Genomic DNA, 72,089 nt, shown 5'->3' with positions numbered 1-72,089 from the left:
AACCTCCATCCAAAACAAGATGTATTACATGTATTACAAGATGCATTACTAATAAATTAGTTGACAGTAGATCCACCTAATCATGGCAAGGCTAGGAGTCTTACGAAAGACAACAGTGTAAGTCTGGTATTCAACCACAGTGCTCTGTAATCCTAAGGAAAGAAGGCTGCTGTGAGGGAGGAGCAGGACTAGGTCTACAGCACTTGTCATCCTACAGACCGCTTCTGGTGGGCATATGGAGAGGGAGCAAGGTGCCCATGTGAGCTGCTGTGGTCATGTCTGTGTCTTGTCAGAGCCAAGGAGTGAGGGCACAGCACAGGCGTGTCAAACACATTGTCAGAAGGTGCTGAAGTGGCTGGGTTTATTTTAATCTGGAAATATGGCCCTTGCTGCCTTTTATGACGTGCCAGTCTAAGCTGCCTCTGGCAGCTGTGAGAATATTGGTTTTGGCAGACGGCTGCAAGGAGCAGCAGACGGGAAGGAGTCAGCAGCAAATGTGATAAAAGGAGAAAGTTGCTGATGCCAGGAGGAAAAGCACAAGGTCCCACTGATTACCAGAAAGCCTTCAAGAGCTGTGGAAGAGGAGGCCTCCTTGGACACTGAGATGGATGGACAGCAAAAGACTAGCCTTCTCCTCCTGACTTAAGCTGAATTGCTCCCCTGTGCATGTAAGATGCCCCACTGAAAGGAGGGAAAAGATGTTCCAAAGGGGAAGGGCAGAACTGGCAGGAGATGCCAGGGAAAGATTTCTCTCCTTACCTGGCATTTGGCTGAATTGAGCCTCTCCGATAAAATGGACTGGGCCAAGTCACCAATAAAGGGAGACATATGGACCTGTGGGAGAAAAAGATGTCTGAACTGAAGGCCAAAACCATACAGGTGTGCTAGTTTCTACTACATTAAGAGGTCTAGTATTTCCCAGAACCAGAAATTTATTGAAAAACAAATCACCTCTGCCTAAAAATTACAACCATCCTCTGTGGTTTCGGTGATGGACTTTTTTTGCCAACTAGATAACACATTCTTTGGGACCACAATTTTCTATGTGCTTTGTGCTCACAAAGATGGTGGGATGTGTAAAAGCTCCCAGGTCCCTGTGAATGCCAACAACAATGATGATAATGTGAAGGTCAGTGAAATTCCCACCATTCCTTCTCTAACCAGTTGGCTGTAATGAGAGGGCTCATCAGAGATGCCAAGAACGGATCCCTGGAAAGAAGAACAGTTTAGATGCCAACACAGGAATACAAGCTACTTTTTATTATTGTGGTTTCCAGTTACATCCAGAAGTCCAAATTCCTAGCTGAAGGACTGCTCACCCAGTGGCTTCCTGGTTTGTGTTTTGAGCCCCCAAATTTTAGATGATTATAGCAGCAAAAGTTAGCAACTGCCCATAAGTTCACCGCAGCACGCCCTGCAGAGGGCAAAAAGCATGCACTGAGACTATCAGAGTGAGTTTATCTCCTGAATGAATTCCATGCACTTGGCTTTGACTTACACCAATCCACTGTGAGCCTTTGCCCATAACTCCATATGTTCCCCATAACATGCCCTTTTTATACGCAGTGGGTTAATTTTGCTTGATAATGCATTTCCTATTTCTGATGAGGGCCAGCAAGGGAGAGTGCTGGAGGAGTCATCTGAAATGGTGTTCTACTATTTTCGGTGTAAGGAAAAGTAGAAAACATCAGGTATAGAAGCTTTTTGTTAGGATGCTTCTAGCCCAGCTTTGTAAAATGAAGACCTTTAGGGGAGCATCAAATAAATCTCTGAAGCATATATTACTTACCCAAAACAAAGGCATACTCTGAACGTATCTGAGATATGCCTGTGACTGGCTTTCAGAGAGGAATTTACAAGCTCGGAGAAATTTATAGCCAAGAGAACTTTCCAAGAAATAAATGTAGGAATAAATATTTACCTCCTTTCTCCAAATCGTGTTTTTTCTCCAAAAAAACACAAAAAAATTGTGTTGAAATAATTATCTTTCCTTTTAAGTTGTATTTATTCAGAGACCTATGTGGCATGAAAATGCAGTCCAGATTTAAATAATGGACAATTGTGTTGTTGTGCACAGAAGAACACCATGAGTGTTAGTTACCTCTGGCCTGTGAGGCCTGTCACTTTGTGGTGGCTCTGGAGAGCATATTTGGGAATAAAATAGATGTGGTAAAGTTTGTTGCTTGTGATACTAAATCAAAGTAGTTTGGAGTTTTGTATTGCTGAAATGTTTGCTAATGACCTAGATGGAAATAGCATTCATACCACAGGTTAAAGACCAGGTTGGTGGTTTTCATATAGTTAGGCATACTAACCAGGCATCTTTTTTTTTTTTTTTTACCAGTAATTCCAGGCTTGTGAACAGTTGATTTTAATAAAATAACAATCACTATTTTGAGCTGACAAGAAAACTATGTCCCTCGCTATTTTCCAAAGACAACCAACTTCCTGAGGAGTTTCCTACAACCCAGTGATGCTTTGCTTATAGATCTCATTCTAGCATTTCTTTCATAAGAGAAGGGAAGAGAAAAAGGACGAAAAGAAGAAAAGAGTGTGATCTGACTATTAGTATACATTCTTTTCTTTTTTTTTTCAACACAGAGCTTTGATGTGCATGGCTGAGTTAATATGTCAGTAATTTCTGGAGATCTGGTTCATGGCATGCTGTTGTTATTTACTAGGGTATCACAGCAATGCCACACCACAGCAAGTTTCAGTTGTGCCAGCTGGTACATGTGCACCTGGAGAAAAATCATTCCAGCTGCAGCACTGAAACCAAGAAAGTGGCAGAGAGAAGACCACGTAATGATGGCTACATAAAAGAGAATCCATCAGAAAATGACATGGATGATGAGAAGGACTGAAAATATAACTTATGTGAAAAAGATTGACAGAACATGGATTGTTTAGTCTAGAGAAAAGACAACTGTGAGACAGTTGTGATAACAGTCTTCAAATATGTTAAAGGCAGCCACAGAGAGGGAGGTGATTAACTCTTCTTTATATCCACTGGGGATAAAGCAAGAAGCAGTGGGCTTAAATTGCAGTAGTGGTGGTTTGGGTTAGACAGGAGGAAAATCTTTTTAAGGGAAAGGAAAAATACACAGGGATAGATTTCCCAGGAAGGGTTTGGAGCCTCTGCCACTGTAGATATTTAAGAGCAGGGTGGAAGAAGGTATGGTTGGTAATGTCTCTCAAGGTTTTTATCTCTATAGCATGCTTTATGATTTTCAGAACTAAAGCATAGGGAATTGAAGTGATTTGCACAATGGGCAACCTCGAGCAGGACTAGAAATCAAGTATCCTGAGTTTATCAGCTGACTGAGTGAAAAGAGAACAGTGTCAGAGAATAATATTAAAAACAATTAACCAACAGCTCGATATATAATAATAGTAACGAGAACAGCAACAATATAAAAAAAAAAGATCAAAATATTTACATTTTGAAGATTGAGGAATTTTGTTCACTTGTGTTCTTAATGAAAACTGGCCAAAACACCACAAGATTTCCAGCGAAGAATTCCAATATTTTCAAATGTCTTTATTCAGAATCAACTTCTAGATAATATGTTCCATTCAGTGGTGAAATGCAATGTTATGTATGAAAGGATGAACACAATAATGTACTGTAATAGCTGATGTGTACTATATGTTCAGATAGCAAATCAGAATATTATCACTGACACATACATTTTAGCATTTAAAGAGCAAAAGGAAAGAAATCAAAATGATTAGTTGTTATTCCCCTCATGCCAAAAATGTAGTTGTTAGTATCAGAATGCTTTGCTGAGCCAAGCTGGATTGAAATCTGCCTATTTCTAACATTACACTATGCACTGAAGTTTTTTGAGCAGGCCTGTTCACGTATTTTCCATTATTGCCATTTTCTGTCATTGCTTGAACAAAGTCAAAAGGGCCAGAAAAATCATGGGGAGAAGCAGCTCTAACTGGAAGCAAGGTTACCTGATATAACCCCGAAGGACCTGCTCCCTTGACATTTCCAATCAGTGAAATTACTGGGCTGTCGTCTGTTTATTTTTGTATCAACATGTTCAACACAATGAAGTCAGCTTACCCTTCTGAAAAGCCAAAAAGCTGTGCTGGTATCCACTGAACATTCAATTTTAAAACACATGCAGGAAACACGGTAATATGAACAGAAATGTCTACATGTGGATGGCTTGCTTATATTTATCTGGGTGGTTTTCTTGCTGTCCATGTCTGTATTATCTTGGCCTTCACAAGCAATCACAGAAAACTAACACACTGTTGGAATAACATTTTATCTTAATGTCTTTATCTGTCCACCTCCACAACCAGATGTTATAGTAAGCAGTTAAGATCCTGATTTAAGGGAGATTCTTTGAATCATGTAATGAAGATTGATAAATGCTTGGGTTAGGAACAAATATCCAGAGGTTCCCAATGTCTGAAAGGCCATGTGCATGCATAGATGGATGGGGTCAGTATCCTGAAAGAGCATGGTTGCTCTTTCACCACACAACCCAGACTATGCAGCACCAGGAATTTGTCATGTGGGGACCACAGTTCCCTGCCTGCGCTGGCTGGGAGGTAAATCCACTCCCGCCAGAGAAAGATCCCATGCCCACGCACTCCACAGTAGAGGGTGAGCATAGGAGAGCCTGAAGACCAAAATTAGGGTTGGACAGTACTGGCTTTATCTGTGCAGTAACTATTTTGCAGAACAATTTCGTTCCTCAGCCAGCACCTTCCCTTGCCATTAAATCCGCTTCAGAACGGTTCCGTTGTAAGGCACGTACCCCACATGTGGCGCAAAATGTACAACGTGCACAAGTCCTAAGTTGCCATCAGTGCTTCAAGGGCCTGACTGGCATATTGTCAAACATTTTACAATTTAACAAGTTGCCAAATACCTTCTAATTAAACAAACCGTTCCTTGCTTAATGCCAAACAATTAAACGGGTTTATAGTTTCTAATCTAACACTGCATCTGTTTTAAAGGTCTGTTTAAAATATCAGAGCCTTCTGATCATCTAATGGCAGTTGAGAGCTGATGATGGAAAAGGTTGGCATTTGACACATCCATGCCACAGAGTCTGGAGAATTTGTGTTCCTTCTTTTTTTTTTTTCCTCCCTTGGTGAATTCATGACAAATTGTGCACAGAACCTTTAATACTTTGACTAGGTTTGGAGAATCACCTCTGGTCCTCAATATAAATTAAGGTTCCTCTTTATTTATGAGAGCTTTACTCTAAGGATTATTAATGGGAGCAGGTTTGGTGGATCGTTTTCTTGAACAACTGCAGGGACCCATGTCCTTGTTACAGACCAGATTAGGAAGTACAACTAGGCTAAGTTTGAAAAGGCTTTTGGTGTTTAAGGTTTCAACATCCAACGTGATCCATCTTATTCCAGACTCTGACACATCACTATTTGCCACATCCCCCATAAGAGGGAAGGAGAAGAATCACTGAGGCTCTCTAGGGAGCTGAGTTGAGGATGGAGAGGACATCAAAAGTGATCCTTGAATGAAAGTTGAAGACAATGCCTTGCACCTGAATTATGAACAGAGGGGTTCAGCCAGAGCTCAGACCCATGGTGGTTAGCAAATTTTGAAGCCTGTTGATACTGGAATTATAATTTATTAGCAAATTTCCCAATAGTCAGCAGAGGAGATTAAACAAGTTTTTTTGTTTGTTTGTTTGTTTGTTTGTTTTTTCTTCACATCCGTGGCAACCAAAGAATCAGGTTCAGCAGTATATTTATTCAGTGAATCTTCTCTTTGCTGTACTAAAGAGCTTCAGAAGTGTCTTTGCAGCACATTGTTACCTTCTATTGTTAATTGCCCATCTTTTCACAAAGATATTCACTCAGGTAGAGGTTTAAGTCAAAGGGGAAGGCAAGCCAGCACACCAAACCATGAAGAAAACAATGGTTGGTATAACAGCTGGGCAAGTAACTAGAAGAGACAATCTCTCTACAATCAGCCAGACCCAGCTCTATTTATGCAGGTGTAAAAGAGCTCTTGCCATTGGAAATAGTGTGCTCTCATTGTATGACACATTCTTTCCTCCATCAGCATCCTGTTTAAACAGGCTCAGTGAGAAGGGGGTGTCTGCTATTCATTTGCGGATGCCTTGTGATGATATGAAATATAATTGTATAATTTATGCAGAATAAACCAAGGAATGGCTGCTGTTCAAGGGAACTTGCAAGGCCCCAAAGTACTTGAAATATTGGAGCAGGCAGAAAAGATAACAAAGCCTGATCTTTTTGCTACTCCTTTCATTAGGGCTGCTCTTGTACAGGGGGAGAGGAAACAGTTAGCAAAAGAATGTGATTCAGATGTGCTTGTGTATTGCTGGAAGAGAGAGAAGCACAAAGGCTCTGCGAACCTATTGAGAAACTCCACCAAAGCCAGTGTACTTGCCCTGGGAATGAATATTGGCCCCTGGACTCCTCTTTCTGTGCAGTGCAGCTCTTCAGATGTTTGTCAAAATGAATGTTCAATTGTTTGTTTGTTTAGAGCCAACAATGTCAGGCTTCACATTATGACCCTGCTGTGCTTGGCTTGTTCATGACTTCTCTGCCCGAAATCATTTTGTTTTTATTTAGCTGGAGAAGGGAGAAAGATGTTGGAGACTTTGCTTTATCTTGTAAGGCATGATTCAAGCTTCAAATGTTAAATCTGGGGCTTGGCTCTGAGGCAGGTCAAAAGAGATTAGCTTGGAATAAACTGCTGATGTGGAGCCTTGCTTTCTACATAATGGCAGGATGTTTTCATGCCATGAAACTATGAACAAGTCCTCTAGAATTACTACAACGTTACCTTCCAGAGAGATTTTCTGGCTTAAAACTAAGACCTCCTGATTCTGACTTCCTGTGCAGTAATGCTATCACTACATCGAGGTAATAAACTCCCAGGCTTTTCATGTCAGTATTCTGATTCAGTTTACAAGAAACTTTAAGCTGCAAGAAAATACTCAGAAATGAACATGCAAAAAGCAAAGTGTTTCAAACTGCACTTGATATGCTGTTCTCACGCACTGGCTCCATTTTTGTGAGAAAAAAAAACACTTTTTTTCTTGTTGTTCATCAGCTTCCTTTTGAAAACATAGCTTGTTCAGTCTTTTTCCATTAATTGATTTCAACAAAATGATGGCTCAGTGCTTGTAACAACACAATGTTTATTAAAGATGTGACTCCAAACTAAGCAGAATGTGAGGTGCTCACTAAGAGCGAGTGTCAAAATGATGGTATTTACAACAAGGATAGCGATGGTCTCTTCCAGTCAGATCCATTAATGAAACTCATCAGAATGTGGTGTTACTTGGCAAAATAAAACAACACGTCCTTGCTCTGAGAAATATATATGTGTTCTGACATTTTCAGAACACCATAAAAGGGACATTCGGAGTGTTTTGCAATCATGAGAAATAATGGCAGTAAAAATACACTGATTTTTTATTAAGAAAATATGGTTATCCTAAGTAATAATGTTGTTTTGGCAGCTGTCTTAGAAGGACATCAAAATATTCTCTGCTAAACCTCTCAAAATCCTAGGGAGGTGGAAAAATAACTTACTAGGGTAAAATTTGTTGCATTAGTGGCATTCCCAGATATGCCCACAGTTACATAGTGCCTAGAGGATTGGGTCAGAGACCAGAGCGAACAGTACGGATCAGTCTGTCCTGCATGGTGATATTGTGATGTAAACATCATTTCTCTTTGGTTTTCATTTGGACAGTTCATCTAAATCTGAGCTGAGTGACCAATCTTTGCAGGTTTGTCAGAACAGAGAGCAGGATAGATCACAACCACATATTCCTTACATTGTCATAATACTACTTAGGTTGGAAGGCAACTCTGGAGTCCTCTGGTCTAAAATCCCTTTCAAAGTTCGCTCAGGGTCCTGTTGAGCCAGGTGCTGCATAGCTCCGAGAATGGAGATTTCAAGGCTTTCTTGACCCCATTTTCAATGTTTGATTATCTTTGTTACTTTTTTGTAATTCTTATCATATCAGATTATCTCTTCTTGCAGATTGTACCCATTGCTTCTTGTCCTGTCATTGTGAACCTCTCAAAAGAGTCCGTGTCTGTCTGCCCTACAGACTACTCAGTAGGTATTTGAAGACAGGAATAAAATCACTCATTAGCTTACTCTTCCTAAGATTGCATCAATTGATTTCCAAAGTTTTCTTGGAAAAATGTCATTAAGCTCTTGTTCTATTCATATTTCCTTCCTCAGGCATCTACTATCAGCTCTGCAGGGGAATGAATGTCAGCTTATGTGGACCATTGGCCTTACCACTATTGCATTTACGTATCCCTGGGAAGGACATACTTAGGCTGAGTCACTCCCTCAAAGCCTTTCTGTGAGTTACAAGGTTGTGATTGCAAGTGAGCAAGATGACTTAACTGCTACCAGTTGTTTTAGATGTTTAAAATTTCCTCATGTTTGAAAGCCAGTGCAGTGCAGATGCTTTTAGGATCAGGTTCCTTGCAGATTGAATTGCCCTGACATCTGCAAAGTGACTTGCTTCTCAGTGTCTGTTTCAAATTCAATAAAGTTTACAGTAGCCATATCTGACCACAAAGTGCTCCTATCAACTTCTGTGCAGTCCTGGAGCAAAACCCACCTTTCCATACCTTTTTTTCTGGGGCTTAATTCTCACACAATCTAGGATGCTACCTAAGTATTCAGCAAATGCCACAAGGTTATGGAATGGTATTACTAGATGCCAGAAACACACCATAAAATGAGAGAGAAAACTCAGGATGCACCTTTTCTGTTTACAGCTTCTTCCACTCTGTTGTGATAAACATCATAAAGAAGCCTTTGTTAGAGCAGTTCTCTAGATATTCTGAAAGGGTGTTGAATTGGTGAAACAGTGCACTTTGCTCAAAAACCAGAAACATGATTCCTGCAAGGCTTCTGTATGTTTAATGAATTAAACAGCAGCAGGGCACTTCTCTGCTTCAGCCAGACTGGTCTTCTCTGCCATGGGGACCAGCGTCATGTCCCTCCCGTGAATCACATTCAAAACCATTCAAAAGATGTAACAATTCTGGTATAAGTGTCATTGATGCAATAAAAGTGGCCACCACTCCTGTCAAGTATTGTCATCCAGATAACTGATGTACGGAGAGATGGGATGTAAGGCTACATGGACCGATGTACATAATGGCTGAAGTTCTCAGTTCATAACCTTCCTCTATAAGCTTTTTTTTTTTTTCCTCCTTTTTCCATTCCTTTCCCTTTCCTTTCTCTTTCCCTTTCCTTTCCTTCCCTTTCCCAGGTCCCAGTAGATCTGTCTGTATGCCACTGGTTTCCTGGGTAGTTCTGGGCAAGCCCTTGCTGCTCCCTCTTTTTCAGTTTCCCTCTCCATGAAAACAGATCTTGATTTTCTTTGCAATGTGCAGATGGGGATTTGCTGCTTATCAGTCTGATGGCTATTATTAGCAACTAGGAATGAGGAGTGATAGCAGTAAGTGAAACAGGAAAAGGGCAAATGTCCCAAATGATTTCCACTGATGACTGTTCTCACTGAGCCTGGGGAGAGGCTGTTGCTCTGCAACAATTCTCCTTTACACCAGTACCAACGAGCAGGTGCTTTTGGTGGCATCGACCCTGAAAGTTGAGGAGGTTACCTCTGTAATGGGGTGTATCGTGCTCAGGGTGAAAACTCCTGCCACTAGCAGCCAAGGTTTCATTAAAGGTGTCAGACTTTGTGGCTTCACTTCCAATCCTCTTGGTAATCAGGCAGGAAACCAAAGGATATGTTATTACAGTCAAATTTCTGCCTGATCACCAAACAGCTCAGCAATTTGGTGAAAATTGCCTGGCCCTCCCACATGGAAAAAAAAAATAATAAAATCTTCTCTCAGCATTAACAAGTAAAGGTCAGCAATTTTTAATATCCACTAATTCATTTTCTCTCTCTTCACTTGTCCTTCTCCTGCATGCATCTCTTTGCACATTGGCGGACTGGAGAAGCGCTGAGGACACTTGACACCACATAATTCATCCCAAACAAAAGGGAAGAACAGCATGGGAAGGCCAGGAGGTGGAGAAAAGCCCTTTTTAAGGAAATGCTCAAACACTTTAAAGTGTCTTCTCTTGGGGGAGGGGGAAGTAGGGAAAGGAAAAGGGAAATCTTTCTCAGCTCTGGGCTCTCACACATGAATTTTGTGACAGAGATGAACAGAAAGCAGGTGAAGGAATAGATGTAGTGAGAACAGAAAGCATATGGGTAAGGAGAGCTCAGCACCTTTCTCACAAATCTTTTTCCCAGGAGAATGAGCTGCTGCTGATTTGGCTGTCAGCAGTGCTGGGATTTACAAGGTGCTGCTGGGCTTTCTCATCCTAAGTCAAAGAGCGGGATGCAGCAGCATACCATCATCCTTGTCATGGCCTAATGAAAGGACTGGCTAATTGCCTAGTGCAGGTATTCACAAAAAAAGTGTTTGCCTGTTTCATGTGTTACATTCTTTAAAGAAGCAAAATGCTCACCTGGTGCTCAGTGGTGGGGAGTGGAGGAACTTGCATTAAATCTTTTTCTTTAGGAAAAAAAAAAAAAAAAAAAAAAAAAAAGGAGATAGAGTTGGGCCAGACTTGGCTTACTGGGGTTTCCTTCCTCCTCTTTCTGAATTTACCTCAGCAGAGATATTTTTGTTCCTCACTAGTTAGCAAAATGTCATCAGGATTATTTTCACTCTGGGAGAAGTGGGTGTGATGTGTATTTATTTATGAAGAATGTCTGTATTGCTGCCTTTTCCTGAGCATGGTTGAAAACAAGCAGCGGGAGTTGGCTTCTTTGCATGTGGTGCTGAGCCTCTTTCTGCCTGCAAAGCCTCTGCTTTCTCTTCCCTGCCGTGATGTTACTAACTCTCCCCCAGCTGTCTCTGGCACTTCTCTTGCATCTCCTCTGAGAGCTCCTGGGGCTGTTTTGCTGCTTCACTCTCAGATCAACCTCCTACTCTAGTACTGGCCATCCTCCTCCTTGGAAATGCCTCTTGTGCCTCAGCCCCTGCGCAGCCAGATGCTTGGGAGGTGGTTCTTCCTTGTCTCAGTCATTGCTAAACACAAGGTAAGCAGGATTACTTTTAGCCTGGATGGAAGGTGGCTTCCATGTCTTGCAGCCTTACTTGTGTGATAGGTAAGAGGAAGCAGAACATTGGGGTTCATTCTGTGGAGACACTTTCAGAGCTGAAAGTGGAAAGTGGTCTGCTGCTCCGTGTGGTAAAGTGTAGAGAATTTCATCTGCCAGAATAACACCAACCTGAACAGTGCACAGGTGTCCTGCTCACAAGCCCAGCTCCATGGCAAGATTTTATTCTCTTTCACTCATGAGAAGTAGTGAGGCCAGCAATGCAGACAAAAGCTGAGCAGGTTAGTGTTGTAAGCAGGGAGCTGGAGATCTCAGTCACCTCTCCTGGACATCTTGGCCTACCAACAGGCAAGGCTCCTGCTGAGATGCAACTACCTTGACAATAGCTTGCTTCAGTGCATGGGCCAGAGTTCTCAGGGGTGAAGGCCCCAGTCCTGCACTTCATGCCCAATCTCTTTTGTACCTTGTCTCGTGTGCCAGTATTCTCTGTTATGATGTCTATGCAGCATTTTTGTTCTCTCTCTTCTCCCATAGCTGCTCCAGGAGCCCATGCTGTGTGCTTAAGCCAACCCAAGAGGAACAAAGACAGATGAGGGCAGAGGGCAGAGAAGACATCAGAGGGGGGAGCTGAAAGGGGAGACAAAATAGCTCAAAGTGCTCTGAGATGCTGAGGTGCCATGGGGATGCACAAGTAGAGGCTGACACACCAGACTGGGGCAGCAGAAAAGCTGTAAAGTGTTTTGGGTGCAATGGAGCAGAAATGATGTGCCAGTTGTTTCCAGTTTCCCAGCGGTGAGAAGTTTCATGGCTTAATTCAGGGAATATTCAAGCAAAAGGCCTGAGTGCACTCTCCTGCTCTGGACTAAATCTTGTTCCTTCTCTCTCCCTGCCTTTGTTTAGCTAAAATCCTGAGCTTGCTGGGCTGGGGGTGCTTTTCAGTATGTGCACAGCCTACACCTCACACACCAGGATGCTCTGCAGAGTGCTAGTGAGAGAAATGACAGCTTGTGTTAAAGGAAAATGGTCTGGGGAAGAGCTGGAGCACAGCCAAAGGGGTAGCTGTGATATCCAGGGTATGATGCACCAACTCTTTCACTGCCTCCACTTCCTCAAAAAGGAAGAAAAAAAAAAAAAAGCCCAGAAAACACAAGGCACAACTGTGTTATTTTTCCTTTTTGAAAACAAACGGTCTTTTCAATTAGACTGATTTGTCCCTGGGACAATCAATCTGAGGTTTATAAAAGCAAACACTAGAGTAATTAGTTCTATCCAGGAAGAATATTAACTCTGTTTATCTTTGTGTAATTAATCACTGACCCTGCCAGCTCTACAAAGCCTCCTTTGCACAGATGGGGCAGCGAAGGAGGGGAGCCGAGGGCAGGAGCGGGGTGAGCAACACGAGATATCCAGCGAGATCGTGTCAGGATGCTGTAACACACGCCTTCCCCCCACACACAAGTGCTCACGTGTGAATCCTGTGACACCACGTCCTAGCCCCAGAGCCACGGGGCTGTGCAAGGACCGATACCCGAAGAAACACTAAATAACATAGTTTGATATCCCTATTCACGTTAACCTTTCAGCTGTGGGGACACACATGGCTCATTTGCCGAAGTGATAAGGCAGTGGCTGTGTTTTCACTGCAGTGCCCAGGGCAGCCAGCAGCCACCAGGTGAACGAGCACTCAGGTGCCTTCAGGAAGAGGAATCGCAGCCTCTGATCTGCCTGCAGTGACCGCTGCCAAGTGCCACCCCAGAGCTGACCGTGTGTCAGGGGCCGGTGTTACGAGCTAGCTGTGGTTTGCTCTGATCTGAAGCCTACAGGGAATGGAGCAATTCCTGGTCTCCTCCTCTATCCCTGACCTCCCGTTTAACTTTGGAAATGTTTGGATTTATTCAAGTGCTTTTCAACAGCATGAAACAAGATCAAGGACTGGTTCCCTCTTCCTTTACGCTTGGTAGGGTTGTACAGCCCATCTCTCCTATGCTGCTTCAGTAAGATTTTTGATTGGTATTACAGCAGCAGCTGAAAACACTGGAATGAAATACAGGGCAGCAAATATGAAACACTGTGCAGACACGCAGCTAAGAGAAGTCATGGAAAACACAGCAGGTGTGTGCAGTGGGCAGATGGAAAAATCAGCAATAAGATGAGCAGAACTGATGGGCATCTTGTCTTGACTCAGATTAGGGAAGACCAGGTTCCCTAGTGTACAAAACTGTCTCAATTTCTGCCCACAGTTCGTTAACACTTCTGCACTGGTCCCAGTGCTTCCCCAGGAGGATTTTACCATGACATACAGAACACACCTTTCTGCATGCAAATCACTGAAGCTGCTTGTGAGCAGCCCTAGGCTGATCCCTTCTGTTAGGGAGTGAAGTGTCCCCCTTTCACCACCCCCTGATGCCAAGCTACCTTGCCATCTCAGCCACTCTCGGTTGCATCTGAAGAAGTTGAACCACAGGTCAGAGGAAACCCGATCATCCTCTCCCACCTCCTACCCTGAGCTGATGCTCATTAAGGTGAGGTATAGCCTTACCTTCACGGGACACCCCTTTCACTCTTTATCAGCCCCACTGAACACTAAGCAGGTCACATATGGTCTCTGTCAGCTGCACTGCAAATCTTTTGTACCCTTTAATGAAAACATTGCCGGTGTTTTCTTTTTGTCGCCGTTGGAACCCAGCCGCATCTCCGTGATAAATGGTGCCTGTTGATGAAGGAATGCTTCGGCCAGACCCACCACTGCACAAGGACACTGTGCTGATCCAAAACTGCAGCCAGGGGTTGTCTCCACTGGTTTTATGGAAATTCAGTGAATGACACCATACCCAAGTAACACACACAAGGAGTTGGATTCAATGCTGGATTCAAACAACTGCTGATCAGAGGAGTCAGACATGAGCTCCTTCTGCTTCTCCTGAAGGGTTACCTCAGCTATTGCACAGGTGGTACCCCCTAAACCCACTCTTATCTACCCATAACTCTTTCTCAACCATAGCTAGATTTTTGTATTTGACTGACAACAACCCTAACCAAAAGCCATATAATTTTTTTAGCCAGATCACCAACCATCTCTTCATGCAGCTGTGTGATTGCTGATGGTGATACAAGATGGGGAGCAGGTCTATGTAGCCAAGAGGTGGAGAAAAGCGAGTTCTTGTAGTTTATGTTGATGATCTCAGATCACTTTAAAACAGCCATTAATCCTCTCTCTTTAAAGAGTAATGATTTCAGTGGTGGATAATCTTAGGTCAAGCCCAAGTGGCTGTCAAGATGGGTGGTCATCACAATAAAATATAGGATATCAGGATGCAACTCAATTTAGCAAGTAATCTGCCAAAGTCAGTGACCCTGTAATTAATGTCTTAAGGGAGGGAAAAGAAAATCTTTTCTTACAGGAAGGGAAAGACATTTTAATGTCTTCAGGGGGTTACACAACTGAGCAGTGTTGTCTAAGAATGGAAGCTGGGGAAAGGAATTGCTCTCAATTTCCAGTTTCGATACTTCACTCACAGATGCGTGAGATCTGAGAAACCAATGAGTGTTTCCTCAAAGACAACATAATGATTGTGGGTTCAAGCATATATTTTTCTGTGCAGTCTGAGTGGGTTTCTCTGGCCTTTACTGAAAACTCATCACAGAGATCATATGGAGAGAAATCATCAAACTTTATTATTTTTCTTTTCTGTTTCCTTCCTTTGTTTCAAAAACACAATAATTTTACCAAAGCCACTAAATCAAAATTCCACTCGGACATTGCCTCAGACACCCAGCACTTCTGTGCTTGTGTCTACAGCCTTCGATGTAAAGTGTTTCTGCGAGACTCAGGGAAAATGGTGAAATAACACACCTGTGTTTCTCCTCAAAGCGAGACAGCTGGGCAGAGGCCAGGCCACAGGTCAGATTAACCTGATAGTTGTGTATCGAACAGGCACAGCTGAACTGCTGTGGTCTCCAGATGGCTGCCAGGCCCAAGGGGAGGGGAGGAGGTGGTAGGACCAGGCCAAGAGGAAGATCTGGGATGAAGAAGAGGTAGAGCCCTGAAGCTGTTGGTTGCTGCTCCTACCACCAAAAGGAGACTGAGAGGATGGAAAGATAGCTGCTATGAATGGCAAGGACACAGGGATGAATAAAGTGTTTGTTCTCTCCATTAACCTCCACTCCAGGACAGCAGACCATTTCTGTAGAAGCATCTGGGTGTTCTCTGTTCAGCTGCAATTAGTGTTTCCTTGTACCTGACACCACTGATGGGGCAGTGCATGCACAAGGTGTTCATACAACCTACTCATTTCTCCTTTATGCCCACTGGATGCAAACCACCAGTTTTGGAGACCTCTGCTTTTCCAAGGTTCTTCACAAGAGCAGTGAGGAATTTCCACCCTTCCTTGACCTCTGCAGAACACCACTAACACAGGTATGAGTTGTTGGTTGACCCATCTTTGCCCTTTGAGGTGCCAGAGCACAATATAGGTCTCCTTCAGGTGTCTCAATTAGCTGATTGCCTGCCATAGAACCTGCCCAGTTTTTAATCTGTGCATGTTGTGGGAAGCCGCTGCACTTTGGAAGTCCTGGCAAGATACAACTGCAACAGCAGAAAGCATCCAGAAGCAGGGCTGGATGCTTATTCAGTCCTGGCCTTTGAGGCTGCAGTGACACGGTGCAAAGAGATGGGCTCTTTGCCTTTGCCAGTGAATTTTGGAAGGTGAATAAAAAGGGGATTTATTAAGTAGTTTAAGGGTACTGGAAATGCCAGAGGGATGATTCCACATCAGGTGGGAGGGAACTTGTGCACATGTGAGGAGCTACTGCTGTTCCCACAGAGGAGAGGAAGAGTAGGAAAAAAAATTTCTTCCCCCCAAGCCGCTGTCCCATTGCCCTGGCACCAGTGCATGAACTGCAGCATGACAGAAAGGAGTCTGACCTTCAGAAACCAAGAAGGAAAACGTTGCTTTTTGTTCAATATACAGCCTTTGCTTAAATGCCTCTGTGGTCTGTTACAGCCTGGCACAAAGGAGCCTTTGATGGCATGGGGAGTCCCGAGGAAGCGGCAATGCCACCTAAGAAGGCACTGGGCTCCCAGGGGTTTTTTTGCTTTCTTTCCCACCTGCCCCAGATGAAAGGCCCCAAGGCAAATGGATTTTAGGAGGTGGAGGGGTGAGCTGTTGTGAGCTTGTGTGTTTTACTGCCATATCCCAGCGGCTGCGCAGCTCCACTGAAAACCGGAGCTCTATTATTCTCTTGTATCAGTAGAAAGGAGCAGGGCAGCAGGGTCAAGGGAACTGAAAGAGGCCTTGCGGGGCAAGCAAAAGAAAGCATTGAGGGGAAAGTAGCACTATCAACTCTTGTGATGTGATAGCAACTTTCACCATCCTTGACCTCTTTCTGAAAAACGGTGCCTATCAGAGACAAATGACTGTGCTGGGAAAGCCTGGAAATTGCACTGGGGAGCAATTCAAAAGGTTTCTAAAAACTGCTAGGGGGAAAAAAAAACGCTACATGTTTTATATAAAAAGTGTAGGAAGAGTATAACATCAACAGTGTTTTACAAAGAGTAAAATAAATCAATGGTCATTAATGATATTAAAATAAAAGTACATAAAGTGACCATGAACTGAAATGGAGAAGTCTACAAATTTCCAAAAATATTCAAAGATGTGTGTATACATGTGCTATCATAATAAATTATGTATAATCTATTATAACTATTGTCTATAGAATTATTTAGGTTTTGTCTTAGATATAACAAATAATGTACAGTCTAAGCTGAAGCGTACTCTTTCATAAAACATGTTGCTTATGTCCATGTCCATGATGATGAGGCAGGCTGATGAATTTTGATGAGGATGAGGCACAGGTGGTGACAAGGGTGAAGCTCTGCTGCCTGCAATGTGGCACACACAGACCAGCAGAGCTTCTGGGGTGCAGCATCTTGTTCTCACTTTTAAATGTTCCAAAAAAAAAAGGAAACTGTGACTCAGAGTCACTCATGGCAGTGACTCAAAGACACCCAAAGTCACTGAATGCAGTGGAGAAGAAAGAAGTGCAGGATGGCCTGAAACATGCCTGGGGCCACTGACCTTTGCACTGCAAGGAACATGTTTGCAAAAAGTAGAGAGCTTTTGAGCATTTTTTTTTTCCTTCCCTCTTGCTCTTCTGTTTTCCTGCTAAAAGCCAAATTCAGAGCTAGCACAGTTCGAGTGCTAGTTTATATCCAGTGGAATTGGCATACCCTGGTTTCACTTGTGCACTCACTTTAGCAAATGCTGAAATCTTCATTATGGAAGGTCACCTGGGCAAGTATTTTCCAATCATGATATGTTTCATTCCTTACACAGGATTTAGGATTGCTATTATATTCTAGGCTTTCTCCAGGGGATGAAGGGAGAAAGGAAGCTATTTGTTTATCCAGGTTTCTGTGAAATTGCTGTTAACCTGTGACACGATGCAAGGCTTGCTGGCTCTACCTGCTGGCTAGAGGGGAAACCACACTCCTCTCTACAGGATGTCCTTAAAGCATTAACAAACCATTTCTAGAGACAGTGGATTAGAAATAATAGAAGAAATCAAAAAGCAGCTGCTACCTGATCATTCTCAAGCTGTCAGGTATGTCAGCAAAGCAAGACTGATGTTCCGGAGCAGTGGGAATTGATAACATTTCACTGCTTCCTGGCAGGCTCTCAATAACTGAGCAACGAGAAACATCAGCCCGGAAACCAGCCCCACTGCAGGAGCTTCACTTCTGTGAAGATTAAAGCTTGGGCCGTTGTGTGTCCCGCTGCAGGTCTGAGAATTGAGGATCGACTTCATTTCACCTCAATATAATGCTGATCTAGGGCGCTGCAAAGCCATGGGCTGCGAGGAAGGTTTTCATTACCGAATTTTAGCTCCGTGGTCTGAGCTCTGATGTAAAAAATGAACAGCTACAAAAGCAAAAAGGGGTTTGTCTGTGGTTTAGCTGATCCCTTTTTATTTGGCATATCGGCAGGAGCGAAGTGAATGGCCTCTTCTCTCAGCTCTTGCTCCAAGTAACGATTGCCTCCAAACGGCAACTCTTATGCAACCAGTATTACAATCTTGACATTGTAATCCTTTCCTGAACACATTTTCAAAGTCGACAGTAAAGAATAGAGTGTTTTTCCCTCTTAACTGCCATCCCAACCTGGCTCTTCATGTCAGCTTCAGCTCCTCTGTTCATGTCTTGTCACAGGCAATCCAAGGTATGTCTCTCCAGGAGCCTTAGAGAGCTCAGATGCGAAACCCCGAGATGAAAATCAGTGGGTTTCCTGTGGAAAAAATGCTCAGAAATCTTATCAGCCCAATAATTTCCAGACATGTCTAATCCTGAGGGACTTGCCACTGGATTTACATCTGGATTGTATAAGTTTCAGTGAAACACCTGCATTAGGCTCCCTCTCCAGCCAGCGGAAAAGATCAGCAGGGTTGACAGAGCCCTCCTGGAGGCACTCTGCTCGGCCAGAGACTATGGCAGGATAATAGGGTGATGAGTCTCCTAGCCTGGATGCCTCAACAAAGCACAGAAAATGACAAGGATACACTGGAGCCATAGCTAATAACTTTGTTTGAGTTATCAGACCGGAACCCAGCTCCGATCTTTCCGGAGCAAGCCCTGTATAGTCTGGTTTTATCCCTCAGAGGAGTAGCTGAGCTTCAGCACACAAAAGACCTTGGTCTCTGGAGAAAGATGAGTTCATTTTTAAAGTAAAACCACTCAGCAAAGGAAGAATTTCCCCCAACCCCTGCCCTACACTTGCCAAACTTTTCTCCCACTAGGGTCAGGATTCAGAAGAGCAGGATCACCGTGGGTTGCTTTTGAAAAGTTCTTCTGCTATTCAGGAGATGTACCAATGGGATTTGTCTAGCACAGATCAGAAAGTTTTTCTTTTTCTCTCAGTGTGTGTAAACTACTTAATCCCTCAAATATTTGCCCCATGCAGACTGACAGGGACTTGGAAAGCTGGTGTCCTCCCTGAGAGATGTGTTCTGCTCCCATAAGCAAGGAACCAGAAATGGGAGGGCTCAGCTGGGTGTTTATGGTTCCTCCTGGGTACAAACTGGATAGAGATATTGCAGCTGTGCTGTCCAGCTACAAAGAGTTTGGATCCCAAATAGCCTGCCCAATATTTACTACCACCACCGCATGCAAAAAGCCAGAACATCAAAAACTCCCAGATCCAGAATGATCTGTCCACTGTGCTGGTGGAGCTAAACCATGGCATGGTCCTTTTGTTGTTATGCAGGGTGAATTCTGAGCAATTTCCTACTGGCAGATAAAATCTTTCTGTGGGGTTTCTAAAAGATGCTCTGAAGCTCGTCTTTCCGGCCTTGCGAAAGAGCAGCAGAGATGACTAGAAAGAAGACTAGAAAGAAGACTAGAAAGAATTGCTTCTTTAGTACATTTGCCATACTGATTGCACACTATGTGCCCAGACAAGTGACAAAAGTCACTCAGAAACTCTGAAAAGTCTGATTAAATGCATGAGAAGAGAAATACCTTCCAAAAGCTGCTTTGGACAACGTGATATTAAAATGCTCCACATAAAAGTTACGTTCACAATGGTTCTATTAAGACAAGGACCCCATTGTGCCCAGTACCACCACAACACAAGCTAAGATTACGCTTACCCCAAATAATTTATGTTCTTAAGCTGAGGAAATAGGAAAGTTCATTTTCTTCATGTTACAGGTGGAAGAGAGTAAGTGATTCACCCAAGGTCACACAGGAAGCCTCTAAAAGAGGCAGAAGCACGACCCAGGTTTGCTGAGCCATATTCTGGAGCTGTAACCACAAGGCCATTCCTCCTCTCCCAAAGCAGAAATTGGTTCTGGCTGCAACAATTTCTCAATGAGGGGATTTAACCATCATTTGGGTCTCCGTCATGGGTGGGCGGAGCTGAGACAAACCTAAACCCACGATGGTATTCATGGAGTTGTCCACGTGGATGTCCCCAATGCCCAGAAGAAATTCATTATGCAAATGACCATCAAAATCAGCCCATCATTTCAAGTCGCTAATGGAAAACAACTCTCCCTAAACTGCATTCCCAAAACATTTCCTCCAAGCAGCAGGCTTTAAAATATATATATGCACATATATATTTTTTATTTAATTGGTGTTGTATTTCTCTGACAGATTGGTCCAGAATGCAGAGGGAAGGGAGAAGCCACTGGAATGTGTTCTAAATTAATAGTGAATTGTGACACAATCCAGAGCACTCATAATAATCAAGTTAGTATGTTTTACATTTTCTCTCAATGTGTTTTGCATTTTTGCTGCATGGGGAAGGAGGCTTTAGATATTGAAACAACATAATGTTAAACTTAAAAAATGACAATTCCAACACCGGCTGCTTTAAATAGTTTATACCTTGATAGTCTAATGCTCTGTGCAATGTACACATGGCTTTGTTGGGGACCCCTCAAATAAATATAGAATATTTATGGTTAATGGATGAGTTCTATTATAGATTGAAAAAACTTCTGACTGCTGCCTGGCTAACCACTCAGTATTTTTTTTTTTCTTTTTCCACATAGTGGTAGTAACAAAAGCATAGTAAATAAATGAATGATAATTTACTTCCATTTTTCCTAATGTCCCTTTACCTGGGGCTTCTCTGAGGGTGATGAAGGATGCTTCCCCATGCTCCCTGCAATCCCGTTTAGTGGTACCAAAGAGGTATTATTTCTGCCTTTTCCAGCACTGTATCCTGCTTCCTTCTGTTTTCTCTTCCCATCTATGTTAAATGTAACTCTATATTTATCTTCTGAACTTGAGGAAGGTCACAGGGGTTTAGGCAGTCAGGGCAATTTAGTGGGTTTGTTTTAGGAGTCAGGTAGTTTGGATTTTAGTTCTGCAGTAAAAGGGTGAGAATTTTCTCTAATTTAATACAAAATGTATCTTTTTTAAGGTCATTATAAAACTTCTCTTAATTCATTTCACTTATATTTGACATAATAGATGAATCACAACCAAAGATGCCAGTTTCTCTTCTCTCCTGAATGGCATAGTCCAGAAACCAAACTTTAAAACTGCTGCCGCGAACTGTCTCATAACAAGAGAAAGGAGATGGTCACCTCTCAGGGATCATGGCTAACAGAACTGTTGAGCTCAGCTGAGCAACTGGCACTTCTTTGCTCTGGTTTGTAAATTCCTGGAGTTTCTTCTGGTATTTGTGTATTCGGGTTGGATGTTCTCCAAGGCAGAAGGAGCCTCCTGCTCACAGTTTGTATAGTTACTTGGACCACAGAGCCATGACTTTAGTCAGGGTGGATCCTCCTGTAATAAAGTTCATCTTTTCCTTAGTTTACATTCATAGACCTGCAGGCAGGCAGGTGTGGCATTGGAGACAGCACAGCATTTTTTTCTAGCCTGATTATACATCAAGATGAGCATAATGTCTAATCAAGTCAGTCTGACTATTGATTTGCCCGAACAAATCTCGCAAATCTTGGGAAGCTAATACCTACTTTCACTGTCTTTTCTCTTTGTGCAGTTGAAACAGTATTGTATTTCACAGCCACATTGTTTTGAGAACAACATGGCAAGTATATAAATGTTTATTTTATTCAGGTCAAACAGAAGGACTTGTAAGGGAGTTTCATCTTCTATGCAACTCTCTTATATGCTCTTTTTCCATTGCAGACCTGATAAATAATAAGTGACTCCTGTTGGGCTGATGATTAATTGTATACTTTAAGAATTGGTAACACCATAAATCACTGTTTAGCATTCTTCTTTGGATGTGTATTGCTGGCTGACTAATCAGATTAGACCTGTCTAATCACTGGAAATGGGTATATTAATTATGTCTCCTATTACATTGATTTCTAAGTCAGAATTCAAGATCACATTGATTCTCTAAATGCAGACAGCTTAAGTCAATAAATGGTTCTTGGAGAAAGGAAGAAAATTGAAATAAATTGATGGAAAAATGCCTCCGTGTGCACATGACTTGTATGAAAAGAAAGATCAGCTGACGTGTGTCATCTTTGCTTAATTTTTGAAAAGCTATTTACATCCTATGGTGATGGCTTTGTGTCGTGGTTTAACCCGGCTGGCAGCTAAACACCACGCAGCCGTTCGCTCACCCTCCCCCCTCCCTCTCTGGGACGGGGGAGAGAAATGGAAAGTGAAGCCCGTGAGTTGAGATAAAGACAGTTTAATAAGACAAGAAAATAATAATAACAAAATAATAATAACAATAATAACAATAATGTTACAATGGTGATAATAGGAAAGTAATAATAATATGTACAAACAAGTGATGCACAATGCAATTGCTCACCACCCGCTGACCGATGCCCAGCTTAACCCCGAGCAGTCCGGCCCCCTCCCCCCAGCTAGCCACCCCTATATATTGTTTAGCATGACGTCAGATGGTATGGAATACCCCTTTGGCTAGTTCGGGTCACCTGTCCTGGGTCTGTCCCCTCCCAGCTCTTACTGCACCCCCAGCCTGCCTGTTGGCAGGACAGAGCAAAAGGCTGAGATGTCCTTGGCTTGGTATAAGCACTGCTCTGCAACAATTAAAACATCGGGGTGTTATCAGCACTCTTCTCATCCTAAGCCAAAACACAGCATTCCACCAGCTACTAGGAAGAAAATTAATTCTGTTCTAACTGAAACCAGGACACTTTGATACATAAATGAGATTCTAAGAATGAGACTGACACAGTGAAGCCGGTCTGTTATGTGCAGTAAACAGTGCTGTTGTTAAGTTTGGCTTTTACACTAGAAGTGCATAGTTTGAGGTCCCTCATTCCCATGCTAACTGCTAGTCATGTCTACAGACCAAGACGAGCCTCAGCGCCAAAGAACACCAAGCTAAACAGAACAAGCTGAAAGGGAGTAAAGAATGAAACAGTTGACAGTGGGTATCCATCTGATGATGGACAGGTAGTCAAACTAACACCCAAACAAGTACAACCACTACTTAACAGGCAATTCTAATAGACTGGAGAATGTTTAAGACAACCCCATTTGTCATTGTGCCCGGTTAGATTAGCTCTAATAATTCAACATGTTAACAGGAAGGTGAAAGTATGAAAAATACAAGGTGTTATTAATTTCCAACCATGGTCCCTACCCTACTCTCATATAGAGTGCCAATAAAGAAAGAAAAGTCACTATCTAAAGGCCTTCTAGCCAGACTGGAATATTCAGGAGCCTCTTCTCCTAGGAACATCTTGAAATTATCCATGAAGTTTTCCATATAAAAATCTCTTCTCGTTTACGCATCTAACTCACTGACCTGAATTTTCCTAGACTGAGCTTTCTTAGCAATTGATCAGAACCTTAGCTTTCTGTGCTTGCTGTAAGGGATACCATGGTTCTATGAAAAATTAACCAAGGAGGACATAATACAGGATTGATACAAACATGTAACATCTGCAAATCAAGCTGCAGCACACCTTCCAGATGCAGCTTTTTTTTACCCACGATGTGCATCAAACAAACTCATCCTTCTTGAGTCCCAGTGAGCTCTTTTAGTCTGAACATACTTAATACTTTCAGCTCGATTTTGTAAGTTCAGCATACACAAAAAGTTGGACTACCCAGAGCCATAGAAGCAGGTTTTTACCAAGAACAAAAAGTGAATTATTATGATGGGGAAAGAAGAAAATGTTAAAAATACCCAGATCCATAGAGTCCATCTTCATTAGCTCTGCCACTTGTGGAAATACTCGTTTATTATTGAATATTCCTACAAATTCATTTCTTACATCTAGTCACCAGACAACATTTTTTAACAATTTTGTTAACAATAGTTTTGCCTTCATTCTGTTTGTATCATCTGTTCACTGATCTTTGCACAACTAGTTATTTGTGTTTCACAGTCTCCTTTTATGCTGATTTATTAATTCCTAATATTTCATTACTTCATAAGAGCGTAATGTGATTCACAAGAAGCAAATAATGAAGACCAGTTAGCTATTGAAGTCCTGGCAACACAGTCACTACCTATAGTCAGGGCTTCATGGTCCATCAGTAAGTCTCTAGATGCTTTCAGAAGACAATATGAAGCCACTCCTCTGAACAAATACACTTGTCATTTGTATTCACAAAATACTGTCCCAAATTAAAATATTATGAGTCAATATTTTGAAGTCCTTTTTCCAGAACTGACAGTGCTAATGAGGTTGCTGGCCAATGAATGTGTTAACAAAAGAGATAGCTGCAGCTTTGTAAGTAGAAGGTGTATGCTACTGTTGCTACTACACAATACATATCCGTGTATCAATCCGAATCATGCTAGATGTCAAATAGTTCCTGCTGTGTAAATATGAGCCACTGAAGTTTGAAAGAAGATGCTATTGACTGGTATGAATTAAAATGATAAAATTTTTGTCTGAAGAAAGTGGAATACAAATAATTAAGTCCTTAACCATGTGCTTTCATGGCAGTTATTGCTCTATGGTCCTGAGACCTCATGAAGAACCAAGTTAGGAACATTCAGTGGTAAATCCATGTGGGAGAGAATATTTCAAACAAAGGGCAGTGCTGTCATAGGTGAGAGGACATAAAGAATAGTATAAAATCTGTCTTTATAAACTGACCAAAAATGAGTTCAGGCTAAAAACTGGTAAGAAGGGAAATATGGTCTTGTAACACTCTACAACATGAGGAGGGAGGACAAAGAAGCAAGCAGTAGAAAAGATCTGCGACAAGATTCAAAATGGAACTTGACAAAATTTTATTTTGAATGTAGGTCCAAGAGGTCCTTCTAGATCTGTTATCTCTCAAAGGAATACTCCACCAGTATGAAAAGAGGTCGATAATGTGACACTGACCTGTAACTGGAGAAATTTGGAGAACATAGAAAACCAGTCTCTGTTTATGCTGCTGTGGTTCTGGTATCTGTCATTGCAAGATTAAAATCATGGTCTAAATTGTGTTAGAGCATAAGTATGGAAGCTCTCTTGATGCAAAAACAGTCCCAGCAGATCTGGACAGTGCCATGTTTGTCCTGTGTATGTAAAATGTGGCTGGAAAACTGTATGTACACTTTGTTACTTGTCATGGCAGTTTATTTCTTTTCTTTTGTCTTTAAACCAATCACTTGACTCCCCCCAAATATCAGCCTTTAGATGCAGAAGGCATTTACGCATGCAGGCTATTACTGTACCCACCCAGACCTCCATGCTGATTGTGCAGATTATATAAACCTTTTGGATACATTAGCACCTGAATATGATTTATGAGGGCAGACGGGAGATGCTGATTGACCTGCTTTCATGAAAGCAGCCTGTTTGCTGTGAAACAGCTTCCGGCATAAATCATTTTAGACATGCTTTTACACTAGGACTAAATAAACACTCACTTATGCCTGGTACCTGCTAATATGTTAACAAGTAATGTCCTCGAACAGCCTCATTATTTGATTACATCCGCGATTGAGGACTTGGTGCTGTTGCTTTCTCTGCCTGCCAGGATCTCAGTAGCCCAGACACATTAGCTCACTTGAATACAGAGAAAGTGGGATTTTATCAGTCTCCATTATCAACCCAACATAACAAAATAGAGCATAAGGGCATTTATGATCTCATGGCTGAGGCATTGTAACGCAAATGTCTCGATCCCTAAGTTCTTAATGGTGTTGTTGCCATGTCTTTGGGTCAGTAACATTGTGCAGGGTTAATTAAGAAAGACAAACACAGTGGAAATGAAGGAAGCTGGAGGAGTGCCTGCATCCCATTCCTGCCTGTACTTGTGACCAGCGTGCTCTTGGCCTTTGAAAGATAATCTCTGCTGCTGCAACCTCAGCAACCTGTCCCTCTTCAGCAGCAGTTACTGAACTGGACCATGGCTGCAGGTGATCCCGCATCTCCCAAGACAGAGCAAGGCAACCACCCAACAAGGAGAGGCAAAGACACCTCTCTCCCCCCAAAAAAACAAGACAGTTTTTGTCTTGGGTGCAGATTTTACTTACTAGCTTTGCTGTCAAAGTAACGCTGGCCAGCAGCTGAAGGTGAACTCACCCAAAACACTGCATATCTGCAGGTAACCACCTCCATGTTCACGCTCCTTACCTGCACCAAATACAAAGCCAGGTGACATAGCTGGGTCCACACAAACCACAGCTAACCTCATCTATGTCACTTTTCTACTTTCACAGCTCAGAACTGTCAACAGTGGCAGCTGGACTCACTTATTCTACATAATATCATTGGGATGGGACTGTGACATGTTAACAGTCCTCAGGAGCCACTTTGGGACCAGGCCTTTTGTTAGCATCAGTCTATGTTTCTGGTTGTTTTTCCAGGCACAGAAGGGTGTGATAGAAAGTGCAGGAGCTCAGGTTATATAGAGCAGAAGGAGGGAAAAAAAATAATCTATGAAATAAGAGAGGGAAACGGCAGTCTCCAAGGTATGTGAGCTTTATGTTTAAAATACAGTGGCAACCACTTGTTGTAAGCATCAGCCACCATAAGCACCTTCAGTGATTTCAACAAGAAATGACTCCCCACTGAGATACTTTATCTGGTGGCTGCCACAGCAGCTGTAACCTTACAAGGAGCTGCTCGCTAACTTTCCATGGAAAACAATTTGTGTAATCCATTAAACTGGGCGTCTGTTATCTTGAACAGGTGAGAGTGCAGGCCTCCATATGGCATGTCTGGGACCCCCGTTAGAGGGGAGGGGGTGATCCAGAGGATGCCTCCATGCCATTCAGGAGGGCAAGTGAGAAGCCAGCCTTCACCTGGAAGCTTTATTTCCTACTGACATGCACCTGAAGCTAACCCCATGCGGCAACTTCCGAGTGCCAGACTCATCCTGCTGTCACAGCTCTGGCCTGTCTCCTTAAAACACATGGCAGAATACATCCTGGCATTAATATCTGGACAGGTATTAATGAAGATTAATTCAGGTTGGTACATGGACAAGGATGCAGGGTTGTTGCAGTCTGCAATTGAGAGGAGAATCAGGCCTTGCAATGCCAGGAAATTGTCCCCATTTCAGCTTTATTATATGAGACCAGAGTTTAAGAAATCCTTTAAAATTATGAATAACCAAAAGCTTTAGACATTTGATTCCTCATCTTTGATGGAGTTGTGCCATGCTTTACAATAACATTTTGTTATTCCTTGCAAAAGCTACACTAGCTTTAACAGACTTCAGACCCCGACTCAGGAAAACTTCCCACCATGGGAAAATTTCATAAGTCCCGTTGTAATGAAAGGGACATAAACAGATCCTAGAAGTCAAATGCAGGTTTGGAAATTCTATGAATCAGGCCCTAAATGCAAGCTTCAGGAATGCATTGAGCTCAGGATACCTTTTTTTTTTTTTTTTTTTTTTTTACCTGGAACCACATATTTCTCCCATTTTTGCAAAGAAAAAGTTAAAGAAGCTGATAAAGGTGAACACTGAACAGGGACTATTTTTATTTTATTAGATTTTCTTTGCACCTCACATTTATCGTGGCTGTTCTGGTAGTGATGCTGTCCTAGCCATGATGTAATCTGCAATTAACTAGTCTCCTTTTGTCAGCCTTCATCATCAAAGCCTGTTTTTATGGAGTGTTAAGTCTAATATTTACAGTGTTAAATACTTGGACAATATTTAAATTGGTTTCATCACTTACTATATTTAGTTGGAGTGATATTGTCTGGTTAACAGCAATGAAAACAATTCCGTTCTTTTGGGTTTTATATTTTGAGTGGGTATTAGGTAACTGGAAAATATGGTCATTATATTTGTCTAACATTTCTACAAGTTGTAACATGGCATTTCAATTTGGGCTTTAACTCATGAATTATCCGTACGCAAAACCTTTGAGAAGTTTCCAGGTTCAACATCCAAACAAGCACAGAGTTCAGTGGTGTTTCTGAAAGGAAAGCAGTTTAATATTTATACACATACATAGAAAAGTATGAAGACATTTTTCAGGACCTTTTCTTTCCAGCAATGCTGCTGTTACACAAAGTCTGCTCTAAAGTTATTTTTAATGTCAAACAAAAGACGCAATGAATATGTGATCTAATCCCAGCCTCATGGACATCACTGCCTTTCTGGGCATTGCTCTTGTAGTTTTTGTTTGTCCTTGTGATTCATGCTTTTCTCCACTTGTGGCATATGTGGACAAACTTGCCTGTACTCTCCTGAGTGATTTCATCCTTCAACCCAAAGGCCTGTAAGACTTCACTGCTGTGCTGACTTCTCATCTCCCACAGTAAGGAGCTCTGAGAAGTGCCTACCTTCACCAAAGTAGAGGTCTTTACTAGAGGTTTTTGCTAATACTTATGTAGTAGAGCAACTGCTATGTGAACATTTTATTTCAACTGCAGGGAAAACATCTTACCTACTTTCTTGTCTTTAGCTTTTCTTTCTTTTGTTTGTCTTGGTATCAAGACATCTTGTCATCTCAGCTATGTGGTTTCTAGCTATCCCACTGAGTTAGTCATTCTTCTCCTCGATGATTACAGCCATGGTCTCTGGGCCAGAACAATACCTGCTCCGTATATTGGCTCCTGTCCACCAGAAGTTTCTGCTCCAGAGGCTTTTGTCTATAGTCCTATGCAAGACACATAACCGTAAAAAAGAAGCTTTATGGAGAAGGATTTTCGCCTGACTCCTGGAAAGGACAGTGCTCACAAAACCTTAGCTCTGACCCAGCTCTGCTGAGCTTGGTTCTTATGTAGGGGACCCCACTAACAAGAAAGAGCTATAATCCCTTTAGACAGCTCTTTGAACTGCCCGGGAGCTCTTTGACAAAGTCTGATACAACTTCTGAAACACTGGAAACTTTTAATCACCCATTTTATTCTTTTGTTAGCAGATAAAAATAAGAGATTCTGAAAAAAAAAAAAAATCTACAGTCAATAGGCTACAGAAAACTAAGTACAAACTAAAAGATAGACAGTAATATTTTTAGTCATTGTATGAAGTGAAAGTTGGTGGACTTCTTCCTTTAATTAGTCATATGCTTTTGAGAGTTGAAATCTGACTGTGGTTAGAGACTTTTTAAAGAAACACAGTAAAGTCCATTCTCTCTGTGAGCTGCAGTTTTGCCTTAACACTGAAATGTGAGTTCACTGAGCTTCAAATAAGTATGAAATATGGGAACAGTTCTACTTACACTTCTACTGTACTTACACCAAAGCCTTCACAGGTGTCACTAAATGGTTGCTTGTGCACAGCTGGCTAGAAGAGGGATGGGGATGAGGAAGGAAGATCCCACCTCTGTGATATGGCCATGCCTGGTGACCGAAGTCTCCTGTGGTGGTTTTAAAGACAGTTTGGGTGCAACCTGCTGAAGCTCCAGCTTTCAGAGTGACTGGCTGAAAGTAAAATTTACTCCTCCAATAAACAAAGAAAAGAGTATAACCAAACAAAATAAGCTTAAATTAACCATCCCTTGTAGATTACTTGGGTAATCTTCCCACTCTGTTGCTAATTAAGTGTTCCTAAAGGAAGCATGTCAAACAAGAGATCTTTGCTTTGGCTTGGATGACAATACCAAATTGTCCATAGTTGATACAAAAATCTGAGAAGAACCAGAGTCCCTGAACAGTCAGGGGACAGAAGATAGAAGATCTTCCAGAAGGTAGAAAGACTTGATAGCACTTATCTGTTTTCTTTTCTATGTGTTTATGAACTATCTACTCTAACAGAGGTGGGCACAACCTTTTCTGTCTAGGAAATAAGGTGCTGAATATTTCTTCCACAAACACTGGTCTAGTTTAAACATGCTTAAGACTCTTAGAAAGAGTTTGGGTAGCTGAACTTGCCATTTTCTATTGTTTGTTACTCTGCCATTGCTCTTGCAAGTTGGACCTCAGAATTCAGTGCCTAGCGAATATGCTCTTCAAATGTGGTTTGAAAATCCCTGGTGAAATAATAGTCACAGTATGCTATAGGTGTGGGAAGGATAAAAATCTGGGAGCTAATGTATTTTCATTATATTTCCTATTTTGCACTTAGTCACAAGTCTTTTTTTTTTTTTTTTTCATATAAATTGTTTTATATAAGTTACATTGAATACACTATTTTGTACCTTTTCTGTAATAAGGCAGGATTGCATTTCTTTTTAAGGAATTTTTAATTTTATTTTATTTTTTTGGGTTAGTTAACCTCCTTCCCCAACAATGTTCAGGACAGTTTGTGAAACTTGTAAATTATTACTGTTTGTACAAAAACAATTTATTTCAAACTTTGCTGAAGTATTGGGCTGGTTGGAGAAAAAGAAAAGGAAAGGTTTAGTCATATTCCTTAGTTAAACTGTGTTTTAATTTAAAGATGTCACAGATTTTATGGCAGTCTTTATTTACTTTCAGTTAGCCCCAAAATAACAAATATGACTTCCAGATTTGCTACAAAGAGAGTAAAAAAGCAGGAAATGTAAAACAAACTTTGATTAAGAGCCTGATTCTGTTGATTAAAATCAGTGTCCAAACACTCATTGACTCCAGAGATCAGATTTGAACCTTTACTGCGCTGGACCAGCTCCAAACCCCACTAAAGTCAATAGGAGGCTTTCTTTTGAGCCCAGTCACTGGGTGTCTGTCTGCCTTTTTCTCTCTTAAAATATAAATCACCGAGAGGAGTTTAATCTTGCAGTTTTCGGGGCCAGTGTGACATTTATTTTAACTTCGGCTGTTGACAAAGTACCCCGCATCCTGCATTTCCCTGCCGGCAATCACATGTCTATTCTAACTCACGTTACTTTCTGTCAGTGATTTTATTTTATTTGCACTCTGCTTATTCCCATCTACTTCCCCAACCCTCCCTTTGCATCTGTCCATCACATTTGGCAGCAAGAAAAATGAATCTATTCTGCAATACCAATCTCAGTGCCACTTGCCAGTCCAAATAAGAGTTGTGTATCTAACACACCATACAGGGTCTCAGTTTCTGGATTTTGTCACAAGAGCTGTATTTTCTCAGCAGCTTATTAACAGCGTGTGTTTGGGGTGAAAATTAAGCAAATGGAAAAAGGATGTCACAGCAAGGAGCTGTGTTGCAACACTTAGGTTATTATATTGCATTAAGTTAAACAAAGAGTGTTTAGCCATGTTATGACTATGATTCTCATTCATTCCAGTCCCTTAAGAAAATGTATTTGAAAAGAGGCAACTTTCCTCAATCAATTTCCCATTGGTCAAAATGATCCCAGGTGTCACTCTTGTGAATTTGGCAGGGAAAAAAAAAAAAAGTTAAGGGGGAGTAGAGCTTGGGGAGGGGGGAGGAAAGATTGCCATAACTCTGCTGATGCCAAGAATAAGAAGAATAATGGGAACTGCTACAGATCGGAAACTTTTTTTTGGTCATTTATCAAGTCCATATTATTTTCTCATCTTTCACTGTCTTCAGAACGCATGTGTCAGGTGAACCAAAAAAAAAAAAAAAGTTACAAGAAATCTTGACTTGTACTCCACTTTCCCAGAAAAATGTGCTGACTGTCTATCATGTGCCTGAGGTCAACCATGCAGCTTTCAAAACGACTCTGGATCCATAAATAGTCCTTGGACAAAGCTGCCAGGCATCTGAGAAGGCTTTGAATTTCTCGTTCAAGGAAGGGGTGACATGCAGTTGCTCAGCACCAACCCTTCTGTTGGCTCTTTCCACATCTGGCCAATGACTTTGTTGCCTAAATGGGAGCTGAGCAATTCTGGAAATTGGAGTCTAAGTAGAAAACATTCCCACTTCTGCTCTGTCAGTTGTGTTGGTGAGGAAATACAGCACTGTGACGCCTTTACCATATGTGAATTTCAGCATAATTTCTAATTCCCCTGTGCCTGAGACATAGTTTGCTGAACAATTCCCATCAACTACTGCTTCTGATTAAGGTGGAAGTGATGCAGGTGATTTTGATAAGATGAACTCCTTGGGTGACTTATTTAAAGATGTTATTCCACTTTGCAAATGCTTAGCCGCTTGGTAGATTTTAACAATAAAGTTCTTAATTCTCAAATGAAAGGGACAACAGTGTCTGACAGGTATGTCTCACTGACCTCCAGAGAAATCAGCCCTTTCATGTGCAGTAAGAATGCAATATCCTTTCTCCCTGTAGGCTTTCCCACTTTGAGGTCTTGCTTCCAAGTCTTCACAGGCAGCCCACTGCCTGCAAATCTCTCTTACTTACCTAACGCGGGCATAAGCTGTTGGAATACAACTTCTATTTCCTTAACGAGGGATGCTGCCTTCAGTCACAGCATTCTCTACCTGACAGACACATTTTCTCCCGCATTCCTTCATTTGCTACCCTTCTGTTCCTGTTTGCTCTCAAAAACTCATTTTGTCCACAAACCAGATGGCAGCGCATGACCTACTAACAGACAGGCAGGTGAGGAGTTGTGTCTCTGCTCCTAAAATACATCCTGCTTGTGGCCTACTGGTAATCATACTTCTGATCATTACATCCACATTATTTCAGACTCCATCCATCCATCCATCCATCCATCCATCCATCCATCTATATGACCTGTCTAATCTTAAATGGCATCTGACAGAGAAAACACAGCCTCAAGGTAATAAACAATGGGCAACACAGACTGATATGTGTTGCTAAGCTGTGAAACTGCTTGCTACAGGGAACTGAGGATATGAAAAGATTTAGAAGTAGCTGGACAAGTTCCTGGAAGCCAAATTCATCAGGGGCTATTAAATACAAAGACACTACATCTGGCTCCGGAAATCCCAGCACCACAAATCACTGGCCCTGAGCAGCAATGTGCTTGCCCTGTTCTAATTTCCTTCCTAAAGTACCTGCTGGCTACCATAGACAGAGGATGGGGCTGGGTGGACCTTTGGTCATAACCAGTTTGGCCATTCCTGTGTTGTTGTATGAACGGATGAGCTGGGACTGAGCATCACTCTCGGCACTAATGTGTCTGCGCTCACCCAGCAGTATTTCTATCACCAGCACTCTCCAAGCTGCTTCTGCCACAGCATCTGGACATCACGTAGCACCTGAAGCACATTAAGCTTTTTCAGCAGGTAATAAACCCCTGGATAGTGTACGGCAGGCGAGTCCCATTCTCTAAATACCCACCACGGACATTGCTTTCTCCAGCAATTGTCGAAGCCTGCTTTAGATTAAACTACTGCAGACCAGCCACTGCAGAAGAGCAAGGCTGGAAATGGAAGTCTCTCTTGTTTTGTTTGGGTTCTTTTTTTCCCTCTGATTGGTTGTTTTGGGCTTCTTTGTTTTTTGGCAAGTTATTTAAAGGACAAATATAAAGTTAGACAGCTGAATGCATCAAGAAGTTCAGCCAATTTCTCAGGCTACTGTCTTTTTACAGCTGTTCCAGACGTGAAAAAAAAGGACCAGGAAGGGCTGCATCTTCCTGTTTCCTTTCCACAGCACAAGGTAGACTTCTCTGATATAAAGCAAGGGGTTAGAGATGTCACTAGAAGCTGGGGTGGCACTGCCATACAGGATTCCTGTACTACCCTCTCCCTGCTGGTGAACTGCTCTTTTCAGAGTCATTCCCAGTGTCATATACCCAGGCTCCACCTGTCTCATGCTCACTCTCCATTAGATCCCTGAAAGGTGAAGCACAGCATCCTTTTCTCACATAAGCTACAGGGGACAGGGCTGGGAGCAAAGGAAGGAGACACCTCCACTTCAGCTGGTTTCCCCAGAGCTCCCCTGGGAATTGTTTCCCTTTTGTCTTGTCTCTTGTCTGTAACTGGGACAGCTTAGCTTGGAAAGGGTTGCATGGAGCAAGCTGAAGGAAAGAAAGGAGGAAGGAAGAAAGGAGGGAATGAAGGAAGAAAGAAAATGAAACAATGAGAAGAAGGGAAGGGAAACAAAGAAAAAATAAAATGTAAAATGCAAAATGTAAAATCTAAAGAAAGGAAGGGAAGGGAAAGAGAAAGAGAAAGAGAAAAAGAAAAAGAAAAAGAAAAAGAAAAAGAAAAAGAAAAAGAAAAAGAAAAAGAAAAAGAAAAAGAAAAAGAAAAAGAAAAAGAAAAAGAAGAAAAAGAAAAAGAAAAACAAGTATGCATTTCTGATGACAGCTGCACAAGCATGCGTTATTCTGGCAGATCTCTCAATTAAAATCAAGACACCCTAATTTAAGGGGAAAATAAACACAGGCCCGATGCTATGTGCTTTGTTTTCAAAAGGAATCAGCCTGAGGAGAGGCAGCAGGGCCCTCGTCTCGGCAGCTGTTTGCAAGGGAGCTGCCGCTGCGGCTGCTGCTCCCTGACCTGAGATGAGGCTGGGCATGGGGCTGTCCTGCGTGCGGCAGGAGATGCTGGGCCATGTCGTGTCATGTCCATGTAGGCCATGTCACATCTGTGTGGGCCCCAAAGCTGCGAGGGAGCCCTCGGACAGGCTCTGCCCAGGCACTGGCCCTTACAGTGAAGAATTAGGAAGTTCAAAGGACAACTGTGTTTTCTAGTGTTTTCCTTCTCCTACATTTTTAATTAAAAAGTGAGGCTCCTGTTCACTCTTCTGCCGTTGTCTTTTCTCCTCTTCCCACTGAACCCACGGTGAAATGAAGAATTGCCATCACCCTTTGGAAGAGAAAATAGCTGAAACCAAATGAGTTTGTTTGCAGATTCCCTCTGTGTCTCCCATGCTTGTCTGATTAAACTATTCATGGAACAGTAGAAACCCTCTGTGCCATTTCAGGTTTGGTTAATATTGCATAGCAGAAACAATGTGATCAGCCCTGGGGTGTTGCAGACCTCATCGAACCAGGTACAGCCCTTTGCCTGCCCAGGGGAAGCTACTACTACCATGCGATGGAAGAAACCAAAACCAACAGCACAGGGACGCAGAGGTCAAGGGTAAAAGGGACACTTACCCACCTTGGACACCTAAAATGTCCATTCTCTGCACAGAGGAAATCTGCCTGAAGTTTCAGGGAAGAAAAAAAAAAAAAAAAAAAAAAAAAAAAAAAAAAAAAAAAAAAAAAAAAAGAAAGAATGTAAAGACTGTCATAGAAGTAAAAACGTGCAAACTCTTTGGCCTAAGCTATCATGGATTCGGCTCTGGATTACAGAGGTTCAAGAGATCAAAGCAATAGCAACCAGAAGGGGCAAACCAGAGACAGCACACAGATAAAAGGAGAGATGAAAGCCAAAGAAAGCTTGGATAGGAGGCCGACATTGGTAAATGAGAAACTGGGGTTGGATTAAACCAGTAGTGCTTGATGTGCTGTCCAGTCCCTTTCTTGGCCCCATCGGCTCCTGCAGAACTGAAGCTTTGGTGTCTGGGGAAAGGGGAGAAAGGATATTTCCATTTTTTGTCCTTACCAAGAAAATCTTCTGCATGAGAGTTACGTCTGTGCTGCCTGGGGAAGGCTGCAAGGAGCCAGGACAGAAGGGATCCTCCTGGGGCTCAGGGGGACGGTGGACCCAGATCTGGCTGTGCTACGGGCTCCCCAGGTGTCACCCTATAGGGGTAACCACCACCTAATCTTTGTCTCACCTGTACAGGCAGACATTATTTTACATTGTGCAGTGTCTGCTGACATGCAGTGAGGGGAACTGAAAATAAGCTGTGGGTGCGGATGGCCACAGGGAGGAGAAAGGGCTGGGAGGAGGAGAAGGAGGAGAAAAAGAAGAGCAAGAACAAGGACATCTTAAAAGAGGAGGTGGAGCTGGAGCAGGAAAAGCAGCGTGGCAGGGTGACCTGGTTCTGTGGCAGGAGTGGCTGAGATGGAGGGAGAGGCTCTCTAAGCAGTGAGGCCCAAAAATGAGAGCAGTAAGTGATAAAAACAGAGAAGCACTCACTTCTGGGCCTTGTGCTGCAGGGAACTGCCATAGAATGGCAATATGATGTGTTATGTGAGGATTTGGGTGTGAGAGGAGCTGTCTGTACTCAGGGATTGTTCCTATACTCCATGTTACTTCACTCAAAATGATTTTGGGGAGTGGTTGGGACATGCACATGTGGGTCTGAGGTTGGATCAAGATAGAAAATGCGATCAAAATGATTATGTGGTTTGAGAGTTCAAGCTCAGGGTGCAGGAGGAGGAGACGTGGCTTGTGAATCTCCCGATTTCCTATGCACGGGCACACGAGCACCGTGTCCTCCCCAGCCCCTTCTCTGTCCACGCCGGAGCTGCTGGTGCACGCTCCTGCACCCAGCACCAGGCCGCGAAGGGGGAAGACTGTGGCCCTGCCCGCTGCTGTGGCTGAGCCTGCACCTAGGTCACCCATTATTCACAAGCTGCACTTGTGAGGCTGGAGAAAGCCCAAATTTCCCTCCTTACTGGTGTGGAGCAGCACCTCTGCGATCTCCAGCTGCCATCTGCTGGTAACTGCGCCGTGCCGGAGCTGGACGGCCAATGCTTTACTGCTGGACACGTCTCCCTGGCCAGCACAGAAGCTGAGCATCCTTGGGACCAGGATCTGCAGCAGCCATCAGCATCCCACACCAGTCCCAGCAATGCGATGCACAAGAGCCACCTGATCTCAAGGGACTTTGTTGCGAGGTGTGTGTGTGGGAAATTGATCCTGGTACAGCAGAGCACTGAAGGACAAGCAGGATTTAAGCATGGCAGTAAACTGTGATTTATTGGAAGCTTTTTATTTTTTTTTCCTGGATGGATATCGAACCTACCTTGGGGAGGTGGGGAAGAGGTGGGAAACAATCTGCTAAAATATGTTTCTGCAGTTTTCTGGTCACTTAGGCACAGAAAAGCAAGTTACAAAAAGTGGAGCTGTTATTGAGAGCCTGAGTCTGTCTCGTGGTCTTGTTTGTTTTTCAATGAACTGTGCAACTTCAGAACTATTCTGCTGCATGTTTACCAGTGAAGATACAAGTCAGAGTGGTCCAAAATCCATTGCATGAGTACTGACTGCCCCCACAGCACGAATGGTTGGTTCATGGTGCTGTTTGGACTTCTGGCTGACCTGGAAGCACTCTCTCCCTGCCCACAGCTGCCCCTCTTATCTCCTCCCTTGCCAGGTACATCACATAACATGGTGGCCAGCCATGGCCTGTGGCCTGACCACCGGCTGGTATCTGTCCCCTCTGCATCAGGCCCAACACATCACTCCTTCTATTTTCTCTAAAGCCCCAGTTCCTGCCAGTTTCTGGAGTCATGGTATCGCAATAAGCATCCCAAATTTCATGCAAATAGGAGACTTGCTGCTAGAACTCCTTGTGGTGGAAAAAAAGTATAAAAATGCACCCTTGGGGAACAGAAATCTGAAGGAAAAAGAAAAGCTTCTCTGCTAAAAAGAAAAAAAAATCCTCAAGATATCTAAGCCAGTATCATTCGATTTTGGCCCCCAACTTAAGAATTTTTAAGGGTTGGAGTTGGCAGTAATAAAACTCTCCTGATGCTTTGGCCAAGAATAAGGGCATTATTTCTTGTGTCCTGGCCAGAGTCCCAAACTGGATGATTCCCCTTCCATGTACGCAAAACCATCCCCTGGAAATTCATCTCCGCATGGGTCTCTTTATCACATTTTGTCCTCAGCTTCTCCAGGGCATCACAAAACAGCAGCATCCTCCCACACAAAGTCTCATCACACTGTGCAAGTTGATGGCAGTAGTTTATCAAGTCTGATGTATTCCTCAGGATACAAGCTGCTTGAGCAAGGTATAGGAGTCATATAAGTTATTATCACGGTGCGGATTAGTGTTGGGGGTGTTGCTGGAGAATGTCACAGTCTTTCTATTTCATTCTAATTTTTTTTTTTCTTTTGGTAGGGTAGCTAGGTTTGAAACTCAACCAAAGAGACTTCTTATTTTTATTTTATTTTAGTTTTGTTTTAAGAAATCTGGCCCTGGAGGGAGCTGTCACTTTGGATGCTGATTAGCTTTTGCAAGTTGACAGGGAGCAAGGCGGCTTTCTCTGTAGCGATCCCAAGTTCTTTCGCCTAATCAAGCCAGCACTGCAGGCTCCATGTGGAGGAAATGTAACCCTATCTCACTGCCTGACAACTCCTTTAGTTCCAGACTTTTTTTCCTCAGTCCCCACAAACTGTAACAAACCATTAAGTTTGATTTTTTTCATTCTTTCAGCAACCATTTTAGCTCTGCCTTCCTTGCTGCTTTTTTTCCTTAGGGATAGTCACTCCAAAGACTGTACTCACTTCATATATATCCCTCATCCTTAGCATTTTTTGGCATCTATTGTATCAGCTGGTCATAGGATATGCAGCATCCTTCAAAAATGCCCCTTTTTAGTTGGGGGGAAGAAAAGAATTTGTATCTTATCTGTCCAGCTTGCTTTGGAAAGACATCCCAACTAGAAATGGATCGACAGGCTTTGCAGAAGACTCTTACTGGAGCTAAACAGAGGGTCTTGCTGTTGCAGGGTTTGATTCAGAAGATGTGGATCTCATTTTCAGTTCTGTGAGAGTTTGTAACACGGTTACTGCAGACAAGTGACATGAAATATGACCGTCTTTCACTCTGATATGGCAAGCAGTTAGGCTTGCTCATGGAGCAAGAGCTGCTGCCCCAGACTCTCAAGACTGCATTCAAGGGAGGGGAGGCAGCCAAATGGTGTAGGCAGAAATGATTTCCCTGGGTCCCCCCATGCAAACAGACACTGCTTGAGGAGCTGCATATGAGGGAGGGAACAAAGGAGCCCAGAAGACTATGGGGAATACAGTGTAATTTTAATAAAAGGCCTGCAGAACTTTGGGAAAAAGTGCCAGCTGGGAAGAAACTTGTGATTCCTTCTGCTGGACTTCAGTCTTTCTAAACAAGCAGGTTCATACCACACTTTGCCTCCCAGTGAAAACCACCTCCAAGCCCATTGACTGATCTGTCAGAAGGAAGAATGTCCTTATTCCAACTCCTAACTCTAAGATTAAGGATATAATTCTTCTTTGCCATTTTTTCCCTGACATGAAGAAGGATTTTCTAAACAGTCACCAAGCAGAGATGGATCAAAGCTGCCGATACCTGTCTGAATCTGGAGTTCCAAAACACTCTGGCTGTTGACATTTGTGGGTTTGTTGTGGAGCCTTTTCTTTTGAAATGGGCCACCCAGTGAAAATTTAAATGCATTGCATCGCTTTTTAGTTGTGCACAGGGAGTGCTTTTTTTGCAGAACACTTATCAAAATCATTCAGCAATGACTGTTTTGTTCCCTGCTGTGTGATTTGGAAGAGGGTTGTGCAAGATCATACCGGGGAAGAGGGATGGGTATGAGCCCATCCCTTCACCTGTCCTGGAGGAGCTTTCCAGGTCATCGTGCACCACCTCCAGCTTTTTACAGTATCGGTTTAAGTTCCTCATGGTTCTCAGACAAGAGGTTGGAGGACAACATCAAGGGAAACCGGTTGTACCTGAAATACATAATGCACATACCCTTTGCAGGGGCTGTGAACCATTAGCTTACCTGCTTTGCTGTGGAGCATCACAGACTCTGGCAGCAAGATTCACCTTCTCCTGCCCTCCCTCTTGGCTGGCTGTGGTCTTCAGAGGCACTCGGAGACGAAGAAATGAGGTGGATGTGTTCTTATTGCAGCTCCTCCACTTCTTCTACTGGTTTATTCATTATTTTTTAATCTTCGTTTTACTGTGGTAGCTAGTGGCCACAGCTCACAATGGCCTCATCGTGCAGCATCACCATGAACACAGTAATTCACAGCCCACATTGCAGGGTCTGCATGGCTTTCACTTCTTCTTTGGTGTTTCTCAGACCATCTCTTCATTTTCACTCCAAACCTGAACCATCTTTTCAGAAAAGCAATACCCAGAGTCCTAACATAAACTACACTCAGATCCCTTCATGTCTTAAATTCGCTGAAAATGCTCTTAGAAAAAAGATTTATTCCCAGGGCTTTTACCCAGACTTCTGCATGGATTTGACAAAGACATTACGTAATAGCTAAATCTTCATTAGTTATATCTGTTTGCTTTGTGCCGTCGTGACAATGATGAAAGCTGTAAATAAGTATATTGTCCCATCTTAACAAGGATAGCGTATCCATCAATAAGGACACTTACTCTGCTGAGATCTTTGCAAGGCTGTACAGGGAAGTAAATTAAAGGGAGAACAACATCCTTCATCTGAAGTGTCCTTGTTCTGTCACTTAATGTTTTACCCTTGCTAATATCTTTCAAAGTCTGGCTCTCAGTCAGAAAAGTCACTCTGTAAATATGACATATTTTATCCAGTCTAAGTCTACTCGGTCCTAGAATTATTTTTCTGGGCAAGTGCAACTTGAAACTCCACCTGTGGCATCTCAGCTGGATTTCCCAGCGGTCACAGAAGATTCCCAGATTCCCAGCTCAGCTGAACATGGAGGCACAAACCCTTCTTCAGGTTGGCAGGTGATGGAGTTGGAGTAAAAAGCAGGTGGGATGAGGCTCCACTCACAGAAATGTTCATTTCAACCTAGACTAAAATGTCTGGTAGCACCACACATGGCGCAGGGCATCTCAGCTCGTGTGCTAGCTTGAAACTGCCCTGTATGCCAAGGATCTCCTTAATCTACATGTATACACAGATGATAGGGTCAGTGGTCCACAGCGTTCAGGCAGGAGTTGCAGGTGATGGTCAGGAGAGAGTGAGGAGCAGGTAAGTGACAGTAAGGGCAGGCAGGTGTTACCTCCGATGCATGGATCCCTCCTGGTGAGATGGGCATGTAGAGAAACCTACCAAGGTACTGAAACCAGCACCTTTCCTGGCTCTTCTGCATGGTGTTTATACCTCTGACTTCATCGCAATTATCCCTGACTCACCCCAGGGTAAAATAATAATAATAATAATAATAATAATAATAATAATAATAATAATAATAATAATAATAATAATAATAATAATAATAATAATAGAACGCAAGGAGAGTTGATGGACTTGCTCCAGGCTTATGGGACAGTCCAGGAGTGAAAATCGGAGTGTGGCCTGCAGAGGGAAGAAAAGAGCTGTGGTAGCACCGCCGCGGCTTCCCGGGGGTCTGCTCCTCTTCCCGCTGCCTCTGCCTGCTCCCCACCAGGCTGCTCCTCGGGAGCAGGCAGAGTTGCTTGCCTTTAAACATTAAATACATTAAAGCTCATTCGTATCAAACCGAAATTAAACTGTGGGATTTTATTTGAGAGTCATTCCCTCTGAGAAAGGGCTGAGAAGAAAATACAGGTTAGCTGAATGCCTCTCCCATCCAGCCTGCAGAAAAAAAATACCCCCAGGAGGTAAGGTGAGAAGAGAGGCTTGGCTATTGTCTTGCTTCATTGCATTGTTATCTGTATACAGGCTAATTCCTCAATCTATTTAGAAATTCACTAATTGTCATTGGAGCTATTTGCTGACGACTGTGAAGTAGCTTCATAATGAAGAGGAAGTCCATTTATTCGTTAACATTTGCGAAAATAATTGCCTGTCACTTAACCGAACATCCTTTGCTCCAGAAGCACTTGCTCTTCAGCAATTTTTTTTTTTTTTTTTTTTTTTTTTTTTGAGCTGCACTCTTTGAAACGTCGCTTATAATTTCCAGTCCCTGAAGGGCTCATTCTCAGCTGCTGTGACATGAGTCAGAGAACAGACTCCACAAGAGGACACTAAACGTCCTGTCACTTTTACTGCAAGGAGAGCAGAGCACATTAATGAAGCCGCATTGCTGTGCTCCAGGAGGGCTCCGGCAGGTGGGCTGCAGCTCTGAGATACTGCTTAAACAGCGGGGTTTGGGGGATTGCTGCTCCTCTGCGGTCTGTCCTGCTCCTCCGCTGAATGTTACTGTGGTGCTGGGGGAGGCTGTGGCTGCAGGGCTCAGTGGTAATGGAACCAGCTCTGGCCAAGGAGATGGGGCACATGAGGTATCCCTAACCCCACCACCTGAGCTGCAGGGGCTGCCTCCTGCCCCCCAGCTGCAAGCTATGCTCCCATGTGAGAGGCTGAAAAAGGAGCAAGTTCCGTAGGGAGAAGGAAAGGTGTTTCAGGAGGAGGAGGAGATGCAGGTGGAGGTCTCTATCTCCCACCTCTGCTCAGCCCTATGTGCCCGTTACATCTCCACCAGATCCTGGTCATGCCATGGGTCCCCCATGCTCACCAGCCCACCCCTGCCCTCCACGCCCAGCTCTTCTGCAGCCACTACCAACAAAGATGAAATAAGTCATCCTGTCCCTTGGCTCTGGGGAAGCAAAATTAGGCTTTGCCGACATGACTGAGAGGCTCTGAGCTGCTCTGCCTGCTGGGGAGGGCGCTCTGCAGTTAACCAGAGTGCTCAAGGTGCATTGCCATGTCCCCTGCGGATAAGTGGGAGCAAACGAATTTGCCCCCCCCAGAATCAATAGAGACCTGCCTGCTGGCACCCGCCGGGCTTCTGCTGCTGTAATAGCTTTCACTCCAATGCCTTCTTGTTTGTTCATCACTGTGTTGAATATTTATTGTTTCCTGGGCACCTGAATTCCTCCTCCGCCCCATCCATTCCCAGGGCAAGGAGTGCCACATCTCCCAGGGGTGAATGCCTGCCAATGTTGACTTAAGAGCGTGGTGAGCAGGAGATAAGCGCTGCCCTGCTGCTGGGGCTGCCAGAGCCATGCACCTCGCACCATGCACCCGCTCCTCACCCGGGGTTCCTGCAGCGGGGCCAGGAGCCACACAAACGTCACTGGGATGTGTCATCCCCTCGGCTGGGGCAGGGACAGGGATGGGTGTCCCTGGGGGTGTGGAGGGGCACACCTCCACGGCCAGCCCCACGGAGCAGTGCATGAGCAGGACCAGCAACAGGAGGGTCACAGGACTGCCCTGAAGAGGAGAAGAGCACAGCTGCAGACAGGCTCAAGGTATGATCCTCAATGGAGATGCAGGCGGTGCAGTCCTACCCTGCTGCACTAGCAAGGGGTCAGCCCTTACAGCCTGGGACGGTGCATTCAGGGAAATAACACTTGGCAGGGTCCTTCAGGCAGAAGTCAGTGTCATGCTTGTTGGTTCAGATGGCTTGTGGTACCTTGGAGCTGCCGGGAATGGCTTGCAAGGTGTACTTACTTTTCAGGGCGCAAGCTTTCAAGTGCTTGCCTGTGTTAATTGGTGCTGGTTCAGGGCCTTGGGATGGTGGGGTGAAAGGGGTTGGGTTGGGTACCCCCACAGAGAGTAGGATTTCTGCTTTGGGAAGACAGGAGATACTGGTTTTGTTTGATTCATGGGCAGGAATTTGATGAATTTCAAGATTAAGAGACTGTCTTTTTTTGCTTTTGGGTGCTGTGATGTTAAGAGGGAAGTGTGTGGGTGAGTGTAAATCAGCACTGTGCGCAGAGAGCTGCCTGTTTGCACCAGGGGATTTAGGCTTCCAGATATTTAATTTCTGGTAACTTTCCTTCAGCTTGTTGAAACATTTCAGTCTTGAAAAGCCTCTTGTGGATAATGAGACTATGGGGAGGCACCGCTCCCAGAGAGCTTCAGACTCAGGAGCGGGGGAGGACAGGGGCCGTCCGTTAGCAGTGCAATTAATTAGCAAGTAGGTAGCCAGCATTTGCAAGGAAACACTGGGAGAGATGGGGATAAAACAAAATGAGAGAGTGGGTTTGATGCTTCTCTCGCAATCAAGCGCAAATGAAGCTTGCATAACTTTAAAACGTCCCACTTGATATTTCGTGGGGAGGAGGCAGCAATGGACAGCAGAGAACATGGCGGGGTGGTGAGAGATGGTTCTGCTTTGAGGTTTGGGGACTGCCAGGAGAAGGCTTGTGCCAGCTTCAGCTCCACAGCAGCTTTGCGGCCCTAGAAGGAGCCTTGGGCAGCCCCCCCAGAGCTGTCCCAAGGGAGTAGGGGGGTGGCTTGACACGCTCCCTGACTCGGAGGGCTGGCGGTGCTAGACAGCTGCAGGCAGGGGCAGGAGGAACCTTTGCAGCCACATCTGAGCATGGCAGAGATGAGATGGGGGAAAAAACAGTTTCCCCACCCCACAGTCTTCCAGGCTCGGGGGATTGCTCCTGCAGGGCTGCGTCCATCTGCCTGTCCCCAGCACTTGTGTTTTGACCATCAACTCGAGCACCCACAGGGACCTTCGTGGCCTCCCCCCAGTGCTTCTAAGCAGGGTCCCAGAGCAGAGGGAGGTGGAGGCACAGGTTCTACCCACCCTGAGTGTCACAGGGTGAAGAGCGAGACATCCCACGGAGCTGGGGAATGGCCCTGCTGTGCCAGGACAGGGAGGAGGGTCTGGTGGCTCACAGCTTGTCACTGCATGGGGCATGGCCCCCTCCTACCTGTCTGTGGCCCAAGACAGCTGCTGCTCCTGCTGCTGTTGCAGCTTTCCTGGTGTCACGCAGGGGACCTGGCAGCTACTCTGCTTGTCACGCAAGCAGCTTAACTCCTTTGCTGCTGCCAAGGAGCCTGCCGAGAAGGCTCAGCTGTCTCCTCTCCTGTCTTTCCCCCTGTTGCTATCTGTGCAGTGAATGCACAGCTTAATGTGTCCTCCCTGCCTGCTGACCGCCCGTCGGGCCTCTCCGCAACACGGGGCTCCCCACTCACACCTTCTCCACCTTGTTAATTATTACAAGGGAAGCGATGAAGACGAACGTGCGCCAAAGTCCAGTGTGAAAGAGAAAATCAGCAGTTCTCTCGCAGCCATGAGCCAGCCCACCCCAGCCACCACGGAGCCGCCTGCACTGCCAGGGGAGACGAAGGCAGTCTTTGGGGTGGCAGACATCATCGTGGTGGTCTTTTACTTCGTCTTTGTCCTCGCTGTTGGGATATGGGTGAGTCCCTGAAGTTACAGGTCTGCAAGCATTTGACCCTCCCCACTCCCCTGCAGGGTACAAAGGTGTCTGCCTGCAAAAGGCATCCCCTGCACACACCGTTATCCCAGGCCCTGCTGAGCAGGTCGGGGAGGCGATATCTGTGAGTCTCCATCCCCACATGCGGACAGCTTTGGTGCTTGTCCTGAGGAAGGTGCCTGCCTCCTGTGCTGCAAAGTAGTCATGGGCGGGAGACCAGGGCAAGGGGAAAGCTGGGGATGGGGGTGGGAAGACTGAAACAGGATGATAAAAGCTTTGGAAAAGTTGTTATCAATTATAAGTTCATGTTGCTTTGTGTAGGCCTCTTTTATAGAGATCTACAGTGTTTTTCTCCTTCCCAATGTGTACATTCAAGGAGAAGACATTAAATAAGTACTAGTGGCTTCTTTCCAAACCTATATTACCAGAAGCCTGCAGGAAGAGAGGCAGAAGCACACAAGCAAAGGGCTGCTGGAAAGGAATGACAGAGTGTTTCAAGGCTGCTGGGATGAGCGTTGGGTCTGACCTGAGGGTGGGTGAATGGAGAAAAAGCTTTTTCTTTCTCCTGTGTTTCCAGTCGTCAATACGGGCAAGCCGGGGAACCATTGGAGGTTATTTTCTTGCTGGACGATCCATGACCTGGTGGCCTGTAAGTGAAATGCATCCCTCTGTTTTTCATGGTTTGAAAGTAATTCTCTATTTAAGGAGGGCAGGCCTTGTGTGGGGATCCCATCCATACACTTTCTGTGCCCCTGTGACAAAGAGAATCCACCAGAAATCATCCCAGGCAACTTTGCCAGGGAGCTGCAATATAGTGCTACCAGACCAAAAAGATAGTTCAGCATCTTCAGTTGTTTCTCATCTTTAAATTTCTCTGCTAAAGTAAGCAATAAAAATGTCCATGCTGGTAGATGTGGAAGAGCTCTGACTGCCTAGTTGTGTTTGGCCCCAACTCACCAAAGATTCCATTGTCCCCAAAGCCAAGACAGCATTAGGTAATCTAGGAATGTGCTTTCCAGTGAAAAAAGCATTTAGAGACTGAAGAAAAAATAATCCCAAAGCCCAAGACTTTCTGAGCCCTTACTATTTAGAGTAAAGTCGAGATTATTGACAAACGATGTAAAGGATATAAACTTCAAACCACCAAAGTATAAATCTTCACTATGAAGAAAAAAAATCTATTGAAGGCATCTTTTCTTGGGAGTGAAAGGTACATATAAAGATAATTTAAAGTTTGAAAGGAATAAAAATGCCACAGGAATAAATATCCTTCTCAGCCAATGCCAAACTCCAGCACTATATATCTTTCTAGTGAGTCATGAGTAGCAGAATGCACTTCTCAACCAAAACACTGTTGTTTTTTTCCCCTTTTTTTTTTTTTTTTTTTTCTTTGCATGTGTGTTGCCCATAAATTCACTAGGCTAAATTTTCAGCCTTTTCCATCAGAGATACATCTGTCTCTCAAATATGTTATTTCTTAAACATTCTTTACACTTTTGCTCAGCCAAGTGACATTTAAAGAAAATGCACAACTTGATGCTTTTTTCTAATTAGGAGGGGAATAATTAAAAAACAGTAAAATGGAGTATTTTTCACCCAACAATATTCTTCTTCTTTTTTTTTTTTTTTTTTTTTTAATTCTTATTTCTTTTTGCTCCAACCACAGGTGGCCACAGAATCCTCTGGGTACAGGTTGGCTCTTGGCTCTTTTGATTTACAGTCCTAGGTCCATAGCAACCTCTAATACTGTTCACTTTTTATGTTGTTTGTCCAGGTAGAGAGCCAACTCTGCAGCACTTCTTGCAGGCTCAGTTCCTCGTGGCCTTCACCTTGAGTACACGACTGGCTTATATGTACTATTTCTTTTTACAGGGGTGACAGGTCTCTTTTGTGTTAGCCTCAGATAAACCCTGATGTTACATTGCTGCTCCTGTACAATATATCATCTTCTGTATTTTTGTGTCTGATATAGATATCAGGAAAACAGATTACAGTTCTTGAGAACACCACTCCCTACCTAAGTTGCAAACTCATGTTGCAGCAGCCAGCTCTCTAATCAGGAGTTTTCTTTGACAGACACGAAGGCAGAGCTGTTGGCAGGATTCAGTGTGGGTGTTCATGCCATATTAATGTTTTACCTTGCTCAGAGGTGAGAAGCGGATCAAATTCCATCAGTCTTTGTTTCAAGTTTAGCAGTGCTAAGAGAAAAATTCCTCACAGGAGACGTAGCTGAAAGCAAAGTTCCTCTGGAGAGAAAAGGGCTCGACTTGTACTTTAGGTAACATCTCGTTTGACCCTGAGAGGGATTTGGCATTGGCATACAGAAGGGAGGTGAGTCTTTGTGCCAAATTAAAGTATTAATTAAGTCATATAGTCTTTGCCCAGTTTAAATTGCCTTGGAGCTTGCATTCTTCCAATTAGGGTGTCAATGAGCCATGGTAGGGACAGCATCGAAGTTAACCTGAAGAATTAGTATTTTCCAGCCTACTGCAGGGCTGAATATCTTTGAACCTATGTGTACACAACAAACACAAAGGACTACATGTTGCCAACATTGTCCCTGCTACTGTTCAGGAACATCTTGTGTTAGGAGGAGCTTCAAGAGGGTGGTCATGTCGCCGTGGCCTTGTAAACCACCACATGCTTGTTCAGTGCAGGACTTAAAAGAGGCTGGGATGTCTGCAAGCTGTGAAGAGGTAAAGCCTAAAGGGTCAACAAGGTTCCACATTGCTGGCTGTGTACCAAGGGAATTGAGAAATCCATCACATTTCATAGACACTGAGGTATCTGTGGCTGCCACCAGGCTTCCCTCACCCATCCGTTTCCCCCAGAGCAGACATTTATCTCAGGAGAACCCTTGCCAAAGCAAACCCTGATTCTCGGGGAGGAAAACCCAACTCTCCAGTAACACCTAGCCACCTACCTGCAAGGAGATGACATCCTGGGGAAAGGGAGCACCTGGGGAAAGTGCTTGGGCTAATAGAGAAATTCCTTGGGATGACTTTCTGTGTTGTGTGCCTGTGCTGTGTGTTTCAGATCGGAGCATCTCTGATGTCCAGCAATGTGGGCAGTGGCTTACTCATTGGCCTGGCGGGCACTGGAGCAGCTGGGGGCCTTGCTGTTGGGGGCTTTGAGTGGAATGTAAGAGCCTGTTATTTTGTCAACTAAAACATCACTGTTTACAAAGGACTGTGGGTTCATCTCCAAAACCTGATGCTACTGGTATCAGCAACTCCAGGTTCTCAAACCTCAGAAGGGAAGCCTCCAGAAATTGAGACAGCCTAAGAAACATGAAGTCTTTATTTTAGTTTTAAGTGGAATCCACTTAGATGCTCTTTGACCTTCCTGGAAGCATATGGCTATATTTTTAAGCTTTAGTCACCACTCATCAAGATTAAAAGATAATAGATGCTGAAAATGTAGTTGGATAATCACAGGATTCCGGGAACAGGAACTTTGAAAACAAACAAACAAACAAACAAAACAAAACAAAACAAAAAAAACCCACAGCATGTACTCCTAAATTCAATGCAAAACCATGAGAATTGGCAACACTGCATTCACCTGTCAGCTGCCAAAATGTGACGTCTCTGGGGTGAACATCTGGGTGCGAAGGCAAGTCTCATTCTGCCCTATTGAAATGCCCTGGAAAATTGCCACTGACACCACACAGAGCATGAAAACCAGGCCCTTTGTGTGTGATGCTAATGAAATTTCTCAGCTGCAGTGATGAGGAGTGAGATTAGTGCCAGCCTCACAATAAACATCACTCACCTAACTCTAAATCTCTTGTCTGTATCAGCAGAGCCTGCTAATAGTGCCGGATACTTGCCAAGCACAGGCAGGGCCCAGCCCACCAAAGGCTCTTTCCTGGGATATCTATTCACTGCAGCTATTTATTTTTTTTTAAACCCTTAAGATCACCTTCAAGTCCTTTGTGAAGAAACCTGAGCCTGCTTTCAGGCTGGTGCATGTAAGACATATCACTGTATTTTAAGTAAATCTATTCAAGTAATTTTAGAAGCCCATGAAGACAAGATTGTATGTCAGGACAAATCTAGCTTCATGAGTTTAGATTCATTTCTTTCAGATTGGAAAGGGACCTTAGGATATGCCATTATTCTCTCCCTTCGGCAAGGGACATCACTCAGCTGCGGGGATCATATGGGCATCTTTTACCTAAGCCAATCTCTGCCACTGCAGGAACCACGGCTGTTCTCTTCAATCACGCTCAACCTCTGTCCCCAGGGCTCAGTTTCATTTCTGATAACTTAAATAACCAATCAAAGTAAAATCTGGACTAATGGAGGGTACTTGGAAGAAAGGTAATGTCCAGAACATTCAGGAAGTGAGGTCTGGTAACCCAGTGGCTTTTATTTATGTTCTGGATCTCCGTTCTGGGCTTTTGCTGGGTTTCAGAAAGGAAATACACGATGCCTTTAAGACTCTTCACCTGTGGCAAAACAACTGAACTGCCCCTTTATCTACCCGCAACAGAAGCAGATCTGCTTCAGCCTGAAAGGAGAACATCCCAGCAGAGTCTTGCTGTTGCTTATTTTTATGCTCTGCAGGGAGGCTGCTGCCTCAGCCTCATCACTTGCTAATCAAGCAACAAACAGATGCTTCAATCCTTCTCTGAATCACTTAACTATTCACTGCCACAGAGTCAGTGATTTCAAAGGCCACCAAATACAACATCATCTTTAGAGACCCAGAGCAACAGAATACACCATCTTGCCCAAAAGATTCAGATAAGGAATGGATATGCCACCTGTGACAAAGAAGCATGGGGTGTAAGAGGAAAACCTCTGAAACTTTTAAATATATTGTGATAATGCTTTCATTTGTCTTTTCATCTTCTGAGTAGGGACAAAAAATCCAAGTACTTCCCAAATACATTGCATGGCACCACACACTCCTTTCTTAAGTTGTCCACTGAAAGGGAAGATGAGAATTGTGTTCTTGTGTTGAATCACGTGCCTTTATTTTCTCTGTCTCTTTATCAGGCTACCTGGGCACTCCTGGCTCTTGGCTGGATCTTTGTGCCTGTTTACATCGCAGCTGGAGTGGTCACCATGCCTGAGTACCTGCAGAAGAGATTTGGAGGGCAGAGGATACAAATCTACATGTCTGTACTGTCCCTCATTCTCTATATATTCACCAAGATATCCGTATGTATCCAATTGAACACAACCTTTGTGGCTAGGGCAGGGGTAGGGCATCCTGGCACAATGCAGAGATAGCTCAGATGTCCTTCGAAGGACCAGCTCAGCTACCAGAAACAATATCAGTGTATTTTGTGCTTCTTTGCTTAAGTAAATACCTGCCTCTGCATTGATCATGGAGATTTACCTTGAGAGAGAGAGTACTCATTAAGGAGCAATGCACAGGGAGAACTTTACAGGGATATAGCAGCTAATTACTAGATGGTGTAAGTACCACAACCTGCCTTTTCCCTTCCATCAAGTCAAACCTTTGGTAATTTAGACAGGGGAACTGCAGCATTACGCCATCTGAGCATCTGGCTGGTTACATCCTGTAGATATGAAATCCTCTTAAATGATCATAAATCTGCATAGTCCTAGTGATTAGTTTGCTATTGTTCTTGTTGAGTTTTCAGCATTAGGGATGTTATTCCTCTCTCTCTCTGTCACTTGTGTTGTATAAGGAGGGTATAGCAAAAGGGGTAGGTTCTAGCTTAAGACAAAACTCATTATCCTTTCTGGATTGCTTGCAGTGTTGTACCCTGTTGGTAGTTAAAATGCAAGGTAAGCTGTTGGGTATTTCATTTCATTTAAATGCCATTAATAAAGAGGTAGAACATATGTTCAGAGATTTGATAAGAACTACCTGTGCCCTTGGAGGGACAGGACTGTATTTCAAAGCCCATTACAGGGACTGAAAATTTTTGTTTTGGCCAGTTTTGACTAGACTCCATTGAAGTATTTAGACGTCAAATTGCCTTAGAAGATTTTGAATGAAGATGAGGCACCCATGTGCCTTTTGCAGCCGGCCTCAGTGTCCTTCCCCCAGGCTTATTACTTCTCAGTTCCTGGGGGGTGCACTGGAAGATGGCTCAGGGCTGGGTGCATGGGATAGATTTCATCCTCTAATGGCCAATTGTTGGTCATGTTGCTTGCCCCTTGCTGCCACCACTGCCCCCAGGAGCTTTGCTCTCTGCAGTTGGAGCATTTCTCAGGACGACGTCTAGGAAAGAGATGTCTGGAGCAAAACTGGACAAATGGAAAGTCTCTCCTGCAATAGCACAACAGTGTGCACAGCTACACACTCAATGCACAATGTGGAAAAAGACCAATATTTCAAAATGACCTTCAGCAGAGCAGAATTTGCCAATGTCTTTCAGGGCAGGACCCTGGCCCCAGTCATTGCTGTTTCATCTCAGTGGTTTCTCCTCCATGCAGCTAATTCACACGTGGCTGACGGATGTGGCTGGCGCAGTTTATGGGCATGACAGGTGCTTTCTATTAAGCAGTGCCTTTGTTTGTAGAGAGCTCATTTAGCGGCTGGCTGGACAGCCGGCAGTTGGTTACAAGAAGGATTTTTCTTCCTGTGCATTTTGCCCAGGTGTAAGTTAGCAGCTAGGTCATTGCAGAGTCCTCCCTGTTTGCAAAGAAAAGCAGAGATCTCAATAAACAGTGCTGTCAAAGGACTCAACCTGTGTAGCTACAGAGCTGGTTGCATTTCCTGCTGGGAAGTCAAAGACCAGAAGACTTGCTGGCTCCTGTAGTGCCCTGGTAGTGGTTGTCCCATCTCGGGGTCACAGAGATCAGGAACAACACTGGATACTTGCTTATTTGGGGCACAGCAAAGAGAAATCTTGTCCCATCCCTTCTGTCTTGTTTTACAAATGTCTTTGCCTGTACCTCACCCCATACCAGGTGTACAAGTGTTCTTCAGATTGATTTCCCAACACATACACATCTCCCGTATCACCTTCCACATCTGAACGATGCTATCTGTATAATTCTGGGTTTCACTCAGTTTCTGTTTTCACTCTCCCAGGCAGAAGGTCCAAACAAAACAGAGGTGGTAGGGGTTGCTATATTTCTAAGGAGGTCCTCAGCAGGTATAACCTGTTTTACTGGAGTCATTTTAATGCTGAACAGTGTAAGTAGAAAAGCAGGTTGATGACCTTTTCAGATAAATAAAACATGGTACAAGATAGCAGTGACACTTTACAGAGGTCTTCCAAGCTGAGAGTGACTCCTGGCCACCAGGACATGGTGATGGGCAGAACATGGTCTGTGCTATTTCCACCTTTCCTTCTGTGGATACATGGGCACAGGTTTGATGTCCCCATGACATGGGATGCTGCTCACCATGGGTGGCTTCACTGTCAGTGAAGCTTGTCAACGCTTTCATCTGCAGAGGGCTGCAGGCTGCTCTATGAGATTGCACTTGCACAAAGCAGAGCTAACATCAGACTTTTATTATAATTATTATTATTATGAATTTATTTTCCAGACAGACATTTTTTCTGGAGCATTGTTCATCCAAATCTCTTTGGGCTGGAACCTCTACTTGTCCACTGTAGTCTTGCTAGCGGTGACTGCCGTCTACACCATAGCTGGTAAATAACAAATTTTAAAATAAACACTATAAGCTATGGGCAAGCCCCTTACCATGTTCTTCCTGGGAGGGCTTGTGTCCTGGGGTCTAGCCCAGTACCAGCTTTTCCCAGTGGATCTGTTCTGAAATCACAGAGCTGGGGCCAAGGAAAGCCTTTTTCCAGGTGGAATACCCGTTTCTATGTACGCGGGGACACTGTTTTCTCACTGTTTTTCCTAACAGGTGGTTTAACAGCTGTGATATACACAGATGCGCTGCAGACCCTGATCATGATACTGGGAGCTTTGGTCCTCATGTTCATAGGTAAGGGGAATCTGCAGGGACATCATACACTAGTTTAATGATCCCAAGGTCGTTAGACCTTATTGGGGTACCTCACCTCACCCTTTCAGGTATAGTGCAGAAATGAGTTTCAATCATTCACAGAAGTGGTGCTGGTACAACTCTCATTCACCAACAAACCAGACTTGCTTTGTCCTTTGCACTAACTGTATGGTGGTGATGTCCTGGATAAGTTCATCTTGCCAGTTGGAGCTTATCTGGAGCTGCCAACAAGCTTGCAAAACTGCATCCCCAGGGACAAATTCAGCTCTCACTATGCTCATGTAAATTCAGAGTAACTCTGCTGACTTTCCTTGTTGACTTTGTGGATTACTGTGGATTCACCTGGGCGTAACTGAGAATTATAAAAAAATAACAAGGGACTGACCATCATTGGTCTTTGCTTTAAGCCTCCTTGGCAAACAGAAATACGGATATATCCTGTTTAATTGCATACCTTCCTGCTCCAGTTCTCGGAAGGTGTATTGGCAAAGGCTAGATGCTGAGCACACTGTGAGGATTCGGGTGACAGTTTTTCCTGCATTGATCCTCTTCCAGGATGTGCTGTTCAAACCACAAGGACTCTGGGCAAAATCCAGCTTACTCCTGTACACACTTTGACTTCCAAAAGTGAGGGTGGAATGAAAAGAAAGGAGATGAGAGGAAGATAGGTGCAAAGAAAAGCAATCATCAGACTCAGATAAGGAAATAACATTAAATCATTGGTATTTTCTTTTCAGGATTTGAAAAAGTTGGCTGGTATGAAGGCCTGAAGGAGAAATACAGCACAGCGATTCCAAAGGTGATAGTCCCAAACACGACCTGTCACCTCCCACGTGCAGATGCCTTCCATTTGTTCAGGGACCCAGTCACAGGTGACATTCCTTGGCCTGGACTTATATTTGGCCTCTCCGTGCTAGCTCTTTGGTGCTGGTGCACTGATCAGGTAAAGAAAACCTTTCCCTCTCAGGCACCCCACTGCAATGTTCTTTCCAACCCACTCCTCACTTTGTAGATCTGTGAGCTGAAACATGACTGTGTCTTGCTGTGCAGGAGTCACTGCCTCTGTTACTGGACTAAACCTGAATAGTTCTCTCCTTCCACCTTCTCAGCAAGCTGCTACTTTTGTGCGCTTTTTAGGGTGGGTGAGCAGATTATTTTCATGTCTTTATCCTGCTGTGGGCTGGTGAGTACTGGGGGTCTGCATGCAGTTTGTGCAATGAGGTTACAAAAACAGGGAGCTGGAGCTGGTTCTGCAGTGACCTTGTGCAGACCTCCAGACAAGCTGCTCATATTCCAGCAGGTCTCACGTTTCTTATCCCTATCCAAGTTACAACAGGGAGAACTGTATTTGTTTCTTAAGAAACTGTGCTTTCGTTGTTCAAGGTGGGATAATCACCAAAACTCACCACTGAACTTTTACCAAAACATCCTTGTCTGCTTCATTCCTTGTCTCTTGCTGCTTTGTAACTGCTGTCCCCAGTCCTCAAGGTGGCTTCACTTCAGTCAAGGGCGAAATGATTCCTCTAAAGGAAATTTCCATGCTGCCCTCTGCCATAGCCTGTACACTGAGCTCTGAGCAGTGGCAGCAGGCTGCAGTCAACCGAGATGGGAAAGTTGCCATTGGCATGCAAAACACTCTGGGATCCTGTCGCATGAAAGTCATCCATGAGAACAAGAGGAGAGATGGATCCTGCTCTCTCTGCAGTGCTCCAGCTTTACTCCCCGATCCCTTTCTGACCAATTGCAGGTGATAGTCCAGAGGTCGCTCTCTGCCAAGAACCTCTCCCATGCCAAAGGTGGATCGGTGCTGGGAGGATATTTGAAAATCTTCCCTATGTTTTTCATCGTCATGCCAGGGATGATCAGCAGAGCTCTTTATCCAGGTGAGCCTTCCCATATTCTTCACCATAGGGCTTTACAATTTTTATGAGCACTAATCCCACACAGGTCCTTCAGCACTTTTACACCTCAGAAACTCCGCTGTCTTGCAGGCATACTTGTATATATTCCTGTTGTGCACAGATGTTCCCATGCCCTTCTTCCACCTCCAGTGCTCCCACAGCAGAAGAAATTAGTGGGGGTATCCTAATGGGGCAGATTGTACCACTGAGAACAAAGAGCTCCATGCTGTGGGCATTATGTATATCTATCTAGACGGAGTCGATGACAAGAAATATATGAAGCACTGAGGTTGCCCTTTAGGTCCTGTGGATTACTTCCATTGTTTATTTGGTGAGAGTCTTGGCAATCTCCCACACAGATTCATGCAGTTCCCGGTGGATTATGTGAAACAGCCCTCCTTTGTGGAAGAACAAGAGTTCCCCTCGTGTTTTCTCCCAAGGAAATGTCATTGCTCATTCCTCCAGAGCATGCCACTTCCTAGGGAGAATGTCCTGGTTAGAAACACTGCTCCTGGAAGAAAGTGCCTCACGTGCTTCCAGACTTCATGAAATAGGAGTAAGTCAGCCTGCAGCATCATTGGCAACCCAGCTGACAGGCTCATGGAAGCTCTGCAGTTCCCCCAAATAACAAATCATCAAGGACTACAATTACGTAGCATCCAGGAGACTTATGTCAGTACCCTGAACAGAACTGCAATATGTCATCTCAAAGTTTCACCTTTATTTTAGGACATAAAAAAAAATTCTTCAGCTCTACTTGCTCTAGCTGCATTCCAACTTCACCTCTGATTTTATATTTACCTACGCAGGGCATCAAGATTTGTTCCCTTGAGTTATGTGTCCTATGGTTCAACAGCGTTTACATGACTTCTTGTTATTTTCCTGTATCCTACAGATGAAGTGGGCTGCGTGGACCCAGACATCTGTAGAAGGGTCTGTGGAGCAGCAGTGGGTTGTTCCAACATTGCCTACCCCAAACTTGTGATTGAGCTCATGCCTGATGGTGAGAAAACTTTACATTCGTGGAGGTGGGCTTGAGCCAGGCTGTATGTAGAATCAAACTGCCCTTATCCATCCTAAAGATAAGGAAATCTTCCTGCAGTTACCAGCCAGCCGGAAGATAAAAGAGTGCTGGGAATCCAAAGGGTCTAGTCCTGATTTTTTTCCATGTTTTTCTCCGCCAGGGCTCCGGGGTTTAATGATTGCCGTGATGATGGCAGCCTTGATGAGTTCCCTCACCTCCATTTTCAACAGCAGCAGCACTCTCTTTGTTATAGACATCTGGCAGCGGATCCGCAAAAAGGCTTCAGAGCAGGAGCTGATGATTGTGGGCAGGTCCTTACATTTCTTTGTGTCTTGTTGCTGTCATCATCTGTTTTGACTGCAGCACTTACATTCTTCAGTCTGGACCCACTAAGAAAAAAACTGGTGCCAAAAACATAGAAGAGGAACACAGCATGGGAAAGAGCATTACCTTGTCCAGCTTCACCTCAGATAGATGTAGTCAGAGAGAAACACTGTGCTAAGTAGATCAGTGTCCCTCTCTTCTCTTAACTTAGCATAAGTACTGCCTTAAATCTGTATTTTAGAAAAACCAAAGGTACTCTAGAGTCACCATCACCAGAGGTCTTTAAAAACACGTTATTTTTGCACCAGACAGGAGCAATACATTGCAGTTGCTCTTTTTTCATGAAAAAGAGCAGCCTTGATGAGCTGGGCCTCCCAGCTCTCTATCTTTGTGATAAGTTATAGTGCCCTTTACGAGCAAGCTTTAGCACTGCATTATATCAGGGGCATATAAAGTTCTCCTCTTGATAGCAGAATTTAAGCTGCTTTCTGTATGTTTGTACTGTGTTTCCCTCTCCAGTCACAAGCTAGCAAGAAGTTTCAAAACTTCATTTTGGGACAGGTGAGGGATGCAGGCAATAGCTTGCTCCACTGCTGTGAAGTAGTGAGAGGGAAAATACCTCCTGTTCAGCAATATGGGCAACCATCTACAACATGCAATGCAAGATGAAGGAGGATTGTAGTATGCACCTGAGATCCCAGAAGCAGTTTTAATAACCAGAGAATGTGTTGGAATTTGGCAAAGACACCAGACTGAGCGTGTTATCTGCTTGGAGAGGTGGCAGAAAAATTCCTAATGATCACAGCTTCCATCTTCCTCTGTTGCATCCAAGAGGAGATCCTCTGAAGATCATGTCACTCTCTAAGACACATGGAGATGAGGGGCTTGCACTGACCGAGCTCGTGGTGAGAGTCACCAGGCCTTTGTGGATCTCTTGTGCATGTTGACTGCAAGTCCCAGCGCAGCTCACTCTGAAATCCATGAAATCAACCCCGGGATTTGACTGAATTGACCTTCTAAAGGAGAATGATTTTGTCTTTACTTGTGTCCATGTTACTCTTGACAGTGATCTCTGGTTTTATTCTTAGGAAATTCTGAAAGCAATTGTAAGTTTATTTTGCTGCAAAATTTCATTTTCAGGTAGACTCCTCCAACTATAGAGCTAATACAATTTCATACTCATCTTCCAGAGTCTTTATCCTCATCCTGGTAGTCATCAGTATTCTCTGGATCCCCATCATTCAGTCAGCCAACAGTGGCCAGCTCTTTGACTACATTCAGTCTATAACCAGCTACCTGGCTCCACCGATCACAGCTCTCTTTATCTTGGCAATCTTCTGCAAGAGAATTAATGAGCCGGTAAGTGGGATGTAAAACACCAATTGAGGCACATATTTAATTTGATAAAATAAATAAATAATTTTCCCTTCACTACCTAGCTTAGGAGATTCCTTAGATTCAGAGCCAGTCCAGCTAAAGTGTGACAATTAGAAAGAATTTTCCTGGCATGCATTAGTGGAGTTTAGCCCAGTCTCTAGTGCATGTGTGTTTGCTTCCAAGAAGCCACTGCAAGTGGTGCTTCTTGGCAGTCTCCTCTGAAATCACAAAAGCCAAGGTTGTTCTACACTTTAGGGAGGATGCCTCAAAGTCTAGTTGGAGGCTTGTTGCTAGGAGGAGACTCTTGCATTGTCTGTGCTCTATCTATTCCATGTTCAAGAGTAGAAAGAGAAAAATGAGGATTTTAAACTGAAAACATCCTCCTTTAATGAATGTCAGTGTGAGATGCCATCAGGTCTATCAAAGAGCTGAATTTAAAAAAAAAAAGGCAGAGAAAGGGAACTTCAACCAAGGGTAACATGCAGTGACCTCTTCTTTATGTCTGCCTTTTCTCAGGGTGCTTTCTGGGGCCTTGTGGTTGGGCTGGCTATTGGACTCGTTCGGATGATCATCGAGTTTATTTATAGCACACCGTCTTGCGGTGAGGAGGACAGAAGACCAGCTGTGCTAAAGGACTTGCACTACCTCTACTTTGCACTCATCCTCTGCGTCCTCACTGCCATTGTCATTGTCCTTGTTAGTCTCTGCACCCCCCCAATCCCTGAAGAAAAGGTAAGTGACTTTTCTCAGAAGCCCCGTTTGGTTTCCAAAAATCTCTGAAATCTGTCCTTTTCTTTTCCTTCCATGGCTGAGAAGTGGAGTGTAAAGCATACGCTGCAAAGAAGCACTTGCTCCTCAGCTTTCTGTTCCCCAGGTCTCATAGTGTTAGTGCTTCCCGAGGCACTGAGTGCTTGAAATTGAGTGCGAGTTTCCATGCTGTGCCTAGAGCTGGGCAGACACCACAGCCCATCATTGCTGGAATAGAAAGAAAAGAAGAAGGGGGGAAGGAGAGGAAATCATATTATGGAGCACTGCTGAGGAGGAATTAAATATATCTAATTGTAGCATATACCCTGTTTCAGCAGAGCCAGCATCAATCTTGCAGGCAAACAAGATTAATATCTTTTGCAACATGGGCATTTAGGAAAATAACATTTTGTCCCAATGTGATCTCAATTACATTTAATAACTTTGAGTCAGGCACAACTTTCTTTTACTTAACACATTCACATGGTGCAGAGTTGGGAGGCTTTATATAATAAAACCTTAAAGCAACTCTTCCCGGTCCCAAGTTTTAAAGCAGCTGTCAATATAACAAAACTGCCATCTACCTCCAAACAAAGGTTGCTGGATAGATTTAAAAGACTTTTTTTTTTTTTTTTTTCCCCTGTCTAACTGCATGAGGAAATGAGGGTGATGCTGTCACAGCATTTTCTATCTGTTGCTTCCTCATAACTTGTAAAGCATTAACCAGCACCATCAATGTTTGATTGAATGTTAGTGGTGTCAAAGATACCCAGCTCCTAAAGATTACATGAAAGCAGGTGCTCAGATAGAGGAGAGGCAGAGAGAGAGAGACTGCCTTTGTGTCTGCTTTGAGATAAAGTCTCATCTTTTATTAGCTATCAGAGGATCCACATGGGAGAGAGAAATACTGGCAAGAAGACACCATTAGTTCTGCAGCTTACGTTGTTCACTACTGCTCAGGGGTGGCCAGATGGTTGCCAGCAATTAATTACTGTGGTTTAATGAGTTTCCACTCATCATCTGACCTGTGATAACTAAACGTGTTCAGTGCTCCCTGCCCACAGCAATAGCAAGATAAGATGCATTAACACAGAACTGGCAAATAGCAAACATCATACCAACAGTTCAGAAAGTGAAAAAACTGGCCGCAGCACCAGAAGGCTTTTACTCTGACCTCTGAGGTATAAAAACAGTTAAAACACGCTCTAAGGAGTGCATGTGTTGGGGGAGGAGGGAGAAGAAAAGTCTTGTAGATGCATGAAAACCTAGAAAAAAAATGTAACATATTTATCAAGACTTGAACCAAGTCCTAAGAAGGACTTGCCTGCCTAACCTAACTTGCTAGACAAAAGAAGCTTTGTATATCATAGCTAGCTGGCTTTTATGAACCATATTTAATACCATACAGGATGTGATTAGCTACCCTTGGGAAGCTGAAGTAGGTGCCAATATTGCTGGGTTGCTGCGTGTCTGGCATGACTCTGAGTGGGCAGTGTTAAAACCAGCACCTTTCATTTTTCCTTGGTCAGACTAGCCCAACTTTTTCCCTGGACCTGAGCACATCAACAGGGTTGGACGGTGACCCATAGTGGTGTGCTTTCCCTTGGTGCCCTGCCGAGGTGCTATGGGAATGCTGAGATATGAGATGCTCTGTGGCCACTCTGAGATGGTTCAAGGACAGAAAGGCTGAGAGAAGGAAGAGCAGGAGGTAGAAATTGGGATGGATGTGTCAGCCCCCCCGGACCCAAGCTAGCACCTGAATTTTGTGTGGCCATTAGCAACCTCAAGTTGCTGGGTTTTGCCATGCAAGTGAGCAAACTTGTAGTGAAGATATTTTATGTCACCGTGATGGTGGCTGAGGGGCAGCAGGCATCCTAGCCAGAGCTGCCTGAAGCTCTGGCCCTTCCCAGTCCCAGGTGCTGGACAACTCGCTTTGAGAGCCTCAGATAGCCACCCATAAACATTGTGTGGGGCTAGTTCTGGCAGCCCTTATCTGTGCAGCACTTCGAGAAGTAATGATGAAAGACACCTTATAAGGGCAAGAAATTACACCATTTATTTTGTCACGTGAAAGGAAAAGAAAAAACAAGCCACCAAAAGAAAAGCCAAGGAAATATAGTGATAGATCAGATTTCAGCAGATGTAAATCAGCATAGCTTCATCGCCTTCAAAGACCAGGAACAGCTGCTGAGCACAGTTATGCCACTTTACATCAGCTGAAGATCTACACTGGACAACTTTAAATATTGAATCCCAATTCTTTTCAGATAGCAAATGAGCAAAAGGAGAAAAGAGATTTGTATCTGATGTTAGAACGGTACAGCTAATGTGCCTGGCTTTAAATGAATTACAATCCAAGAACTGCAAGCTGTAGCATTTTCTCCGTCTGTTTTGGACACTCTCCCATCCCTGTGGTGATTGATGCTGTGCTGGAAAACAAGTATGCAAGGAATTTGTTTGGTATGCTCCAGAGTTCATATGTCTTCATTGTAGGTAGTCCATATTGTGTCACGCCGTCCTTGAAAACCCTGCAAAAGAGCTTACAATTAAATTTGAGACTGTGAAGCTGAAACACAACTGTCAGGTGCCAGATGGCATTTCGGAACAGAAGGATTTATTCTAGTTTACAAACAACAAAAGAAAAACTTTGCTGAGTTATTGCAAACTCCCTTGTCCAAGGAGAATGTGGGGGTGAAAAGGGAAAGAAACAGCCCACAAAAAGAGAGCTACGCAGGCAGGTAACGTCCCCAGGGGTCAGGGTTCGTGCTGACAGGCTGATGGATAGGCAGTTCCAGCTGATGTGCTCCAGAGCTGGGGATGTTTTCCCAGTGTGCTGAGGTCTGGATTCAGCGTCTCCTTCAGGTGCAGAGCTCAGGAGAACTGAACCAGCTGTGGCTGGCCTGGCCCCACACCGTGCACTGCAGAGGTGCTGCAGCTGGGCAGGCTGGTGCTCCCCCTGCACCCCATGGTGCCACTGAGAGCAAAACGTTTTGTAACCTCTGCTGAGGAGCTGTAGACAACACGAGGCTTCACCTCTAGGGTGGTGGCTTGCCTTGTTGAAAAGGTTGGCCACAGGCAAAGCAGCAGCTCTGTGTGGCTCGGTGGTGAGATGTGAGGAGGTTACCTGTGTGTCCATGCTGCTTTCAACTGAGAATTGCTCCCACCTGGCAGAGTCTGAGCCGCAGGGAAACTCCAGCCCCTGCAGGCTTCACTGAGATGTGAAGTGACAGTCACTCGGTGACACATGGGAAGAGAAGTGAAAGGAAAAAAAGTTTCTCAGACGCTTTAGTACCGTGAAACTTTGCTATGTTCCAGTGACATTTTCTAAGTGATTAAAAAAAAAAAAAAAAGAGAGAAAAGAATCCTTGAGAAAGATGAGGATCATCAAATCAAAGCAATTTAGCACATCGTGACAAGAAAGATTAGCCCTGCCCAATGCTCATCTTGGTTGAAAATGATTTAAATAAAGCTATAAATCTTCTGGAAATTATGCAACATTTTATGTCAGCTGGAAACTGCTGCCTACATTTGTGTGTGTAAAATTCAAAAATTAAACTCACGTTATTTTGTAAGTGACCCGTTCAAGACATTCATCTCCATAGGGGCAGAGCAGGGAGGCAGTCGCTCATCGGGCAAACGCACGACTTTGCCTGGCCTGTCAGCAGCAGCACAGCCCCGCTGCCCTGGTCCCATCCCGTGGGAGGGCAGGCCGTGAACCTTGTGTGGGTTTGATGAGTGCAGTCCTTGCTGTTTGCCATGGTCACAGCATGCAGAAGTTAGGAAGTGCCACCAAGCTGCTCAGCGTGCATGGTCGGCCAAACAAGCAGCAGCTGCAGCTTGAATTTAAAGCCCTGCACCCCCTGGGATGGTTAACCCACAGCTGGCAAAAGGACTGCTGTGGGGTTTGCAGGATGAACCCCTACCTGGGTGCTTCCTGTGGCTAAGTGAGGAGAAGATGTTCAGACCTACCCCAGGACATGAGTTTCAGACATCCTAGTTTTGTAAGGCAGAGGAGATTGCAGCCACAAAAGCCTTTCCAGAACAGATCATCCTTCATGGCTTGTCATTGAAAGGACAATGCAGAGCACGGTAATGTCTTGTATTAGACCAATAGAGAAAACTGGAGTTAAACATAAATAAAAACACCAACACAACAAATGAAGAAAAAAAAAAGAGAGAGGGAAGAGACGTTTGTACAGACAAGTCTTACAGCGTGTGCCCATTCCTTTCTTCTTGTGACTACACCTGTTGGTCTGATGCATGTTATTGCCCTCGCTGCAAACTGCGACCTGTTTATCTCCACCATGGCTCTGTCCCTCTGTGCTGTTGCAGTCACAGGGCAGAGACACAATACTGCTGCTCGTCCCACCCAATCTAGCCCTGAGGTAAGCTCCTTTGGAAGGGCAGGTTTCTGCTTTGATGTGAGATTGTCTCAACTGTGGAGTTTAATGTTCATGTTGGATTTTCTCCTCCTATTAAACTGCAACTGAGATGGGACACAAGATCCTCCAGTCTCTCCCCATGTCCCACAGAGCCATTTAGATATCAGTGTCCCCATGGCCATATAGGTGCATGCTAACACCCAGCTGATCTTCCTGTGATGAGGGTACAATTGCTGTCTGTAGCTGGACATAAACAGAGAGGGTTATCTTAACTTAATTTTTTATTCCTTCTCTCTCTTTCTTTTCCCCCTTTTAATTGACTTTGTTGCCCTTTCCTTGTTGGAAGGCTGCTGTTCTGGACACAGATCTTCATCATTATTTCATGTCAGTAAGCTGAGCAAAAAGGAGTCTGCTTCCGCAGTGTCTGCTAAAAGGTTTCTGGTAGAGACAGGGATGGAACTGATTAAGCAGTATGACAACAACAAAACAAAAGAAAACAACAACAAAAAACAGATGGATCGAAACTAGATTAACTCATTTTTTTCAGCTTTCCAGCTCCAACTGGATGATACCAGCTTTTTAATTTTTTTATTTTATTTTTTTTAATTTCCCCAGTGTGTGGGTATCTGCACAAAAGGTAGATGAGGGAAAAGCAGGGGAAAAAATGTCACTTTAGAACTCCTCTGCCAGTACCATGTTGGACCTGTCTCCCCAAAGAGGGCCATGACTTACATGCCAGTTTGGGACGGGCAGGCCATAACCTGTGTGTTCTCCATCTCTCTTTGCAGCTCGCTTGCCTGACATGGTGGACAAGGCACAAGAAATCACCTGACATTGACCTGAGAAATTACAAGAGCGAATCAGCACAGATGAACTCAGCCAATGGAGAGGGTGACATGCTTGAAAGCGCAGATTTGGGCAATAAGGAGGAGGAAGGTAGGTGCCTGACTGTGGACAAGCACATTCATGTGCATGTGAATGCATAGCCAGGATCTCACACATGTGCCCTCCAAAACTCATGAGAGGTCACCTGTTGTAGTCACTGGAGTCCATGACTTGTACTTATGGGGATACCAGTTATAGAGATGTGATGAATGGAAGTGTGGCTGTTGGTCTTCCCAACATATCTGCTAGCATTTACTTCCACATCACAATCATATGAACGGCTCAAAGGAGCTACTGTTCTTGAAAAGCAAGAAAACCCACCACTAAGTACAATGTTTCTCCTCCTCTTCCCAATGAAGTCATTTATCCATGTGAACTACCCTGGTGCAGTCCTGCCCAGGCTGCAGTGTTATTTTGGCACTTCAGGCCTGGACACCTGATGGCAGGATGGACTCCTCAGATGGGGGTCAACAGCCACCTACAACAGCCCCCCTGGGGGTGGAGGTCTGTGCTGCTGGGACCCTGCTCCCTGGCCCATTGGCACTGGGGCTCTGTGCCATGACACTGCAGCTATTTCTCTGTCTCACCAAGATGCCTTTGAGGAGATCTGTATTGATCCTGCAAGCATAACCAAAGCAGCAGCTAGTAGTAGCACTCTCATGGCAGGCTCTGTAATCAGCACGTACAGATGGTGTCCCTTCCTGTCCCCATCACTGCCAGGAGATAAAGCCCTTGTCCATGTGCTCGAGATGCCTTCTCCTTGCCCCTGTGTGGTCTGTGCTGGCCAAACTCACTCAGCGTTGCTGTAATATCCTGCATCAAAATGGCATTATGGTCCGAAGAGTAGCAGGAAATGCTACATGTGCAAGTTCTGTTCAGAGTGAAAAAAATAATAATCCAGCTTTCTGGTTTTGAGCTTAACCTTCCAAGGTTACAGAGCAGAACTCAGAAGAAAGGCACATACACAAGATTTTGCTACTCCCTCCTTTTGTTGGTCAGGCCAAAGGACACTGGTACCAATTACAGCCAAGCTAAACAAAAGAGAACAAATAAAAGAAATCTCATTTTTTTCCCCATTAGAGTAAGTTTGGGTTTCAGTTGAATGCAGCTGTTCATCATTATTTATTATTTTTTATCAATTCCTAGTTCACTTAACTGGCTCATATTTTTATAAACAAATGTCTTGGTAATTTGGTGAATAGTAATGATGGGAAAGGAAATACAGAACAAAGGATCTGACAGTTTAATGAGATTTTTTTCCTTGGGTAACACCTTGTTTTCAAGGCCTTCTACCTTTCAAAAAAAAAAAAAAAAAAGAGGTTATATTTGGAAAGAACAGCCAGAGCAATATACACAGCACAGGACTGACAATTAAAGCACATACTTCACCTGGCCTGTCACGTGTAATAAACAAGCCAGGAGATCTCTAAATGGACCATCATGCTGTCAGGAATATGTGAAAGTGGAAGGAAGCTGGGTTGGGGAGGAAGGGGAACAGCTCCATTAATTAACAATTGGTGTTGCAATCAACCTGCAGTAATCAGGCTGTGCTGTACATGGCAGAGCTCACTGCTTCCCCTTCCCATCTCCATCTTCTGTCCCACCTGAAGTGCCCCCAGGCCCCGCAGGCTGGCTGACACACAGATGAGGGAGGGCCGTGTCCCAGCCCGGCAGTAACATTTTGTCCATCTCTCACAGCACCCAGGCCTCCCTGCTGGAAAATGCTCTACCTGTGGTTCTGCGGCCTGTCCCCTGGCCCCGCACGCACTCTGTCCCAGGAGGAGAAGGCTGCCCTGGAGCGGAGACTCACCAGCATCGAGGAAAAGCCCCTGTGGAGGACTGTTTGCAACGTTAACGCTGTTCTCCTGCTGACCATTAATGTCTTTCTGTGGGGATATTTCGGCTGAGGTGGGGTGAGGCGGCAGCACATGGCTTTGGTTTCTCTCAGGGCTTTTCAACTTCATGTCCAAGCTGTAGGCGTCAGGTGAAAGAGGTTCTGGTGATGGTTCCTGTGGTGCTGGCATGCCTGGGGCGGCTGTCCCCAGAGGCCCTGCTTGCTGGAAATGCCTGCGGGGCTCGGCTGGTCCACGACTAAGACAAGGTGCGACCGAGACTCACAACCGGTCGCATCCAGGATGTGTGGGTCAAGCCAAGAGGCCTGGGGGCAGCTTTAAAAGGTGCAGAGCCGAGCCTGGCAGAGGGCAAGGGCTCTGGAAAAACCTGGCTGTGGTGCTCGCTGCCCTCCTGCGACCTGACTTTGCTAGCAGGAGAAGGACTCCTGGTTTACACTGGTGTGAAGCACTACTGCAGGTTTCTGTATGGCCGAATTGAAACAGGGTTAGCGTAGAGCACTGGCTTAGCTCAGCAGCAACAACCCATGCTCCTGCAGCCCCCCAGGACCTGTGCTGGACCCCCCCAGCTGGCACTGGCAGCAGGGACGGGGTCTCCCACCAGCCCCCCGGCCTTCCCGCTCGCAGCACGAGCCTGTTTACTCACCGCACCAATCCTGCCCTTTAACAGCATTACAGCAATAAAAGTGCCTCAGTAACAAAGCCAATTTCGACTCTGGGTTATTGTGGTTATATATCCTTGCACTGATGCACAAAGGTCTCCTTGGGACCATGGTGTCCGGGCTGTGGTGGGGAAAATGAATACACCTTGTGCCAGGTCACCTCTATCTGGGCCTCTCTGATCCCCCCTTGGTACCCTACTGAAATGTGGCATTGCTGTCACATTTTAAATCACCTCCGTAGGAAGAGGTGGCAGTGCCCACACTAATATCATGATGTGGTGGTTAGGACATGCACCTGAAGAAGGTTACAAACACCCATGGGGATGTGACCCTCTGTGCTCTGGCATTGGAGGGGCACGGCTGAGCTACCGGGCATGGACTGTGCAGGGAGTGAGGGCATCAGGTTAAGCACAAAGCCATGAAGATGAAGACGGTGAATGATGATCCTGCAAAGAGAGGAGACACGAGACCCTGTGCCTACCCAATACAGGTCGTGGTTTCCCCACTTGTCCTCTATTAGGGTAGAGGAGAATGAATCAGCTGTGCAAGACAGAGTCTCTGTGTGTGTGTACAGATCAATACAAACACTTTTTTTAAGATGAAAAAGTACATTTTCTTTAAATAAGGGAACTCTCAGCCCTGTCAGTGGCCCATCTTTACCCATGGGAGGAGGTACACGCTGCAGAGCTTGCCTTGCCTTTCCAGTATTCAATTTTGAGCAGGTGGTGCCCAGATCAGAGGGTGCCTCAAAACATTTAGAGGAAATCAAGTTACCAGCTGTGATTAATAGCTGGTAAATGCCTAATAATAATGGACACATTTCTAATGCATTTAGAAATACTAAGGCTCGCGCCTCCTCGCCTGGAGCAGCGAAGCGCTGAGTGCTCCTGAGCCACACAGCCCCTCAGCAGCACTTAGCTCAATGGCTTTATTGGCTTTTTGGACCACACATCCTCTAAAGCCATGGGAAAAGCAGCACAGAGCAGGATGAGGAATACCACAGCAGATTTTTTTTTTTTTTTTTTTAACATTTGAGATTACTCTTTTCTCCCCTCAAAATTTAGTTTTGCAAAGAATAGAAGTGGAGTTTAATAAGCTTTTTTTTTTTTTTTTTAATGACACAAATAGTTTCATCTATGGACATACGGCCCTGACTCTCCTGCTCCTCATCTCACCCTGTGGATCCCAAATAATGGTACCTCTAAAATGTCGATGCCTATGTCAGTTAAATGAACTAATATACTTTGAGAGATGTGGCCGCATCCCTGAGTGTGGCCACAGAAGAGTGGTGACATCCGCACTGCCAGATGCAGCCAGCTCTGCACCCCGCAGGAGAAATTCATTTCATTGGTAAATTTACGTGCCGTACTACTGTGCTTTGAACCATGAAAGCAAAACAAAAGAAAAAGAAACATCAGGGAGAGGGGAGACTGAAATGTTTTATTGAAAATAAACCAGTTGTCTCAAAACATCTTGCTGTGTGTTTTCCAAGAAAGAACAATACTTATCCAGAAAACATCAAAAATAAAAAAGTTTTTCCCTCCCTGTAAGATTGGAGCTGAGAAGGGTTTCCTCTCCATACTATTCCTCATTTTAGTCCCTCTGCTCCTTTCTTTTTGTCTGCCAACATCCTAGCTCCCCTCTGCATCTCCCAGCCTTGGTAATTTCTGGTCAATGTGCGTCTCCCCACAGGTCACATAGGAACACGGTGCCTCCAGCTCCTGCTCTCCTCCTTGCACCAAGTGGGGCCTTGCTGGCCCCTCTGCTCTCCCTCAGACTCACCCTGAATGTCATCGAGGCACAGGGATGAGGACAGGGCATGGCAGGACGGGTCTCGATCCCCGGCACTGCAGGTGATGCTATGTCGGGGAGCACTGCAGCTCTGGGCAGCATCTCAGGAGCATGCTGGAGTTTGCAAAGGAGCGAGATCACACCTGAGGCTCTGCAGGTGCAGTGATTATATGCCCAAAATAAAATGTTCATTTCCTAAGAGGGATTAGCAAGGCCAAAACACAAGGCCTGTGACACTCCAACACAGTAACTGTGAAGAGCTTCACCTCCTAACATGTTATGCATCCACAAAAGGAGAGGGTCTGTCTCAAAGTCACGTCAGTTGAAGACACACAAATGCTTAAACACCTGTGGCAGGGTTGGAGAAACATTTTTAGAGATACATGAGGTGGGATGAGCTGCGGCTGCTGCAGGCAGCACTCCGGGCTGGAGCACCTTCTGGGCACAGCCCCTGAGGGAATCAGGATCATCCACGAATCCAACCATCTACAGCCCCAGAGCAAGGAAGAAGCACCGTCACAGGGCCTAGAAGAGGCTTTAGCACTGGCACTGGGAGAGGCAGAGCCCGGCAGCGTGGGGCTGCAGTGCTGACAGCCCCCTGGGAAGGCGGCTGCGGCTGCGCTCCTCAGAGCCCTTCCCGGGAGCCGCCTGTCAGCGCTGCAGGGACACAGCCCAGCCTCGCTCCTCACCGCCCGTGATGGATGGCAATATCCTAACAAGAATGCATCACTTTCGGAGCTGTAACCAATATACAAGTCCATTGGCAGCAGATGTTATTAATGATGCCAATACATATTTTCTTATTAATCTTCCATACTAGGCTTGTGTCTATCTGCAAATGATTATCATTCATTTTCCTGACAAATCTATCAAGATCATTTATTACTGTTCGGCAAAGGATCTTCTTTTATACAAAGATTAATAACATTGCATTTTATCTGGCTGGCTGAGCCAAAGGAAATGAAATTAACAATGAACCCTACAAACATGTCATCACTTTAATTTACCGGAAAATATTTTAAAATGTTATTTAAAAGAATATACGCTATGGTAGGCACAGTTTATTTTAAAGGAAAGAAATGAAACTCTACACATTTTAGCCGGATGAAGAGCAAGTTAGCTCCATGCTTTCTCTCGTTCCTTGCACTCATTTTCTGGGACAGAGAGGGAGCAGCGTGCACAGACCTCACCTGCTCAGGGGAAGCGCAGCTGGAAGTCACTGCTTGCTGGGTTAAAGGGCATCCTACCCAGGAACACCACCTCTCATCCCTGCAGGGACCACTGCCCTCCATGTAGTCAAACATCAGAGTAAAACTCGGAGAGATCTGAGGGAGAGGAGGGGAGGTGTGGGTTTATTGGGGAGGCCTGGCTGATGGTGTCCCAGCACCCTTCTGGTCACTGCTAGGAAAAGAAACGCACCTACTGAGCTTACATAGGCTGGTTTCTTTTATTCTTTTGTGTTGGGTTATTCCCCTCCCTTGAGTAAAATACTTAAAAAATAAATACACACCGAGGAACACATCAGAATTTCCCTCCTAGTTTTACTGCAAATAGTAATGCAAAACAAACAAACAAAAACAAACAACAAAATGGCTTTTGAAGTACTTTGATCATACCCATGAATTTCAACTTCCCTCCACTGCTGTGCCCCACGTTCCCAGCTCTGGCCATCTCAGGCAAGGGGAATCCCACCACTCCCCTCCACAGCCCTCTGCCTGGAAGCATTGTGCTTAAAGCATAGATTGCTTAAAACAATTTTGAACTATGTAGTCAAGAAGTGCTTCTCCAACACTCCAACAAAGCCAACTTTCTTACCTTCAGTGGATTCATTTTATCTTACCCAGATACTAGGGTAGGAGCAATGGTTTAAACCCCAGACAAAAGAGCATAACCCTGCTAAAACCTCAAGCTTTAACAGTTTCAAAATGCTGATGTATTGGCAAGAGGATTTCCAAGTGTTCATTTGTGTATCTCTGGGGAGCCACAAAAACCACACTTGTTAAACTGGTTGGCGTTTAACCAAACATTTTATCACTACTTAACAAAGTCTTCTTGATTCCTTTTAATTTAAAAAGTCATCAATAGCGTGTAGGTCTGTAACAAATTTTTAGCAAATAAGAAAAGCCTTTTCTCTGCCTTTCCCCAAGTGTACCCTAACCCTCAAAGTCATGTATTTTCTGCACCTTTCCCTGACCCAGTGAATCTTGAAACTCATATAGGAAAGCTGGAAAATGCTTCTGCCCTGAAACAGCCATGACCCAAGTACTGGGCACTTCCAGAATCAGTTATAGGTTCAGAGTCCTTCAAGTGGAACAAGGAAGTCTATGGGCATCTCCGATTCCTGACCAAAAATGCCCCATAATGCCTGAAGGAGTCTTCATGCTTTCCCCACCCTTGTCTAAAATGAAGTTTCCAGCACATCTGCGTATCCACCTCCATCACAGTAGACGGGGTGATGTTGTATCAGCAGTTGCCATCTGGTCAAAGGCTGGCACCGAAGTCTCAGTGTGCCATTCAAGCACAGCCCAAGATTTCATAAGCAAAAGCTAACATATGATGCTGCGCAGTATTACAGATAAGCTGTCCAAGCAAGACCAGATGGCACCACCGTGCCAAGGACAACAAGCATATTAAGATGTCAGAGTACGAACCAAGTCAGCCTGAGCTGCTAAGTTCATGCCATTTACGCACACTATTCCCGTGAACGAAGCAAGCTGTCCTCAAATACACTGCAGAAATGCTCCTGGAGAGGGCACTTGAACAACGCTCTGTGAGCCACAAGATGTCCCCCTGGGAGCCCCAGTACCACGCAGGAGGGATTGAGCTGAGTACCTCACAGGACTTTTGTGTAGGCAAAACCTGAGAGCACCTGCACACCCAGCACTCAGTGCACTCTGCAGTGTGGTCCCTCCACCAGAGTACTGTCAGACTGGGTTAACAGCACTCAGGATGCAGTATGGAGATGGAGATCATCGGGGGTCAATTCCTCTGAACACTTTCTGGTTTAGCCTAAGCAGGCAGGTTTTATTTTTGGGTGTGGAGGGAGGGGCCAGGGCAACCATTTTAAGAAACCCTTAATTTCTGTTGCATTCATTCAAAAACAGGAATGCTGTTTGAAACATTCAGCTGTGACTCGCTCCTGTGGCTTCCACAAAAGCAGCATTCAATTTAATATGTGAGACTCATAACCAACTCACGCAGTGCAATAGTTCACATCAGTTTGACGAAAAAAATTCTGCTGGAAGCGCAGGCAAGTAGCAGTGTCAATTTTTCATTAACCTACAGCCACTGTCTCTGTAGACTTACAGCTATAAGTAAGATTACTGTTATAATTTCTTCTTATCCCTAAGGGAAGTGGAAAAAAAAAAAAACTTCACAAAACTTTTAAGGTCATTAAAAAAAAACACCTTTAAATTGGAGGTAGTTTCAGTTTACTTTCATATTTCAAAATCAAATCTTCGCTTCAGCCTCACATCAAAGCAGAAACGTCAGTTGCTTTGTTTCTACGTCTTCCATGAAAGAAGTTCCAGTTTATACATGAGCTGAATGCCAAGTAAATAATTTTCCTGGGGAACAAAGGCAGCTTTTCTGTTTGTTTTAAACATATGTAAATAGAGTCCCAGGAGCTGAGCTGCCTGTCACTTCAAACAGGTTTACACTCATGTCACTCCAGCTGGTTATTTCTGACCGACCTTAGGGCAGGACTGCAGAAGTTTCCCTCCCCGCTCCTCCAAGCACTCGTATCAAGCAGCCACTCAAATCCTTCCCCTTTGGCCTCACACCTCACTAAAGGGGAAACAGTTTAATATGCATTACTTCTGCTAGCAAGTTTATTCTTCTTTTTCCTTTATTTTTATTTTTTTTTAAGCTCTAGTTACAGTATCACAGGAATACTTTGGTCCTCTGTCACAGTCACCACAGCAGTCCTGAAAAGCATCTGGCGGATAAGATCAGTATCTGACAATGTATGACTACTATCAATAAACAGTCAGGGCTGTGTTCCTGCATACCAGCGGTATATTAAAGACTGATGGTACCAACTGGTTTATGGGGGACATGGAAGGAAAAAATAGATCGGTAAGAAAAATTATTAAAAAAGAAAAAACACCACACTACCATGAAGGCACCAACAGTCTCAGGCAGGATTTGCCTTTCCAGTACCAGGCATTGAAACAGGGCAGAGTTATTTTCCACAAAGCCAGAAGTCAAAAAGAGGCACAATCCCTTCACATGCCCATCTACTATTACTCTTTTTTTTTTTTTTTTTTTAATTTAAAACTAACAGATCAGTGCACAATTAAGAGAGCTTATAATGCCTGTCATTTCCAAATGGCTTGGGTTATATCTCAATCTCCAGCACTAGTTTTGGGTGTAATACCAGGTAGCACTGAGGGATGCATCACTTCGTAGGCTATGCATAAGCCACACTTAAGGAAAATCCTCAAGTACACAAGAAACCTCAGTTTTGATTGGCCAAGTTACCACAACTTATTGATAATTCAAATCACTCAAGTATTATTCAGTGTTTTCTTCTCCC

At 44.2% G+C, this 72,089-nt stretch overlaps 1 protein-coding gene across 1 annotated transcript; it reads left to right on the top strand.

The window, feature by feature from the left end:
• Window positions 1-44,548: 44,548 nt before the first annotated feature.
• SLC5A9 (solute carrier family 5 member 9) lies at window positions 44,549-65,156 on the top strand. Its single transcript, XM_032192421.1, has 14 exons — window positions 44,549-44,677; window positions 45,273-45,344; window positions 47,732-47,836; window positions 49,702-49,866; window positions 52,181-52,286; window positions 52,508-52,588; window positions 53,347-53,552; window positions 54,357-54,492; window positions 55,406-55,513; window positions 55,695-55,845; window positions 57,049-57,217; window positions 57,752-57,967; window positions 63,153-63,300; window positions 64,948-65,156. The coding sequence occupies exons 1-14, from the start codon at window positions 44,549-44,551 to the stop codon at window positions 65,154-65,156; spliced, it is 2,001 nt and encodes a 666-aa protein (XP_032048312.1).
• Window positions 65,157-72,089: the final 6,933 nt, after the last annotated feature.

Source organism: Aythya fuligula, chromosome 8 (assembly GCF_009819795.1).
Source record: "Aythya fuligula isolate bAytFul2 chromosome 8, bAytFul2.pri, whole genome shotgun sequence".
NCBI lineage: Eukaryota > Metazoa > Chordata > Aves > Anseriformes > Anatidae > Aythya > Aythya fuligula.
The sequence above is the reverse complement of the archived record's forward strand: the minus strand, read 5'-3'. Positions and strand labels throughout refer to the sequence as shown.

Bases quoted from the DNA above. Each gene is read 5' to 3' on its own strand.
- SLC5A9 (XM_032192421.1), top strand. From the start codon at position 44,549: ATGAGCCAGCCCACCCCAGCCACCACGGAGCCGCCTGCACTGCCAGGG. The intron at 44,678-45,272 runs GTGAGTCCCTGA...CTGTGTTTCCAG, and splicing joins TCCTCGCTGTTGGGATATGG to TCGTCAATACGGGCAAGCCG. The intron at 52,589-53,346 runs GTAAGGGGAATC...TTTTCTTTTCAG, and splicing joins TTTGGTCCTCATGTTCATAG to GATTTGAAAAAGTTGGCTGG.